This window comes from Dipodomys spectabilis, unplaced genomic scaffold (assembly GCF_019054845.1).
Source record: "Dipodomys spectabilis isolate Male_0828 unplaced genomic scaffold, ASM1905484v1 ptg000165l, whole genome shotgun sequence".
NCBI classification, from domain to species: Eukaryota; Metazoa; Chordata; class Mammalia; order Rodentia; family Heteromyidae; genus Dipodomys; species Dipodomys spectabilis.
Genome location: NW_024870842.1, coordinates 611,423 through 683,511, shown reverse-complemented (window position 1 = coordinate 683,511; position 72,089 = coordinate 611,423). Strand labels below are relative to the sequence as shown.

Genomic DNA, 72,089 nt, shown 5'->3' with positions numbered 1-72,089 from the left:
AGCAAATATAACTTGAGCTGCTATATATATGTATTTGTATATGGGTCTCAGGTGTAAATATAAACTTTGTTTTTCTAATGAAGACACCCAAGAGCTGGATTTCTGCACCATGTGTTAAGATTTTTTAAAACTGCTGAACTGTTTTGGGCAATTGTTGTATTATTACATATTCTCATCAACAATACAGGAGAGTTCCGGTTGTTCTGCATGTGCATCACACTTGAGCATTTTTTGTTTTTTGTTGTTTTGGGGGTGGGGGTGGTGTTGGGTTTTTTGGTCAGTCGTGGGGCTTGCTGTCCCTCAGCTCTTTAGCTCAAGGTGAGCGCTCTACCACTTGAACCACAGAGCCAATTCCGGTTTTCTGAGTGGTTTATTGGAGATAAGAGTCTCACGGACTTTCATGCCTGGACTGGCTTTGAACCCCAATCCTCCAATCTCAGCCTTCTGGGTAGCTAGGATTACAGGTGTGAGCCACCAGCACCCGGCTTGAGCATCTTTTTATGTCATCTGCTCAAACAGGCTGCAGTTGCTGGCACAAGGAATCTTTTTTTAAAATAAGTTTTTTATTGTGAAAATACCGCACAGGGAGTTTACAATTACATGAGCAAGGTAATAAGTACATTTCTTATCAAGCATTGTTGCCTCCTCCTTTGTTTTTCCCCTACCATCCATGCCCTCCCATCTCCACGACTACATTCCCCTCCCCTACTCCACCAAGGTTGTAAAGTTCACTTTCGACATAGCATCTTGAACATCTCATTGTTGCCATGGGTCCACCTGTATCCCTATTTAAACAATTTGTTTTTCCCTTCCCCTCCCCAAATTACACCAACATCAAATACAGTGAAAACAGGGGTTATACCATGGTGGAGGGATATACAAAGCAACAAAAAAATCACCTTATAAATACGTTAGAAACAATAGCAAGAAAGAAAAAAACCACTGGTGTCCTTATCTTGGGGTTGATTTCGTCTAACATCATTTTATCTGATCTTTTCTGCTTGTCTCAGACATATACTAGTTATTGTAAATCAGGGAAACATGAAGGTCGGGAAGCCAGCGAGGAAGTAATATAACCAGGAGCTTTGGTGGCCAGGACAGGGTGATGGCAATGAGACAAATGGCAGAGAAGAATCAGTAAGACGTGGAGTTGTGGAAAGAACTCAAAGATGAATTTCAAGTCTCTGGCTCATCCAGATTCTAGAGTCCCACGTGGAGAGGAAGTGGGAATTCCACTGTGAGGAGCTAGGATGAATGAGCAGGGCATAGAGCAGGGCCCACTCCTGCCAACATGCAGAGGGCTACTCCAAACAGCTTGGCTCCCTTCACCAAGGAAATTTATGTACTGCTCTGTAGGAGGGAGACATGTCTATCTGCCAGGCTGTGTTCACAGAGTTATAAACCTGCCAACAGCCCACATTGCAGGAGTGACCTATGTGGGTTGTAAACATAAATGCAAATTTCCTGCAGTGAACCAGACAAAGGGACATGTGGAGCCACCAATGAAGGGGACAGAAAACCCCACCAGCTCCCAAATGAATATGGCCTCCATCCTGGAAGGAAAGCATTTCTGTCTAAATCACTGCTGAGACTGGGGGAATGTTTCTGATTGGTTTCAATTGTCTTTAGAACCGTAGGTGAGATCATGAGTTTTGAAGCCACAAAGTAAACTGTAAATACTAGGAAATGAGATACTAAATAGAGACTGCCACTTGGATGTGATTATTGAGACTTCCATTTTGTAAAGGTCTGAGTTGTGTGGGTGGGAGCTAGGTTCTGGGTATCAGAGGAAAAGGGAATGTTGGAGAAAGTAGTCCAAGGCTTCATCTTGACAGAGGGATCTCAAAGCTGGGCCCAAGATAAAGGAGTAATGCAGGCCTAGCCTGTACCAGAGTTCTTCAGTATATTCCCTTCTTTTCTCTATATTACCCATCCTTTTCTGAGACTCCCAAATATTATAAATTAACTTCAGGATTATCAAAACCTCTTCTTACCTTTGCTTTTTTATTAGATCCTCTCAATAACACAAGTATTACCATTTCAGCTTTCCACTGAAAAAAAACTGAGGCTTATCTCAGTTATCTAAGGCTATGTGTCAGATCAATGGCAGAATGGAATATGAAACACCTTATCTGAAGATAAGATTGGGTTCTTCTAGATTAGAACCATCCAGGAGGCTTCATCACTACTTTTTCTATGGAAAGTTACTTCCATCCCCCAAACAAACTGGATGTCATGATCATCTGTTGCTCTGCATAATGGACTGATGTTAGAGCAGATACTCCCTGCCACTTTCTCCTGTCTTCCCTTGGGTTAGAATATATGTTGCTCAGCCTGTATCTGATTGGATCACAGTAGATTTAAAGTAAACCAATCAGAATCCCTATCCTTGGGATAGATGATTGTACTGGGCAAGAACAAGTTCTCTCTAAAAGGCTGCATGCAACATGTAACCTTAGACCAAATCTTCCACTACATACACTGGAAAAGAGAATCCACCAAAAAAGAAGACTGAAGTTAAAATGCAGAGCAGATCTGAAGCTTCTCTAGAAAAGATTCATGGAAGCTGGCTTCAAGGGACCCAGACACTGTCTGGTGGTTTGTTTTTCTTTTGTTTTTGAAGATGATTGTTTTGTTTCTGAAACAAGGTCTCGCTATGTAGCCCAGACTGGTCTTAAGGCCTTCCTGTCTCAGCCTCCTGAGAGCAAGGTATTACAAGCATATGTCCCTGAACCCAGACCCAATTCTTCACTTACTGAGATTGTGGTATTTGATATTTGTCAGACTTTGTCAGAATCTCTAATCCTACCATTAAACATCTGCCCTTGAACTCTTTGTCCTTAAGGATCTTCTATCCTAGAGAGGAAGAAAAGGCATAATGAACAAAATTCCTCTTGTTCTGCTCTACAGAACTTATGCTCATGCACAATGGTCTAATTTATTTGTGTGCTTCATGATCTATGTCCTTCACCACAGCATCTGCTGCCCGGGAGCAGGGACTTGGTCTCTCCAGGCCCAGTGCTTCACTTTGCACCTGGCATATCAACCAGCATCATTGCTGAGCAAATCAATAAATGAATGCACTGGATACAGACTCCTTTAAAAATCATCTCCTGGACTGGGAAGGTGGCTCAGTGGTAGAGCACTTGCCTTGCATGCCTGAGGCCCTGGATTCAATTCCTCAGCACCACATAGCAGGAAAATAAAAAGCCAGAAGTGGTGCTGTGGCTCAAGTGGTAGAGCACTAGCCTTGAGCTGAAGAGCTGAAGGACAGCGCCCAGGCCCAGAGTTCAGGCCCCACGACTGGACCCAAAAAAAATAATCATGTCCCCCACTGCCTCATGCTATACTGTGAGAAACTGAGGCCAGAGAAGGAAGGTCCCACTTCGGCCCCACTGTGAACATACACCTCCTGGGACCAGAACGTAAGGTAGAAGCCTCTTAGCTTTCTGCGGACCAACATAGTAGCAGTGAGAGAATCACTGGGTGTCATCTAGCCCCTGAGCACATACTGAGCTTTGCTCATGCAGGAAGTTAGGCTTGTTTCACTGGATGGGTGGCACTATGACTCTCATTTTGTAGCTGAGAAGAGGGAAGTCTTGGAGAACTTTCACAGCTCTCCCATGCCCCCCATTCATTCATGGTAGTCCATTCTTGCCACATACCTTTGTCTACCTTTGGGCTCAATTTTGTTCATGTGCTTGTATCCGTGCATTTCCCCTAGCAACTTGGGACCCCACTCCATCCATCAGCACTTTGGTTTCTTGGGCCACCATCTCAGATTATGCCACCACCTATCTTATCTATCTAACATTTTTTTATTTTAAATATACGTTTTTACAGAGGGGTTACACTTACATGAGCAAGGTAATGAGTCTATTTCCTATTGAGCATTGTTACCGCCTCCTTTTTTTGTCTCCTATTATCTCTTCTCTCCTCACCTCCCCAACTCCTCCCTCCCACCCCCTGCAAAGATGTAAAGTTTGTTTTCAACATAGTGTCTTGTACATTGTTACTGTCATTGTACATCGTTATTATCCTTATTTCAGCATCTTGTTATTTCTTTTCCCCTCCCGAAATTAGAAAAATGTATATACAAGATGCAGGGCATCAGAATCAAATACAGTGAAAACAGGGGTTATACCATAGGGGCAAGAACATACAAAAGAAACAAAAAAAATCACTTAGTACATTATAAGTACATTAAAAAAGAATAACAGAAAAGATAAAATCTCTTGTGTCCCTATCTTGGGGTTCATTTTGCTTAGCATCAGGTTATATGGTCATATGTACATAGTTTCTGACTTCTTCTGCTTGTCCTAAACGTATTCTAGTTATTGCAGATAAAGGAAACCATAGGACCTCTGTTTCTTTGGGCTTGGCTTACTTCATTTAATATAATTTTTTCCAAGTCTCCATTTCCTAACAAATGGGGCGATGTCATTCTTTCTGTGGAGGCATAGAATTTCATTGTCTGTGTGTGTGTGTGTGTGTGTGTGTGTGTGTGTGTGTATGTGTACCACATTTTCTCAATCCATTCATCTACTGAGGGGCATCTGGGTTGGTTCTATCTTTGCTATGGTGAATAATACTGTGATAAACCTAGTTGTGCTGGTAGCTTTAGTATTGCCTTGTTTCTAGTTATTTGAGTAAATGTCCAGAAGTGGGATTGCTGGGTCATAGCCCTTTGAGGAACCTCCATACTACTTTCCAAAGTGGTTGAACAAGTTTACACTCCCACCAACAATGCAGTAGGGCTCCCTTCTGGCCACATCCCCTCCAGCACCTGTTGTTATTAGAGTTCTTATTATAGCCATTCTAACTGGGATGAGGTAGAATTTCAATGTTGTTTTGATTTGCATTTCTTTTATGGCTAGAGAGGTTGAGCATTTCTTCATGTGTCTATTGGCCATTCTTGTTTCCTCCTCATGGAAGTTTCTCTTTAAGTCTTTAGCCCACTTATTTATTAGGCAGTTGTTTCTTTGAGGATTTGTTGTTGGGGGATTTAATTTTTTGAGTTCCAAGTATATTTTAGATATGAGACCCTTGTCTGTTGTATGGCTAGTGAAGATCTTCTCCCAATCTGTGGACTTTCTACTGATCTTGCTAGCTATGTCCTTTGCCATGCAGAAGCTCTGCTACTTCATGAAGTCCCATTTGTCCAACCTTTCTTTGATTTGTTGTGGTTCTGGGTCTTTATTAAAAAAATTTTGGCCTGTGCCAAGGAGACCTAGAGTTTCTCCTATTCCATCCTGTAATGTTTTCAAAGTGTCTTCTTTGACTTGGAGGTCTTTGATCCATTTGGAGCTGATTCTAGTGAGGGTGATATATAAGGATCTAGCTTTAGTTTTCTACAGATGTTTAACCAATTTTGCCAGCACCATTTACTGAAGAGGATCTGTCAAAACTTAACTGCCCCCCTCTCCCGTCCATGTGCTTGGATCTTTGTAGTCTGTGACTATAAGAACTTAAAATGGATCTATAGCAGCAATGTCTAGTGATTCCTTTAAGAAGTCATTGCAGGGCTGGGAAGGTGGCTCAGTGGTAGAGTGCTTTCCTTGCAGGCATGAGGCCCTGGGTTTGATTCCTCAGCACCACATAAGCAAAAAGAAAAAAGCCAGAAGTGGCGCTGTGGCTCAAGTGGTAGAGCGCTAGCCTTGAGCTGAAGAGCTGAGGGACAGCACCCAGGCCCAGAGTTCAGGCCCCACGACCGGACCCCTCCCCCCCAAAAAAGGAAGTCATTGCAGCAATGAGAAGTACAAGTTGTCATGTCGAAAACGAACTTTACAACTTTGGTGGGGGGCGGGGAGAGGATTGGGTGTGGGGGCGGAGGGAAGCTGGGAAGGGATGTGAAGGGTAAACAAAGGAGGAGGCTACAATGCTTGATAAGAAATGTACTCATTATCTTGCCCATGTAATTGTAACCCCTCTGTACAGTATGTTCACAAAAAAAAGTCATTGCATTTCAGCACAGGATATACAAAGATTCAACCTCCCTCCTTAGCTCACAAGAATCACGCTTAAAGTTGGGATCCAGCACTTGGCAACCCAATAAAAATGATGCCTTAAAGCTGAGACTGTAGGACCCATAGCCAGTTGATCTAGTATACATTGAGCTTGTTTCCTGGGACCCAGAAAATTGCTTAAAAGGAAACCCAATAAGCAAGTGCATTAGAAAAAGCATTAAATTTGGGGTCCAAAGACACGTACTCAAGGTCTAACTCCACCCTGGCTTGCTTTGTGACTGTAGTTACTATATTTTTGTGAGTGTCATAAGACATTTTTAAATGAGAGTAATAATAATGTCTTACAGGAGTGTCATCCAACAAAATTCTGGTTATAAAAAATAAGTGGAAAGTAACTGCAGAAAGCCTCCAGATAATTATTCCTGGATGTTTATTGTGAACCCCTACTATAACCCAGGCCTGTGCTAAGTATAAAAAAAATCAGCCACCATTCTTGTCTTTTCTGATCTCACATTTGAAAAGCAGAGAGCAAACTTCTTATGAAGATCTCTGGACTCTAGGAACTAATGACCATTCCAGCAAAGGTTCATTGATCAAATTTATAATGCACCAGAAGAGGAATTTCCACTTGGCAATTAAGTTTGAAAATATTGTACAACCTTATAGAGAGTATTTCTCCAAATTGATGTGTTCTTTTTCATGTAATAATCAATTAAGTGGGTGTTTTGGTGTCTAATTAGCTCTGCATGTAAATTAATCTCTGCATATTGAAAATAGCAAATCTAGCCTTGCCGTAGCATTGGTTTGTTTCTGAGGTAAATCAGATTATTGTAGCCCAGCAAAGATTCTTGGTTCTGAAAGCCACCAAAGCAAGTAGGTTCCTTTAGCTGCCTGAGTTAGGGAGCTCAGGGAGGGTTTGGCGTATAATAGCCAGGCTAATTATATTTACCCATAGAGAGAATTCCATGTCAGTTCTCATTTCTGTTCATAAGCAAAGCTGCCTGTTGAATGATTAAATTCTCTAAGTCATTGAGATCTCATGCCTAGGTCTCAATATTACTGAGAGATAAAAGATGTTTTCCATCCCCCAGGCAAGAAGAAGAGTTGGCAGGTGGATGCATTCAAGGGTTCATTGGGCATTGTTGGTCGTGACAAGAAGGGTAAGTTTGTGACCTATCCTAACCCTCCAACCCAAGGGAAACTGCAGCTCTCCCACAAGCTCCCACATGATGACTAACACAGTGACCTTTCCCTGTCACCAAAATGTCCCAACCTAGGAAAGCCATGACCTGTCTCTCACCTGTGGCACTCCAGGCTGTAAGTCCACAGCAAAAACACGTTTGTTGAACAGACCTGGGTTCAAGTCTTAGCTTGACTCTATGCTGCTGTGTTGACTCTATTCTATTCATGTGTATAATGAAGTACAACCCTTCTGCCTCTCTGAAATGCAAGTGAGAACAGCATTTTAAACATCTTGGTGAATGAGTCATGCATAGTACTGGTTGTTTTTGTTTTGTGTCATTTTCTAGGACCTCAAAAGCATACCTAGTTTGTTGGTTGAAATGAAGTCTTGCTTTTTACCCCAGCTGGCTTCACTGGCTTCAAACTACAATCCTCCTGCCTCTGCCTCCTAAGTAGCTGGGATTCATGTCTTTAAATAGGTAAAATAATGCATCTCCCATCCCCCACATCTGCTGGAGGAGTCAATATCTAAAACTTCAAGGAAATGTGGGTGGTAAACACTCTCTCGTTCCCCTTAGATGGTAAGCTACCATTGGTTCTGAGCAGAACGGGAGCACAGGACACCTGATGTGTGGCCAAGTCATGCGGCAATAAGAAGCAGACTGATTACACAGCATCTAGGCTCAGGAACACCTTGGCTGGAACTCAAACCTTGCCCCTCTTTTCAGTGATGTGAGCCCAGGCTAATGACTGAAATCTCTCTGCCTCAGTGTTCCCAGTAAAAAGACAATATAGTAATTCCCACTGTCCAAAATTGAGTTGAAGACAGTAAAAGTAGAAAGCTCCCACTCTCCTGCCACAACTCTTAAAATAACCTAAGTTCTAAAGGAAGGGTAACAATGTACTCATTACCTTACTGATGTAACTGTAACCTCTCTGTATAGAATCTTTACAAGAAAATAAAATTTTTTAAAAAACCTAAGTTCTTTCCTGCCTAAGAGTCATTATATGCACTGTTCCCTTTGCCTGAAATGCTGTTCCTCTAGTTTTATGGATGGTGGGAGAGCTTTCAGTGAAACCTTTTCTGGCTACTCTACTTAAGTCACATTTCTGTCAATCTTCAGAAAACTCCAGCTGATATCTGTACTAGTCATATATTCTTGTATAAAGGCATTCCTCATATTAAGTTAGCATGCCGACAAACATCTTTCAGCTTTTGTTGACTCAGCGTAGCTCACTGAGTCTTCTGCTAGAGTTCGACTAGCTGGAGTCAATCACTGTCTGAGGAGAGGTCATGTCAAAGGTCACCTGGGAAAGGATCCACTTCAAGCTCCCTCACCCAGCTGATGACAGGCTGGGGCTTCCCTGGCCGTTGACCACAGACATCAGCTGCTCATCGCCCAAGTGCCATACACCTGCAGCAATGGGCTTCCATCATGCGAAATCAGAGAGAGACACAAGGGATGACAAGCAAGACAAAAGTCACCCTTTCTCTTCTCTAGGAAGAAGCATTTTCACCACACTCTGTTTTTCAGAACTGTGTCCCCAGCCTCAGTTTACTTTCAAAAGGGCAGCGTTCCAGAAGGGCCTGACTGCAGGGGGCTATGTGTTACTGCTGCTGGTGGTAGGTTTGAACTCAGGGCCTTGCACTTGCTTGGTGGGTACTCTGCCCCTTGAGGCACACCTGTAGCATGTTTTTTTTCTTGCTGTTTATTTTGGAGATGGAGTCTTGCAAATTTTTCTACCTTGGATGACTTCAAACCACAATCCTCCAGGTTGTAGCTTCCGTGAGTAGCTAGACTTAAAGCATGAGCCACCAGTGTCTGGCTCAAAATAACTTTAGAAACATTTTCCAGATTCATGTTTCCCACTTGTTTCTCTTACTTTCTTTGTGCCATTATTGGACCTTGAACTCAGGGTCTGGGCCCTGCCTTTGGTTGGAGATAAGAATCTAACAAACTTTGCAGCCTGATATGGCTTTCAACTATGATCCTCAAATCTCAGCCTCCTGAGTAGCTAGGATTACAGGCATTAGCCACCAAAACCCAGCTTTCCTTCACTTCTTAATAGTAAGATGTAGGATCTAATAGTAAAGATAGGAGCTTAAAAGCAAATCTACAGAAAACACAGTCGTACAGAAGTACCCAGTATGTGCTAGCCACCAGGCCTTGGGCTGGTGAAGAACAAAACCCAGGCCTTCCTCATTAGTGCTTGCCACAGAGAAGTAAATGGACCAGCCCAGCAGGTGACACTTTTTCTGTTCTGTTTTGTTAAACCTCATGAGGGACCACAACTCTTACCTTGTAGAATGACTGAGAAATTTCCCAATTTCTGCAGACGATTTGTTTTGCCTTCTAGGTCCTGTCTTAATTTTTTGATATTGTGCCAACTTGTCGCTCTGTGTTTGGGGCCGGGGGACGGCAAGGGAGGCACAGACAGACAGAGAAAGGAGAAAAGTTCTACAGGGCACAATAATCTTTGGAAAGGTTTTGACGAGTCAAGCGGCCAGGGGCCTGAGAGCTGACTGTCTGCTGCCCGCTGCCCTGTTTGACGAATCGTTTGCCAAAGAGCCTGGCCAGCGGGAGCTTTGACCTTGGAGGGAGAGTGATCTGTCTTCATGGAGACACGCTGTCATAAGCACATGTCTCAATTTCGCTTGGGAAGGTGCTGAGGCTGCGCAAGACCAGAGCCTTGGACACAGCTAAGGAGGAAAAATGTGTGGCCCATCCCAGGGCACAGAAGTGGCTAAAATTAATCCAGAGTGACCCTGGAGGGCAGGCTAGAAAACAGTATGCTTCTCTCCAGTGGCAAAGAGGCCTCAACAAGGCCAGTACCATGGTCACTTCTTCCTTGGGGAGCCAACGTGCCCCTCACCTCCCATGCTCAAAGACCAACCTCTTCATTTGTCACTTAGGACAAAGGGGAGAGGGAGAATCTTTGGAGTCAGTGCCTTAAGCATCTAGGTCCCTCAGAGGAAAACAAACAAACAAATAAACTACATGCTGACCTCTCCTCCATCCTGAAGGTCAAGGTGATGCCCTGGAGGACAGAATGGTGATAAATGCCGCATCTGTAGTTGCCTCTTCCTGACAACCTGGCTGAGCCCTACCCCTCTGTCTGTGCTGACAGCTCCAGGGGAGATTTATCTATGAGAATCTGGGGCTACTATAGAGGCAGCAAACTCATGAATCTGGAGGAGAGTCATTGACTGAAGCCTGAGGTGTGCTTATTAAAGAAGAGAAAGCGACAGGAAAGAGAGCTTCAAGCTCCTGCAGGCCCTGTTTTCAGTGGCATAGGATCCAGATATTATGCCATGGCTGGGTCTGGCTATTTTGGGATGAATTCGACAAATAGATAATGTTCATGGGGAGAAAATAAAAGGCAGAGGTGCTCTGATTGAGGAAACTGATAAAGAGCCCTTCTCCTGGGAGGGAAGAGGGAAATGAGGGGCTTCTGAAGGACTAGCCTGGAGACTCACAGCCAAAGGCAAACCAAAGAGCTGTACTATGGCCTGATGCCTCTCCTGCCAGGAGCAGCAAGAGTGGAGGCATGGATTCCATACTTCTAAGATGAGTCAGAGCCAAGCTGCCTGGAGGGCTGGCCAAGATGACTCCCAGTGCAACTCCCCTCCCAATTTATTAGTGATTGTTGTCTTTGGGGGGGGGGGGATTGGTTGGTTTTTGTTTTGTTTTCTGTATAGGTTTGTTTACTTTGTCAGAGTTACTTCTACAGTCTCAAGTATCAGGAAACCAATGATCCAGTATCAAGTTTTTATCCGCTAGGGTGGCCAGGACAGTCCTAGATTCCTGGGCTCAAGTAATTCTCCTTGTCAGCTTCCTGAGTCACTAGGACTATAAGCAAGAGCTACCATACTCAGCTTCAGTTCTGATATTTTTACAAGGGTGATGTGCTATGATTTTTATCTTTCACATTCAATGGGGTGGGGCAGACATGACAACCTATAAGCCTGGTCTTAATGCAAACCAACTGCTCAGCTCTGGCCCCATCCCAAGACATGATGGGTCCAAATCAACTCCACAAAGGTTTTCCCACTCCTGTGGGCCCAAACAAGCCTGGGTAAATGAGAGGCCTAGTCCCATAACATAAGTCTTCAGGATTTGTTGGGGGATACAAAGGAGAGTAGAAAAATCCCCAAATTCAACATGAATGGCATAATCACCAATTGCCAAGCATTAGCTGTGTGTGCCAATGCACTACTGGAGTGGCCCAGTGCTTGTCTGAGTGTACATGTGAGATCTACCATGTCTCTTTTCTGTGGGAGTCCTCAATCCAGTGTTGTGTTGATATATTCACTCTCTGAAGCCTGGAAAATACTTTTTTTATTCTCTGGAAAGGGGGTGTCCTTATCTCCTAGAAAGGGTTAAGATTCAAGCCATTGAAGATGTTACCTAGCTGTTAATATTTCAAAAGGACATTTTCTTTTGAAGACAAATGCCTTAAGACCAATGTCATATGAATTCCATTTACATTTATGGGAAAAATCCACTAAGACCTTCTGCTTTCTCCTTGGCATTAGGAAATGGTATGTGCTAGCTAACTTTTTTCTGGCTTTTTATAAGGCTGCAGAAAGTACCACTATTCAAAGAACTAGTGAGGAAAATAACATGATGCTTAAGTTTCATTCCCAGATTATTAGTTTGTGAGTTTGGGATAGTCAAATCTTCTAATATGATAAAAATCATCCTCTGAATTTTTATATGATCTTCCCAATTTTAATATGCAAGTGGCTTAAGTGGATATTTTCAATCACCCTAGATGTGATTTGGTCATATGAAAAAAAAAAACACTAAATGTGTCTGAAGACCAAATTAGCCCATTCACCAAATCTGCTATGTTTGATTTGAGGTCCTGCAGATTCGGGGTTGTCAATTGTGAATTTTAGCTTACTAGTTGCTTGAATTTTGAATTTTTTTTAACATTAAACAGTCAGCAGAAACATGGCAACGAGGAAGATGTTAAAAAGAAAGTAGCAAAGCATTTAGATAAGCTCTTAGATTCACTCAGGGTGGGAAAGTTCAGTGAAAGCAGACTGAGAGGAACAGGAGGAAACTGAACATTTACCCAGCTGGACTAAGTCTGTAAGGCCTCCTAGCATCTATCAGACATGCTCTTAGAAATGATACTGGTTCTGCAGTGGGACCTCTTCCCCCAACTGGCCATGTACATGTCATTGACCTGCTGGGGGAAAAAGGTCTCCAGGTCACTCTAATCTATGTACTACACACTAATCAATAACTCAGGGAGTCACATACCCACCCACAAACATGTAACTCAATCAGTGCTGAAGGTAGGGGAAAATTTTGCCCCCTGTAAACCTGCTGTGAGCAGCAGAAAACGTGGATGATTTCATTATCTGAGATTGCTTTGTCATATTTCTGCTGAACCGAAGGATAACTGAAATGAACATGAATAATTCAGCACCATGGTCAGGGCTGCAGAACCTCTGGGGGCCCTGTGGCTCCCAGATTCCATCTCTGCCGGAGCGACTCAGGGTGTGGAAATGCCAGACCCAGTAACCATGAGCAGCCCCAGAGGCCAGCTGTGCTGTCCCCAGAGTCACTTGAAACTGCCAAAGGAGGAAGAATCTGTGGGGGCAGAGGTGAGTCAATCTCCAGATCCAAGCCAAGGTCAGACCTCCAGGGCAGGGCCTAGACTCTTAAAGAGAGTATTCCTGAGACTCCAGGAACAAGTGAGACTGGATCCTTGGGACAGTCTTTTTCCTGTTATTATCCTCCACTTAACTTCCTCTTTTTCCTTCCCCCCCCCACTTGTCTCTCTCTGTTCCTTGTCTTCTATTTTACTCCATCAGTCATCCCTCTTCTTTTGATAGAATTGTAGCATGTCACAGCCAATGAGCCTGAAGAGGCTTCTGATATCAAGTTTAACAAAGCCAAATGTCCTGGAGGGTCCAGCAGGTCCTGTGAACATGTAGAGTGGACAGGACCTCCCTGGCTACAGGTGCTCCTGTGGGCTACTGAATACTGTGTGTGGCCTACTTGCAAACATTCAAATTGTACATTTTTTTATTTTGATGTTGGCCAAACAAAACACATTTATAACCTAATGTTTGAGGTCCAGTCTAAGTTGGCCCATAGCAAGGTACTGGTGACTCATGCCTATAATCCTAACTGTTTAGGAGGCTAAAATGTGAGGATCAGTGTTTAAAGCCAGCCCAGACAGACAGAACCTAGAGACTCTTGTCTCCAATTAACCAGCAAAAGGCTGAAGTAAAGGTATTACTCAACTGGTAGAGTACCAGTCTTGAGTGAAAAGGCTAAGCGGAAAACAAGAATGCTTAAAAAATGATGGTGGCTTTTCTTTGAAAAGGAGAAGAAAAAGACAAGAAAGAAAGAAAAAAAATGAGGGAATGGGTGGGGTTGGGAGAGATGGTGGGAATGAAGAGAGAGGTGACATTGATCAAGATGCATTGCATAACTACATAAAGATAATAAAAGATAAGTGAATGAAAGGAAGAGGAAAACAAGCTCAAGGCCAAGTTCAAGCACTAGTAGCAGGAATACATACATACATACATACATACATACATACATACATACATACATAAACTAGCTCACAGAGAATGAACTTGAGGACAGAGAAGAAGAAGTGACTAGCCCAGGATAATACTGAGTTTCCAAAATCCCAGGCTTTGGTAATTTCCAGATCATTCTGTCCCTCATCTCCTTCTGTGAATTTGTTCACCACTTTTTTATTTAATTTCTCACTCCCCCTGGCCTACTTCCAGCCTTGGACTCTGAGGATCAAGGTGAATTCACCAAGACCTTTATCCTCCCAGAAAGCTGGGCCTGTCTGAGGGAGGTCACACGGCACTGCACATACTCTGACAATTGCTAGGTCAGGTCACAGGCTGTCTGCCTGAGAGCTTCTACTTCCTACTGCCTATTAATGAAGAGACTGACTTGATTTCCTCACCATGTGGGCCTCCCCATCAAAAATACCTGCTTATAGGAATCCTTATCATCTATTTGCACAAGTGGCATCCTCTCTACATATTCTATTGCTTAGAAGCAAGTTATTCAAGGGACAATAGTATACAGGGTCATAAATACCAAAGGGCAAGGAAGCCATTAGTATAAAACAGTGGAAGCTTAAAAAAAGATTAATTAGATTTTTCCAGAGAACCATGCAGACATCCAGGTACAGAGAACAAAGAAAGGTTTATTGCCAGGAAAGAGGGCCAGCAAGACTCCTTCTCACAAGGGAGAAGGAGTCTATTGTCTTGGGTGACTCATATAACCTAGGAAGTTTAGGAGGGGCTAGAAGGGGCTAGGAGGTGGAGACTCCAGTGTGGGCCAGGGGCTTCATCATGGTTGACTAGGATTTATGGCTTCTATCCAAATAGTAGATAAGGGGTCCTGCAGCTGCCCAGACCTGAAGGTTACTCTAAGGGGCTCTTATTGCTTTATATGGTGGTAGCTGCCCCAGAGAAATGCCATCCCAAGGTAAAAGGGGCTGGAGGCTGATTATTTACTGCCTTTACCACATGGGCCTAGTGTTGCCTAGGAAGAGAGCATGCTAAGCTCTGGAGAAGGGAAGGAGTAGACGAAGCTATGGGAAGGGAGCTCATTCCACTAACAGTCTATCTGCATTTTATAGAAAAATGGCAAGCAGCAAGGGAGATTTTTGATAAAAAGAAGGAGAGAGCATTTTAGAATCTGACCTTGCCCGTGGCAGGAGAAACTAGAGCAAGCTTTGGGCTGGCAGTAAACCAAATGTAACTTTTCTGAGTTTCCCATCCTTATTTTCAGACAGTAGCTGTACAGAGAACTGATCCAGTCTGTATGGTTATTCTCCATCTATGTCTATGCTATAGCTTTGGTATTAAATTCATAATTGGCACTCCATGGTGGTGGGACTGGCATTATTACACACTGTCCCAGCTATCAAAGCATCCTCTCCCTCTATGGCATAAAATACATCCAGCTCTAGCTGTCTGGGTATATTGCCTCCAAATCCTTCACCACAAATATCAAGGGGTTCCCTGGGTCTGTTTTTGCAGACCAGACCTTGCACTCTGGGGATGAGCTTAGTCACTTGTGCTTTGGGCATGGCCATTCCCTGGACTTCCAAAGCCACAGCATTTTCCCTGGAGAGGTTATTCAAGAGAACACTTACTTTATTAAAAGACCTCTGACAGAGCCACATCATTAGCCAAGGCTGGCTTAACAAAGGTTTAATATAGACGATGATGAGATGATATTAACTCATTGGCTCATGTTTGAGAACTTGACACATCGTAGATACAGGGCTTTGTTTCAGCAGTGATGGCTCAGAACTGTTTGCATTGGAAATTGAATAATGTTCTCATGCCCTAGAAATCTTGTGCTGAAGCCAAGGAGACATTGAACCTGCCTAAGTGTATCAACCACCTCCCCACCCACAAAGCTCATTACCACCCAAGCCAAACCCTCCAGAGCCCGAGAGAGACATGCTGCCCCAGGAGCCAGGAGTCCACTTGATTCCCCTTACAGAGCAACTTGCCATTCTCATCCATTTATTTTAAGCAAATTATTCAGCCAAGTTGACAAGCATGAAAAAAACATAACCTACCCTGGGATTTTCAAAAGAGATTTTCTCCCAAATATGATTCATTGTGCTCTGATCTCTTACTGTATTTTTATCAAATGCCCCCATGCCAGCTCTTAAAAGAGCTTGGCCAGCTCTGCTGGTTACTGCTGATTTCTTTGACTCTGTTGTTAGATAAATCCTTTACTAACCTATAATCAAAAATTTCACCTTCCGGAAGCTCTAGGAGATATTCAAGGACCTGTGGAAATCTAGGAGACAGTCTATAAAAACACTCAATGACACACATGTATTGAGCAACTGTAATATGCCAGCTCCCTTCTAGGCACAATATATTACAGTATGGAAGGAACATACATGGCTTTCTGACTTTGTGGTGGTCATTTTTCAAAAGGAAGGACAGACTAGAAACAAAAGAAAGAATTAGCTGAATAAAATAACTTTGGACATTGGTACAAGCTATGAGGAATATAGGACAAAGTAAATGCATGAGAAAGTCTGCCCAAGGAAGCACTGCTGGGGTAGAGTCCTGAGTGAAGAAGTGTGACCCCCAACAAGGCTCTGAGAGAAAGAGAATTAATCCCATTGGTGAGATAGTGATAATCATTATTATTAACTACCACTCACCAAGCACATACTATGCCCAATGCATTCATTGAGCACTGAGGTGAACATACCTCGTGTGTGTGTGTGTGTGTGTGTGTGTGTGTGTGTGTGTGTGTATGTGCCAGTCCTGGTGCTGGAACTCAGGGCCTGGGTGTGATCGTTTAGCTTTTGTGCTGAAGGCTAGCCCTCCACCACTTGAGCCATAGCTCTACTTCCAGCTTTTTTGTTGATTAGCTAGAGATGGAAGTCTCAGGAACTTTCCTGCCTGGGCTGGCTTCAAACTACCATCCTCAGTTCTCAGCCTCCTAACTAGCTAGGATTTCAGGTGTGAGTCACCAGTGCCCAGCTTATACCATTTTTTAATCTGCCAAAAACCCTCCCAAGGGAGCTAATATTTTCCTTTCACATACAGAGATACAAAATTACACTGATATATCACACTAACCTATCTCTCTTCTAAATGGATGTGGGGAATGATGGAGGACAAAAGCTGGGACATTTGGGGATAATACTTTCATGTTGTGTAGACTATGACTTCTCCCTAGTGCAGTAGCCCTGGGAGAAATCACTTCTGATGGCTCATAGTCCTAGGTTGGTGACTAGGGGACTAACCCAGTTTTCTAGCTCTTCATCTATTTGTTAATTCACTGAGTACTTATTCTGTGCCAGGCACTGTATAGGAGACATCTCCATAAACTGAACAGATTCAAGATTCTAAAGCCACTACCCTCCTCCTGTCTAAGAAGTAAGCCTCACTCATGGAATACAAACATAAACAGAGAGACTGGCAAAATAATTATTCATGTCTATTTTCTGCTTCTGCTCTGCATCCAATGGCCCAAACATGGATAAAATATGACATCCCTTCAAGCAGCCAAACTCAGCAGGAAGATAGACAGATAAGAAATGGCAGTGCAGAGCACTGAGCACAAATACAAGAACAAAAGCAAAGTCTTCTGGTGGCCTCAGCTGGCATCCTCCACAAAAGATTAGATGCAGCTCCAGTAAGATGTCATTGTACTGCATAGCGGGGTCTCAAGACCATTCAGATTCAAGGTAACACCTGTCCTTACATAAACACCAACCTGAAACTTCCTCCATTCCCTCTCAGCCCAACTCACCTCCCAGGCCACCACTCACCTTCCTTCTCCTAAGTGTGTTACCATTACATTTCTCTCCTTACTAGCTCCCAGATTGTACTGGCAAGAAGAGAAAGCTTCATCCTCTGTAAAGGCCGGTAGGGAGTCTGGACATCAATATTTTTTGTGTGTGCATCTAGGCCTGGGGCATGAACTATGGGCCTGGGTACTGTCCCTGTGCTTTTTTGCTCACAGCTAGCACTCTACTACTTAAACCACAGCTCCACTTCCAGCTTTTTGATGATTAATTGGAGATTTAGAGTCTCACAAACTTTTTTTTTTTTTTGGGTCCGGTCGTGGGGCCTGAACTCTGGGCCTGGGTGCTGTCCCTCAGCTCTTCAGCTCAAGGCTAGCGCTCTACCACTTGAGCCACAGAGCCACTTCCGGCTTTTTTCTTTTTGCTTATGTGGTGCTAAGGAATCAAACCCAGGGCCTCGAGCATGCAAGGCAAGTGCTCTACCACTAAGCCACCTTCCCAGCCCTCTCAAAAACTTTTTTTGCCTGGCCTGGCTTCAAACCCCGAATCCTCCTATCTCAGCCTCCTGAGTAGCTAGGATTACAGGTATGAGCCACCAGTGCCCAGTGGCATCAGTATTTTTTAAGCCTCACAAGTAATTCTAGTTTGCAATTCGAAAAACGGCCACCTCACCAGGGGAAAGGTGACTATTACAGCTGTTACTTTTGTTGATCAGATGCCAACCCAAAGGTCTGTGGAGCCTCTTAGAAAAGTGACTTCCTGGATCTGAAACTGGTGGAGCATTTGTGATTCTCAGCCAAGCCCCTCTCATCATCCTTCACAGAAAACTAAATGAACCTTACAAGTCCATAGCCCAGGGCACAGTGCCTTAGGTAAAAGGCACTAATCAAAATTTTCAGGGGGTAATTGGCAAATTGCCTCTTTGTAAGTATTCTGAATTAAGCACTGTGAGTATGTGGAAAGAAGCTGCCTGTGGCTTTGGGCTCTGGGCTCATGCCTCATCTGCATAAATGAATCAGTCCCAGGACACAGGCTCCCTCCATATGACCCTACCAATGAGAGAACACTGCTCCTCCAGCCTGAGCTCAGCAGGTGAAGGCTGAAGGCATGCAGTGAGGGGCCACTCGCTGAACATGAGAATTGCAAAGCCATGGCTATGTGGCTAGAGGAGTGAGGCTGAGAACCCTGGCACTCACACACACCCATGCATGCCAAGACTGGGGTTTGCCCTGGGCAGCCAGATGGACTTGAATTCCATTTGTAGCCTGATTAGAACAAGCTGCCCATTTGGTAACATCGCTGCCTTGTGGTGGGATTTATAGCATTATTGTCTCCAAAGGCAATTAAAAGGAAGAGGGGGGGAGGGAAGGAGGGAGGATAAGAGAAAGGGATGGAGGGAGGAAAGGAAGGAGGGAGGGAGGGAGGGAGGGAGGGAGGGAAGGAGGGAGGGAGGGAAGAAAAAATAAAAATAAAAAAGGAACGCTCTCCTTCCTGTGTGTCCCTTTACCTTTGAATTGGAGTCAGGACTCTTATTATTTCATTAGCCAGTCTCATTCCCTCGATAGCAACTGGGTTCATGAGCATTTGATTTAGGCTGCAATTAAAAGCCCCAATCATAGAAATACATTTTCAGAAGATAATTGGGTGCATCACGCCAGCTTGTTGGCCTGTTAGCTGGCTCTAATTGTTGGCCAGTAAATTAAAAGCCAGTGTAAGTAAATGGTTCATCCAAAGACACATGAGAGGATCAAGGACTCTGCCCTTCACCCTAATCAGGGATTTTTCCTTTGCCAGGGACCACAAATCCATTTCCTCTGTGTAAAGGACACATGGGGTGGCAGACATTTTAATGACTTCACATACTTTAACATGAAGAGCTCTTGAAAGATTCATTTTATACTTTGCTTTTTTCCTTGCCCACTCTCCATATTTTTCTTTTCCTTTGGGCAAAGCCTCCCAAATGAGCCATACAACTTTTTTCATCTTTCCTCTCTCAGAGTAGTAGCTCCCACAGTAACAGCTTGAGCTAAAGAGAGCTTTTTCTGTTTCTTTCTGGAAAGGTGGCAAAGTGGTCACAATATAAACTGGGCTCTCTCTTGCAGGTTAGATGCTCCCTGCATTGTACAAGAGAAGGCAGAAAAACTTGGGCATTGGATGGGACTTTAAGTGTGAATATGGGAATCAAAATATCTCAAAGGAGGCCGACTGGTCTTTGCCAGGACATTGTCCCTAACTCACTTACCTTTTGGAAAAGCTCTCCTCTCCCCGTGTAGCTCACCAACACTGAGAGTTGTGGTCGTCTTATCTAGATTTGTAAGTGCTCATTCAACCTTGTCCCAGTGTGATACTCTCTAGTCTCTACTATGTTGTTTTAGCCATGTGACTGACTTTGGCTGCTAGAATTCAAGAGGCTTTAGATAGATTGTATCATCTTCATCTCCTCTCCTTCTCATCTTCCCTCAGGATGATTTTTTTAAATCACATATGAGGACTGGGTGAGAAGACATGTGGTAGGTAGGGAACCCAGAAGAGCCAAATTAAACAGCTGCAATTGGTACCCAGCTAGCAACATTGAACAAGACTGGGAAAAGTATAATGGATTCTGCAAGAAGGGACACATCCTCAAGGCTTTGGGGAGAGAAAAAGGCAACCTTCCTTGTAGGATGTGAAGCTGAAACAGGGGAATGTGGAACAGTTTTCATATTTCTTGCCATGCAGTTTGAATAGAAGGCTCAAATATCAAAGAAAATCAGCCTGAGGCTTAGAGAATCCAGGCCTGTGGCATCTCTTGACTTTCAGCCAAACCATGTAGAAAACAGATTCTCCCCCTGGCCATGTAAGTATGAGAGCTAGCTGCATCTTTTGCTTGGATTTGGTTGCTTAGATTTTCTGGCATTTGGAGCTGAAAGAATTCTCACTGCAGCAAGTTCCAAATCTGAGGCTGTCATTCTCTCTGACCCACCCCCCATCAGTCCTTCAAGAGATATAGAAGCCCAAGGCCTCAGCAATCATAGTACCATAACTGAGGCAAAGGACTCCCAAACCTACAAAGCCTTAGAACTAGCTGGGCCTCAGAGTTATCTACAGGTGCAATATTTGAAGAATGATTCCAGCAGATTGAAGAGAAGCTCCCACAAGACTGAGCTGGAGAAAAGACTTTTATAAAAGCCCAAGGGGAGAGGGGGTATAAAAAACTCAATATTTCACCTGTAGCCTTGGAGCTGTACACGAAAGCCTCCGTCCAAAACATCAATCATCATAGCAACCAACATTGACCAGGAAGAAATTGGACTAAGCCTACTAGAGAATTTTATTCCTAAAAGCATCAATGACAATTTGATTTAGATGATTAATTTCTTCACCAATAGCTATTTCTTCCTGATTTAAGCTAGAAACTAAATAATACAAACTGACTAGAATATCATTGCAGAATCAATAAAACATCCTCAACAGATAATTATAGTATTAATGTACTTATTCTCTGGTTGGTGCATCAATCATAGTTAATGAGGATAAACGGAAATGATTTTCATTAAGAGCATTTGAGTTCTGCAGCCCTGAGTCACAGAAGGCTGAAGCACAAGGGCCCAAAGCATTGAGGGACCAAGGGTTTTCAGATTGGATTTGTTGGAGTCTTGGGAGTCTTATAAAAGGCTCTTGGATCACCATTAGGTCCCGATAGGGAAACAGTTGAATGGTAGAAGCCCCAGGATTTTCAAACATGTTTGAACATCTCCAAACACTGATTTATATAAAGAATTGTTGGGGCTCTAATATTGTTAAGAAAAGAGAAAGTAACAGATAAGAAAAGAACAGAGAAAATAAAGAGTAAGTTTTACAACCAGTGACTTCTCTGATCCCTTCGTTTTTCCAATGGGGAACCTGAGGCTCAGAAAGTGGAAGAGAGTTGTTCAGTGTCATATAGACGCTCAGCAAAAGAGCTAGGGTCAAAATACAGATATTCTGGCTCCCAAGCTATTTCCCATTGTATATACTTCCCATTGTAATAGGCCTTACACATTTTCAACTGTAGAAGTAATTGAACAGCAGCAAGGAGAATTGGGTAGTTGGCCCCAAAAAAATTATCAGTAAAGTAATAGCTATTTCTCAACAGCTATCCATGGCATGCCTTGTTCCTGGCCCAAGAGTCCACCTGAAGTACTCATTCAAGATCTTTCCCATATGATCCAGAGACCACACCCAACAATTCTTGGAGGAGGAAGGGATAACTCCAACCTGAATTGGTGACTGACTTTGCTATTAGCCACATGTTTCTTCATCGACTTATCACTTACTTACTTGCTCATCTTGCTCAGATCAGCAAGAACTGCCTACCAACCCCATACACTCAAGAAAAAATATACATGGTCATGGTTTTATGATGCTTTGGGAAACTTTTGCTAGAGAGGAGTAGAAATAGGTTGAACATCACTAATCTGAAAATTTCAAACCCAAAGTATTCCAAAATGTTAAACTTTTTTTTTTGGTGGGTCACAGGGCTTGAGCTCCGGGCCTGGGTGCTGTCCCTCAGCTCTTCAGCTCAAGGCTAGCGCTCTACCTCTTGAGCCACAAAGTCACTTCAGGTTTTCTGAGTAGTTTATTGTAGGTAAAAGTCTCATGGACTTTTTCTGCCTGGGCTGCCTTTGAACCAAGATCCTCAGATCTCAGCTTCCTGAGTAGCTAAGATTACAGGCATGAACCACTGGCTCCTGGCTCAAAATCTGAAACTTTTTCAACACTAATATGCCACTAAAAACAGAAAATTTCACCCTGCTCCCACAACCTAAAAATATTATACAGAATTACCTTCAGGCCATGTGTGTAAGATGACACATAAATGAATCTTATGTTCACATGTGGGTCTTTTCCCTAAGTTATCTCATTACATATACGCGAAAATTCCAAAATCTGGAATCTCAAGCACTTCAGATAAAAGGTATTCAACTTATATACCTTCTATCTCCGTCCATTCCTGCTGCTACAACAAAATACCACAGGCTGAATAGTTTATAAATAATACAAACTTATTTCTCATAGTTTTGGAGACGGAGAAGTATACTTTACAGCATAGTCATTTGTGTCTTTTAAGGGCTGCTTTTTACTTCTTGTTGCGTCCTTACATGGCAGAATGACAAAATAAACAGTGTCCTTTAATGGCAGAAGAAATGGAAAGGCAAGAAAGAGCTTTCTATAAAGGTGCTAATCTCATCCATCGGTAAAGTTCTTGTGACATATTTACCTTTTAAAAGCCCACCTCTTCCTGCTTTGGTTAGATTCCAACATGTGAATGATAGAATTATAGTACTTCTTACCTTTTCCTTTCACTATACCATTTGTCTTATACTGTGAAAACTTACTTAAGTGGGACTGGAGATGTAGCTCAGTAGTAGAACATTTTTGTAGCATAATCAAGCCCTAGGGTTCAATTCCAATACCACAAAATTTTAATATGCAAACAACTCCAGACTCAAAGATATGTACCAAGACAGATTTTGAAAAGGCTCAAGAAACTAGAATATAATATTAAAAATGAGTTCATCTCATTCTAATTCTGAACCCATCTCCTTTCCTCTCTGGGACTTGAGATCTTAAAAATGAGTGGTTTGCTCCTGAGCAGAGGCAACGGTTTCCTTACCTGTGTCCGTTCTAGCTTACTAAGGATAAGGAAGATTTAAAGAATTCTGAGGCTCACCAGGAAAGAATGCTATTATTTATTAGTAATGTCTGCCATGATCAAGGGAAGGGAGAGCCAAGCATGCTAGTAAATTTCTATCCTCTCAACATCAAGAGGCAGGAGGATTTTAATTCAAGGCTAATCTAAATGAGCTAGGAAGTTTGAGGCTAGACTAGGCTGTGTTGCAAGACTCTTCAAACAAATAAAAGGACAGGGAAGAAAGGGTACAGTGAAATGGTAGAACAATATCCATGGTCCAAGGTTGTCCAACTCATACAGATCTTTACTAAGAATCCTTCTAGCACTGCAGATTTCCAGGGTTTCCTATTTATAGTGCTTAACCATGCCAAGCCAAGCAAGCTATGCTGTTCTACCATGACCGCCCTTTATTTCCTACCTTCTATCCTCCAGACCAAACCTAGAAGATCCTGAAGTTGTAGAACACAGAGATGAAGCCTGGGGCAAGCATTCCTTTCCTAGATGGTGAGCAATGGCAGGCACTGGACAGGTTTTCACTCACACTGACCTTTCCCACACAGATTAAGTCACCATTAGAATTGGAAGGAATACTGGTAGCACTGAAACAATTTTGATTACTCTGCATATGAACCAGGATGTGTGTGCGCATGTGCACACATGAGTATATGCATGCACACACCCACACACAGGAGCAGTACATTCATACCAGCAAAGCTTGAGGCAGAGCCTCAGAGTGAGGGTCTCTACAGTACCAACAACCTCCTGCCAGCCTAGACCACCTCCTTTGCTGCCCCTGACATACCCACTTGCTCACTTAATGGTCTTATACAGTCTCCACTTGAACAGGATTTGAAGCCTCTAGAGAAGGTTAAAAATGGCGTCTTGAATACGGAAATCACTTCACAGCTTACAAACTGTTTTCACAACCTTAATTTCATTTGATCCTCAAAACAGCCCTGTGATGAGAAAACTGAGGTGCAGGCAGTTAGGTGATAAGTCTGGGGACAGGTGGGAGACAGGAGGAAGGGCTGGGATTGGAACACAGGTCTTCCCCATCAAGATCCTGTGCTCTCGTCACACTACCAAATTTGCTTTTCTTATCTACCACCAGTCCTTGTTTTGTCACTAACACAGGAGATATTTGTCCGTTCCCCAAAGCTTTGGTTCCCCAATCTCCCACATTCTTTTAGCCTCCTGGTTGTCTACCAGCAAAACAGTTGGCCTTGTTTTTCCTCGGGGGAAGCAGAGTAGAATACTCATGTGATCTTCAATTTTTGAAGCAGGCAGTCTTGAGTGTAAACCCCGTCTGCCACTTCCTAAGAGGATGAAGTGGACAAGCTACTTGATTTCCCTGGCACTTTGTGTTTTTTCCTGTAGAATGGGAGTGATGATAATTCCCACAGCACATTGCTTCTTAAAGGAATGCACAAACAATACATCCATGAATATCATAATAAACCTGAAGTGTATAACAGTGCCTGGTACATAGTGGCTTAAACAGAGGCTCCAGGTCGCATTTTAAAGTAACAAATAACAATAATAACAACGACAATGATGCCTAGAAGCCAAGCCAAACAAACGAGGGTAAAGCTGATACCTACAAATCTTTTGTTTAGTGTGTGCTGGCTAATTTCTAAAAGTCTTTCCAGCTGTGAGAGGATTCAGAGCACACACCCAGCAAACATCCCTTTGCCCCATTCATCAGCTCTAACAAGAACTCTACATCAACACTGGATTTATTGGGTGTAGGATGCAGAAAATACATTGCGGGAGGAGTGGGTTGTATAATCAGGTGTGTGATTAGTCATGCTAATGACATTTATACTAAGGAGTAGAACTAATTTACAATAATTTAATTATCAATGAACAACTGTGCAGGAAGAGGAAGCAGGGTTGTCAGATTTTTCAAATAAGAGCTCTTGACCAACAGTTCCAGCATAACTGTGAATTTTCGTAATTCTGAACACTGGATCTGAGTCTCTGAATGCCTAAAGAGCAGTGGCTAACATTTGCATGAAAACTCCTGGCTTTATAAAGCACTTACCTGTGCAGAATCTCATTTGACTCACAATAGTGCACTTTAAAATTCTGATTTAAAATGACAAGCTGAGAGGTAGAAAATAGGCTGGACTGGAACCATTCTGAGCCTTGGTCTCTTTGCGACACAGAGGTGTTCACTTGGAAGTATGTAACAGGGACACCTATGCAGCCTTGTAAAACTATGTAGCTCAGTGATAAAATGCTTATCTAGCACGTGCAAGGCCCTGGGTTTTACCCCTACTATAGCAAATAAAGGTCCAACCAATAAATATCTGGACTCTTGTATGTTTTTATTATGAGTCAATATTAATTCTGGGGTGAGAAGTGAGAATTTTGACTCATAAACATGCTGCAAGTTAAAAACCACCCAGGACAGCTGGTAGGCCTGGGTTGGAGTCTTCTATACAAGTGTTTGAAACCTGACTCCACACTTTCTTACCTTTGGCAGGACCCAGATCACATCACTAAACCTTTCTCAGCCTCAGTTTCCTTATCAGATAATAATATCAACATCATGTGCTAAATGAGAGGATGTAACTGAAACTCTAAAGAGTAAATAAATTTTCGTTCCCCTGCATTCCCTTAGATAGAAGATATTGCCAATAAAAGCTCAAGCATAGATAGCATTTGTTCTCCTGAACCAAAACCTGTTGTAAATTTAAATGTGAATCTTAAAAGGCAAAAAATAAAAAGTAACTTAAAATTGCCACCTGTGCCCTATGAATAGATCTCTGAGCCTCTCAGCTTGTCCTCCTAAAGGATCAGCTAAAGGGTGGCCTTCTTAACATCCAGTTACCAAGGTCAGTTCCCCCAGTGGCTCCCCCAGAACGACTCCCACAGAACTCCTGTGCCAGGGAAAGCGCCAATACTATTTTCAGTTTTGCTGTTTGAGAAAACAACAGAGGTCAAATAAAAGGCATTCTTCTGTTGGGAAGTTCCTTCAGAAAAGAGGTTCAGTGGGTCCCTGCAGCTGAGGTAAATGAATGAAAGACACTCCACACCTCCTGTCCCCTGGAGCTCAAGGAAGAATCTGGCCTATTCTCCTCACTGAGTGAGCTTCCTCCAGGCCCTGTTCCAGGATTCCCCCACCCCACCCCCCATGCTGAGGGTGACAAGCTTCTGTTGGTAACAGCAGCCAGAAACAATGTTGTAGTAAAGATTCACAGTGAGAAGACCTGGACAGAGCTCACTGCTCCTACCACCAGTCCTCAGAGCTATTCCCCTTGTGTGTGTGTGTGTGTGTGTGTGCTTGTGTGTGTGTGTGCTTGTGTGTGTGTGTGTGATTGTGTGTGTGTGTGTGTGTGGTTGTGTGTGTGTGTGTGTGTGTGAGATTGTGTGTGTGTGTGTGTGTGTGTGTGTGTATGCGCATGTATGCACCATTATTGGAGCTTGAACTCAGGGCCTATACTGCTGCTTGGCTTTTTTTTTAACTGTATTTTTTTGTCTTTTCTTTTTTGGTACTGGGGATCGAACCCAGGACGTTGCACTTGCTAGACAAGTGCTTTGCCACTGAGCTACATCCCAGCCCTGCTTGGCTTTTTCACTCCAGGTTGATGCTCTACCACTTGAGCCATGCCTCCAGTTCTGGTTATTTGCTGGTTAATTGGAGATAAGAGTCTCATAGATTTTCTACATGAGCTGGTTTCAAACTTCTATCCTCAGATCTCAGCCTCCTGAGTGGCTAGGATTACAAGTGTGAGCCACTAGCATTGGGTGGTTTTTCCCTACGAAGCAAAGTAGTTGTGACCTCCTACCTCCACTGGCTGTTGCCATGCAGCTCCTCTGGCCAGAGCAGTCCACTGGATGGAGGAAACAGCTCTGAGAGTCAGTCTCAATGCCCCAGGACATGACTCAGCCTTTTGCTGTCCTCTCATCTCAGGTCACAGGGAATCTCATTACCAAATCTTAGGTGCTGTCTGATGGCTCTGGAGGAAAAACACTGGCTCTGGCCAGCTCAGGAATGCTTCAGCTGTCAAAGTAGTGAGTTTAATGAGCTAGTGATGGAGAGAAAAATGCCCATTCTTTTTAAGCTTAGGTTTAATCCTAGCTGCCTAATTGTGCCCAGCTGTTCCTTGACTCTCTCCCAACCTGTCCAATGAGAAGAGCTGATCTCTCTGGCTCTACAGGCTAGGCACAAGGAAGGCCAATTACTGGTCAAACTGGAACCAAAACTCAACACAAAGAAATCCACATCATCTGGTTATGTGTCCATAGGTGCTGGCCCCAAACCCAAAAGTCCCAACCTCAATGAACTCAGGTGATTTCTGGCCCAGAACTATGCATTACATTTATTACATTTAAAAATAAATTCCAGGTCTGGGAATGTGGCTTAGTGTTAGAGTGCTTGCCTAGTATGTATGAAGCTCTGGGTTCAACTCTTCAATACCACATAAACAGAAAAAGCCTGAAGTAGCACTGTGGTTCAAGTGGTAGAGTGCTGGCCTTGAGCAAAAGGAACTCAGGGACAGTGCCCAGGCCCTGAGTTCAAGCCCCAGGCCTGGCAAAATATAGATAGATAGATAGATAGATAGATAGAGATAGATAGATAGATAGATAGATAGATAGATTATCTATATCTATATCTATCTATCTATCTATCTATCTATCTATCTATCTATATATATATATATATATATAAAGGCATATTGGCTCACACCTGTAATACTAGCTACTCAGGAGACTAAAATATGAGGATCATAGTTCAAAGCCATCCCAGACAGGAAATCTGTAAGACTCTTATCTTCAATTAATCACCAGAAAACCAGAAGTGGTACTATGGCTCAAAGTGGTGGAGTGCTAGCTCAAGCCCCACATTGACAGAAAGAAAGGAAAAAAGGAAGAAAGAAAGGAAGGAAGGAAGGAAGGAAGGAAGAGAAAGAGAGAAAGAGAGAGGGAGGAAGGAAGGAAGGAAGGAAGAAAGAAAGAAGGAAGGAAGGAAGGATAGTGGTTGAAGGACAGCTCTGATAAAAAAAAAAAGTTAGTATCACCTCATCTTAACAAATAAGCTGGATATGGGGGCTACATGCCTGTAATACCAGCTACATAGAAGGCATAAGTAATGGATTGTGGTGTTAGGCCAGCTCCAAACAAAAACATGAGAGACTATCTGAAAAATAACCTAAAAGTAAAGAGCGCTAGAGACTTGACACAAGTGGTAAGGCGTCTAACAAGTACAAGGCTCTGAGTTCAAATCCAGTAGCACCAAAGAAAAAACTTAAATTCATAGTTTTGCCTAATTGTGAAATCCTGGGTCATTAAAAACATTTACCTCAAAAGGCTTTACCTCAAAACCTAGTCTTTTGTTTTCCCTTACAAAAATTATAAAATCTAACCACACATGCCTATGTTCTGCCAACCATTGTCTCGGCAAGAACCAGCCCCTGCCAACAGAGGGCCTGAGTATCAGCTCAACACTGCCCCTATCCCTGGACACCGGAGCCGCTGACTCCTGGTGTGGGCTTTAGTCACTTTCCTAAGAAGCCCTACATGACCTCACAAGGCCTTCTGAAGCAGAGGGCACGACCTCTTGAGCAGAGAACCAGTGCTGTCACCAGTCCACCACTCTGGCAATGCTTGATAGAGGCCCAAGGGTAGAAAGCCATCTTAGAGCCCCTCCATGGTGCCCATGTCTCCTCTCCAACCAGCAGAGACAACCATCACCACCTGCAGCTCCGCTGCACTCACCTGGTCAGTTTACACACGGCAGCACTTACAGGGATAGCAGCTTTCCTGGTTCTACATTCTCTATCATCAATGCCACTCCGACCCTTTCTTGTGGCCAATTTAATGAAGGAGGATCGGAATGAATGGTGTCATGGCTTGAAAGACAAAGCAGTTTGGGCTGGTCCAGTGGGGGTGCTTGCCCCGAGCTTGTTAGGGCAAGAATGCCCAGTCAAGACAAGGTGAGCTTCTGTCCGTCGTTAATTGCACCCCATTTTGCCCATCTCTGCTCAGCTAACCCGCAGAGCATTCCGACGTTTAAAGATTACCAAGGCGAGTTTGTAACGAAGCCTCTCCCTCTTTGTCTGTCCTTGCGCCAACAGCGGCAGAAGGGATACTAATTAGAGGGTGAATTATTAGCTTCCCATGGTGCACTGCAGGGACATTAAAAATGAGGGGGCTTTGCTGCTTGCCTTTTAGATGGTTAGTCTTGGTTTAATATATTCGTGTTTCTAGGTGAGCAGCAGGGGACAGTTTTTATGATTATAATTGTTGCATAATTACTGGCCTAAGGTTGCCTATTGTTAAATAAAAATGCTGAGATACTAATGTTTTATTGAACAGTACAAGAAGATAAAATTGTAATATCTTTTCCTGAGCAATCGAAGCTGCTCATTTGCAGCCTGGTGACAACCCTTAGCCATCTTATGGAAGAGGTAGATGGGTTCTGCCTGGCCTAGAAGTCAAATGTAAAATACTTGCTTAGGAAAGGCAACAGGGGCAGAGAAAGGGAGCTGAGGAACTCTAGAGCAGCCATTGCAACTCTGCACGTAGACAGGGCAAGGCCCATCTAGACTTGGTCAAGATGCATGTATTCCACACAGAGGACAACTCTCAGCCAATTGGCTCTGTAGGAAGATAGACAAATGGATGTCTCTTGCAGGCATCATTTCTGCAAGAGAAATTGAAGAGACAATGAGTCAGAGATACCAAGGTTGCTGAATCGGGGATGCAGCCACCGTGAGATATCCACTGGGGACCAGAGCCCTCCTTTGGGCTATCTTAAATCTCCCATTCTTTGAGCCACTGAAAAGATTCTGGAAGCAGCCAAGCAATGCATCTTTATCATATTTCTTAAATCCAGCTACTGCTCCTTACCCCATCAACCTACCCTAGCCCAAATCGCCATGACTTAAAACTCTAAAAGTCTCTCTGCCTTCTATCTATAACCTGTCTTTCACAGAGGGGATGCCTGCTCACAGCCAACCAATTTTTTAATGCACTTGATTCAGAACTGCTGCCTCACCAGAAAAGCATAAATGCATGGAAATACCATTTGATTTGAGCAAGAAGTACCATTTGATTCGATCATTCTAGTCTGATTTCCTCACATGTCCCTACCTGCACAGAATGCTAGGATATAGATCACATTGACCTGTGCAGGTGGGAAAGCACAGGCAAGAGCAGACAGAGCGAGCCTAAGTTTCAAGTCAAAGAGCAAACTAGTAGCTTCTTCCCCCAAAGACCTTTTGGGACTTCCTTAAGCCCAACCAACTCCTAGATTCTACTCAACACTTTCACAGCAAGCAAAAGCTAAAAACTAATTTTTGCTCTCTCCAGGTTCCCATACGGTTCTTCCCAATGAAACCTTCGTCATGTGGGAAGAGACCTGGGCTGGGAAAGAGGAAGCCTAAGTTTAGCAAGTCTTAGACATGTCACCTTCATTCCCATCTTTGCAAGAGATGCCATGTCATCACTCTGCTCCGGCACACAACTCTTGGGAGGCCTGAATGGATTTCAGAGACCAAGGACTGTCAGAGTCAGAGAGAGCTCATCTGATCCAATTTCTTTTCAAATGCAAGAAATCTTTGCAGAGCCATTCTTGGCAGATGTTCATCCTCCTGCATATACAAACCACTCTGGAAAGCTCCAAGAAACTCCCCCTTGTACCTGACAGTTCTGACTTTCCTTAATCTTATCAACTTACATCTGCACAGCCCTGGTCCCAGGTCTTCTCCAAGCTATACTTTGCCTACCCATTGGCTCTGAACTCGGTGATTTGCTCATTGTTGCTAATCTCTTTTCCGGGACAATTACCCTAGGTTCCTTGACCATTCTTCATTTTCAAAATCCTTTATCACCTTCACATTCTAGATTCTCCTCTAAGCCAGCCTCCCCATCCTATAACAAAGAAGAATACAACTCCATATGTCATATGGCCAGCCCAGAACAAATGGCCTCCCTCACTCTGGTTACCACACTCCCACTAATGCAAGCCGTGACTACTGTGTAAGCTTTTAAGTAGGCACAGAACACCATTGGCTCATCTTGAGTCAACTAAATCCTCCAGACCTTTTTCACACAAATGGCTCTAACTTGGAAGATGAAAATGCTCATCATTCTTATATGGAGTATTTTGATAAGACAAAACAGAATCTGTGGGTTTAGATCTCTCTTTATCCAATCATGATAAATCTTTACAAACCCCAATTCTGTCACCTTGTCTTGAGTTGGAAAGGTCTGCCTTACTTACAGCTTTGAATCATCTGTGGATTTTCTAAGCAAACCTTCGGTGTCTTTAATAACAAGTATTAAGTTACCAGTGTTAATCAATGGAGAAACTACTGTGCTAGAATAAAAGAGGATATCTAAACCAATAGAAATAAAACTAGTGAAGTTAGGAAATCAAGAAAAAAGTGCATAGGTCACTAAAACCTTATAGGAGAATCAGATATAAAAAGTGAGGGAAATCCCTGAGGTTTGTACTTGGCCACTCACAACAAGAAGACTCAAAACACCAAGAATTTAACCAACAAGGTTAAGTTCGTGTAGATCTAAGCCACTCCTACCTCACTCCAGTTCCCAGAAGACAGGGTCCCAGTTCATGATAATGATATAACGAGTCAGAAATATGTGCTGATAAGGGAAGAATTTTGACTATGCAGTACATACTCTAGTTCAGTTTGGGTTGGTGAACACAACTCCTAGATATAAGAGGAGTATTTAAGCATAGAAAAGTTAAAATGAGTATGTGTCCTGCAGAGCCCACAGGTTTATTGCTTTATCCTGTAGGCTGAGCCATAGCCCATACTATTAATCAAAGTGTTGCACATCTGTATCTTTTGCCTAGAATGACCTTGGACCAGAACATTGTAGAGATCTCTCTTTTAGGTAATGTCTTTGAAAATGCTACTTATGCTACTCTCTGTGTTATCAATAATGTTCAGAAGACTTGAGACTGCCTCAGAGAGAAATGCACAGGTGAAACCCAGTATCTTACTCCCCAAGGCTTTTAGACAAAATTATGACAAATTCAGTGCCCCAAAGCAGAGGAAGTTCACTCTCTCGTAGAGCTGAAGTCCAGAAGTTAAAATAAGCTTCACTAATCAAGATCAAAACAATGGTAGGCATTCTCCCTCACTTAACATTCTTGCGAATCTGTATCTGGCCTCGTGCAGCTTCTAGTAGCTGCCAGCATTCGTTGACTTATGGGAATCATGCTCAAATCTCTGCCTTCACATTCATATTGTCTTCTCTTCTGTATGTGCCACACTGTTCCCTACTTCTCATAAACATGCTCATAATTGCAAAGTAGGATCCAAAACCAACATACAAAAATCTATAACTGGGGCTGGGAAGGTGGCTCAGTGGTAGAGCGCTTGCCTTGCATGCATGAGGTCCTGGGTTCGATTCCCCAGCACCACATAAGCTAAAAGAAAAAAAGCCAGAAGTGGCGCTGTGGCTTACGTGGTAGAGCACTAGCCTTGAGCTAGCCTTGCTGAGGGACAGCGTTCAGGCCCCATGACCAGACCCAAAAAAAAAAAATCTATAACTCTGCTATACAACCACAATGAACAAGCAGAGACAGAAGCCAGAAAAATAATCCAATTCATTAAGGGTCTCAAAATATCTAGGAATTAATTCAGGTGAAAGACACCTGCAAAAAAAAACTATAAATCACTGAAGAAAGAAGAAAGACGTTGGAGAAGATGCCAGAAAATAGTGAAATATCCATTTTTTGCCCGTGGATTGACAAAATTAATACTACAAAAATGGCTATAGTGCCAAAAGCAATCTACAGATTCAATGAAATGCTCACTAAAATGACAATGTCATTTGAAATTGAAATAGATATTTCAATCCTAAAATTCCAAAGCAATCCTGAGCAAGAAAAACAATGTTGAAGGTGTCACAACTCCTAACTTCAAACTATACTGCAGAACCATATTAACACAAACAGCATGGTACTGACACAAAAATAGACATATGAACCAATGAAATTAAATAAAATATGCAAAAATAAACCTACACAGCTACAGTGTGATAGCCAGGTACCAGTGGCTCACACCTGTAATCCTAAACCTACACAGCTACAGTGTGATAGCCAGGTACCAGTGGCTCACACCTGTAATCCTAGCTAGTCAGGAGGCTCAGATGTGAGGATCACAATTCAAAACCAGACCAAGCAGGAAAGTCTGTGAGACTCTTATCTCCAGTTAGCCACCAGAAAACTTGAAGTAGTGTTGTGGCTCAAGTGGTAGAGTGCTAGCCTTGAGCTGAAGAGCTGAGGGATAGTGCCTAGACCCAGAGTTCAAGCCCCACGACCAACAACAACAACAAATACAATGTGAATAAAAGACAAGCTTTTCTATAAGTGGTGCTACTCACATGAAGAAATCTAAACTAGAACCTTATCTCCCTCTGCCTAAAAATCCATTCAAAGAGAACCCTAGACCTCTGGCCCGAGATGGCAGCGCCCAGAACCTCACTCTTATAGTTGGCTCTAGTTGGCTCTGAGGTGAAGTGAGACCGAAAGCCAGGTGTCAAGCTCAGCTGGGTCACGCGGGCCATCAAGAAGATGGAGACTGGTGGAGTGATCTGGGCCATCGTGCCAGCTGGCCAGGCTATGCCTGGGCCCTCTAGGGCCCATCTTGGGTCAGCCAGGTGTTTCTATCAGCCACTTTTGCAAGGAGTTTAACAAGAAGATGAAGGACATCAAAGTTGGCATTCCTCTGCCCATGAAGAATTTGTGAAGCCTGATAGGACATTTGGAATCAAGATTGGACTGCCTACAGTTTCCTACTTCTTGAAGGCAGCCGCTGGGATTCAGAAAGGGGCCCAGGAAATGGGAAAAGAGGTGGCCATCTTGGGGACACTAAATCACATGGAAGAGATCGCCCAAGTCAAAGCATAGGAGGAAGCCTTTGTCCTGCAGGATGTCCCTCTGTCTTCTGTGGTCTGATCCATCATTGGCTCTGCCCATTCCCTGGGCATCCCAGTGGTGAAGGACCTCAGTGCAGAAGAGCTGGCAAGTTTCCAGAAAGAGCAAGTCTCATTCCTGGAGTCTCAGAGAAAGGCAGATTTGACAGCCCAGGCAGAAGCTACCAAGAAGTAACCCCTGCCCTCCATACTCTGGGATTTTGCAGGGGGCCAGTTGAGAAAGCTGTGCTCCAGGGAAGGAAGACCATACTAATGTATGATTGACAATATCAAGGGATCAAGCCTAAATAAAGATCCTTTATTACCCACTCTCAATTTCTGTCTGGACACCTGTGAGAAGGGGACTAGCACTGGTTGTAACCAACCTAGACAGATGTTAGGTGCCTAGAAGGTAGGTAGGGATCACAGCTGTGTATGGCTGTAATAAAGTGCTTGAGGCTGTATAGTTTATAAATAAAAGATGTTTACTTGGCTCATGAAAATAATCCATTCAAAATGGTTTCAAACTTTGGAATTAGGGATAATACTTAAAGGTAAAATTATGGGCAACAGGTTCCAATAGGACTCTGATTACTCAGGAAGTATGAATAAGAATTGACAGCCGGGCCGGGCGCTAGTGGCTCACGCCTGTAATCCTAGCTATTCAGGAGGCTGAGATCTGAAGATCGCAGTTCCAAGCCAGCCCAGGCAAGAAAATTAGTGAGACTCTTACCTCTAATTAACCACCAGAAAACCAGAAGTGGCGCTGTGGCTCAAGTGGTAGAGCGCTCGCCTTGAGCTGAAGAGCTGAGGGACAGAGCCCAGGCCCAGAGTTCAAGCCCCATGACCGACCAAAAAAAAAAGTTAACAAATGGGACTGCATCAAATCAACAGTCAATTCTGCACTTCAAAAGAAAAAAACCACTAGACTGAAGAAACAACCCAAAGACTGGGAGAAAATCTTTGCTGGCTATTCATCTCATAGAGGATTAGTGCCTAGAAAAAAAATTATATATATATATATATATATATATATAAAGTTCAAAATTTAAACATTAAAGGAACAAACAATCCAGTTAAGAAATTGAGGAGACTACAATGCTTGATAAGAAATGTACTCATTATCTTGCCCATGTAATTGTAACCCCTCTGTACAGTATTTTCACAATAAAAAAAAAGAAAAAAAAAGAAATTGAACAGCTGGCACTGGTGGCTCACGCCTACAATCCTAGCTACTCAGGAGGCTTGGCTCTGAGAATCACAGTTCAAAGCCAGCCCAGTCAGAAGAGGTTTAGCCCTATGGTTCAAGTGGTAGAACACTGGCCTTGAGCACAAAGAAGCTCAGGGACAGTGCCCAGGCCCTGAGTTCAAGCCCCATGACTGTCAAAAATAAGAAGAAATTGAACCAATATTCTCAAAAGAAACACAAAGAGCCAAAAAGAAATGCTCAACATAGTCATCCATAAAGGAAATGCAAATCAAAGTGGCCCTGGGATTCCATCTTACCTAGGTCAGAATTTCAGTCATCAAAACAACAAACAGCAAATTCTTGAGAGGTTACAAAGGAAAAAGGACACTTCTACACTGTTGGTGGGAATGTGAATTAGTGTAGCTTCTATGGAAATAGTATGAGGGTCCTTTAAAAATGATCCTATGATCTTACTATACCACTCCTGGTAATATATCCTTGGGAATATAAGTCAACATATTTTAGAGACAATCGTGAGCTCCTTTTTATTACAACATTAATTACCATAGTTAGGCTATGGTATCAACCAACCAATAAATGGATGAAGAATATGTGGTACATATGTGCATAGAGAATTATTCAGTCATAAAGAAAAATGAAATCTACAAGAAAGTGGAGATCATCATGGTGAGCAAGTTAAGCCAAGATCAGAAAGACAAATACCACAAATTTTCACTCACATGCAAGTTCCAGACCTAAATAATAATAATCAGTGGAAATGATGCTGCTGCTGCTGCTGCTGCTGATGATGATGATGATAATGATATGACTGAAGAAGCTGGTGAAACTACTGGGGGGGGGGGGACTAAAAAGATGAGGGAAGCGTGAAGGGAAAGTCATGGGAAGTTAATATGATTGGAGTGTATTATAGCTAGACACTAAAAGAGCACAATGACTCTCACCAAAAACTGCTAAGAGGGCAGTAGTAAGGGGAGGGGTTAAGAAGAGTAACAGAAAGTATAAATTAGATCAAAGAATAGTATTTGCATGGATAGGAATATCACAAAATCCTTTGTACAATGGATTTTATGCTAACAAAAGTTGCTCATAATTGTATTTAAGGTTCACCTAAGGAATCCTGAATAATCTCTCTATTTAAAACCCTTAATTACCCTTAAAGACCTCTTTTCCTTAAGATAATATTTATAGGTTCTAGGGAGTTGAGTCCTGATATTTTTGATTGATGGTTTTCCAGCCTTCTACACTCTGAGTCAAGTTAAAATGTTGATCAGGATAAAATTAGCATGAAAAGCCCACACAGGCTACAATCTACCATCCTGAGATAATCACCCCTTAGTCAGCATCCTGAGAGAACTTACAAATTCAGTTTTCAACAGCTGATTGGGAAATCACTCTAGGAATGAACAAAAGGCATAAAATCAGTCCAGGATGTATAAAATGTTATATATTTGTATTAAATATTATTATAGGTTCCAAAGAAATAGTGACTCAGGATTTACACATAGAAAAAAGAAAAGACTTAAATCTCCAAAAGGAGCTATTTACAGGAATAATGAGAAATGAGAACACACAGGTGCTGCAGATAGGATTTCCCTGGAGACAGAACTTGATGTGGAGTTTGGCATGCAAGGTGTTTCGAAGAGCCCTTGGGATTGCCATCAGTGGCAGGAAGGATAAGAAAGCAGAAGTGGGTAGAGGAAGGTTTCTAGTAATGTCAACAATAGCAGCCTTGACCAACCCCACAGAGAGCTCTGGAGCTGAAATCATTCTTTAGAGTTTTCCTCTAGAGTTGGGCCAAGTTGATCATGCCTTTTTATTCTCACAACAAATTAGTCACTGGAGATGGTCTGCTCAGGGAGAGCTGTAACCATAGGCAAGGCAGCTCTCTGCAGCTCAAATAATCCTTGAAGAGGCTGAGGACTGTCTATTGATTACCCTGTTAGAGTCGGACAAGCCCTTCTTTGGAGAAGAATCTCAGCTGTGCATCAGTTCTTCAGTGATTTAGGATAATACATTCTCCATCATCACTGAATACTAAGACTCTCAGAATTGCTACATAACAGAATGTGAATAGCTACAAAGTCTTACATTTAGTTTTGTTATTATTAAGTGGGTTTTGTTTTATTTTCTTTTAAAATATTTTTAAGAAACTGGCCACCAAAAATTCAATTTTCTCCTAAAAACATTTTATTGCTAGGAATAAAACAAATATTTCTACACTTGCCATTTGTACTCATCTTGATGTTAAAGGTTATGGCCAGAGAAATTATGCAAAAGTGGAATAAAGGCATCTACATTGGAAAGTAAGAAGTAAAACTATTTTTATTTCTAGATGATATAATTTTACATATAGAAAATATTAAACTACTGAAATTGTACGAGAATGAATAACACATTTACCAAGGTTGCAGAATACAAGATCAATATACAAAGTCAATGACATTTCTGTATAGTTGAAATAAGCAATCTGAAAATGAAACTAAGAAAATTATTTCATTGATAATGCCATTTAAAACTAAAATTTTGACATGATTTTAATAAAAGAAATCTCAAACAAATACTCCCCAAACTATGAAACATTGTGATAGCTCAGGCCAATATCCCAGAGCTCAGGAGTCTGAGGCAGGATCTTGAAATAAAGGTCACCCAGTGTGACCATGCCAAAGAGCATGGACATGGAAGAGAAGAAGGAGGGGAAACAGATACAGGGAGGGAGACAGAGAGCACCAGAGTTGGAGGACAGCACCATACGAGGCTCTTGGTCACTGTTTTATCTACAAAATCTAGCATTGAATATCAGAGAGAAAATGGTGAATAACTATTTGCTAAGTGAATAAATGAGCAAATAATTGAAGCAGGTATATGATATATGACAGATATGTCAGTCACACAAAATACTAACAGATGACAGACAAGAAAACTATCTCTTCAGATGGAAAAGCAATTCCATCCAATGGTCAGTATCTTTTAAGAGAGAAAAGATCAGAATCTTGAAGGTGGGTAGAATCTTCCAAATTATCTCAGCTAGTCCCAAGTGATCTCTCTCCTGTGTGGAAGCTAAGTTATGAAAACCACCCAGATGTCCTACAATATGGATCCAGAAAATGTGATATATATGTATATGGGGTATGTATGGCAAATAGATGTGTATATGTATGTACATAAGTATATATGAATTATATACACACATAGATATACATGTTATATATTAATTTAACTCATCTACCAAGAAGAATAATACCGTGTCATTTGCAGGGAAATGGATAGACCTGGAAAAAAATTAAGTGAAGTCAAGCTCAGACAAAAAAAAAAAATGGGTGCACCATTGTAACAATGATCTGTACAAGACACTATGTTGAAAATGAATTTTACAACTTGGCGGGGAGGAGTTGGAGAGGTGGGAGGGAAGGGATGGTAGGAGAAAAACAAAGGGGGAGGAGGTAACAATCTTGATAGGAAATGTACTCATTTCCCTACTCATGTAACAGTAAACCCTCTGTACAGTATTTTTACAATAAAATATATACATGGAAAAATTACATAAATGTTTAAATAAATGAAAAAAGGATGCATATTTTCCCACATATGTGGAAGTTAGATCTAAGTTATAAACCTACAGAGGGTTAAATGTATGCACACAAACCAATAGACTAAAGTATGGTATACTCAGAGGAGGATTGCAATGGTATAATTCCTCTGAACAACTAATTTATTGTTTATCAAAATGAATACTAGGAAGCTGGAACAACCCAAAGGCCCTACAATATGGATCAAGAAAATGTGACATGTATATGAATATACATACATAATCCATAATATATTCATTTTTAATCTTTGAATTGTGGTTCCATACAATCCAGGTTTGTAAGAATTCACTTTAAAAACAAATACTCAGACTGAAATCAAATGGAAATTCTCCAAAGGAATGTCAACCTAATTTATTTTACTAGAATGTGTTACAAGGGATCTAAGTCATAATAACCCCAAATCGATCTTGATTGGAATGTTCTTGCTCCATTTCAAATGTCTGCTATAACTACTACTGAAGAATCTAGCCCAAGCAAAACCCTTTGTTCCAGAGCAACAGGCAGTTTCTTGCTTTCTTTAATACTCTCACTTTAAGCCTATTATTCTATAGATCAACCTACCACCTTTGATTATCTTTCTTTTACTGTGTGTGTGTGTGTGCACGCACGCACACACACGCGCGTGCACGTGCGCACTCCCATGCATGAGCCAGTATTAGAGATGAGCTCAGGGCCTCAAACTCTCATTAGGTTTTTTAATTCACAGCTGGCATTCCACCACTTGAGCCATGCCTCCATTCCTGCTTTTTTCTGGTTAATCGGAGATGGAATCTTAAAGATTTTTCTGCCTAGGTCTGGCTTCAAACTGAGATCCTCTGGGTCTCAGCCCCGAGTAGCTAGGGTTACAGGCGTGAGTCACCAGCAAGCAGCTTCCTTCGTTCTTCAGACTTTTTCTGCTGGAGAGATGGTCAGGCTCCAAATATTATATGTGCATTGCTGTGCATATGTGTATGCTGTCTCCCTTTACCATGCTTTTAAAATACTTATTTAAATTGTTGTCAACTAAGAGATTTGCATGCTTAAAAATCCAGGTTTCTAGCTTCTCTTGAAAACTCAGAAAATGTGGCAATTCTGGGTACTCTTTCCTCTGTGAAAGGTGATCAGTGCCATGAAATGAATGACCCATTTTGAATGAGACTTATTTCCCAGTTCCCATACTCCTATACTAACTCACCTTACTCACTGGTTTCCTTCCTGGACTTTGTATGCATTTGAGTTCATGCCTCTTTCTGTACTCACAGCTCCTATTCTGCTTCATAGATCTGAAACCCAGGTCCTTCTTTAGTTTTGGGTATGAGCAATCAGGAACATGGTAAATCAAGCCTTCATCGTGTAATCTGAGAGCAGATTCAGGTTCTTACAAAGCAAAAGGCAGATTAACTTACTATGCACACACAGTATGCTTGGCTAGGCAGATAACTGTGGTCCCAGGACAGACAAAGTGATGAAATTTCCTCTCATGTTATTGAAAAATGTGCATTTTCATTTCATCCAGGCCTGTTCCCTTCTGCCCTGCAGACTCACTGACTCCCCAGCCCAAGCTTCTCCAAGCCTGGGCTGGGAGGTGGGTCAGAGAGCAGCTGAAGAAAATTAACAGGAGGTAGGATGAGGGTAGAAGACACTCCCAGGTTCAACTTCCAGCCCAAGCCCTGTGGTAAGGACGCTGGCCAAGCACCACGTCCTCCCCCCATCAATGTGGCTCAGCAGCCAGATGGCAGTGGCTCTTCCATCCCCTCAGCCCAGGCAGGCTGTGAACAGGAAGCGTCAAGTGTGGTCCTCACTGGCCCACCCTAGGGCCCGAAGCTGCCTAGTTCCAGCAAATGATGACTTTTTAATTTCCAGCCTTTGGTCCCTAATGAGAGAAGTGGAAAGGGGTTGAGGTTGGCATCTGGATCCTGCAAAATCAGAGAGCCCTTGGCAAGGAGTGACCTTGGGAGGTCATCTACACTCTGCCTGCCAGCTTCTCTCTTTATCCAGGGCCCATGCTCGCCCATTGCCTTCAAGAAGCCTTCCTGGATTCCCACCCTCCTTTCCCTCTCTCCTCTCTTTTCTCCCTCTCTTTCTCTCTCCTTGCTTTTCTTTCTCTCTCCTTCCTCCCACCACTCTCTCCCTCTCCCTCTTCCCCCCTCTGAGAAATACCCAAGTGAAATGTTCATTCTTAGAAGCAAGTGCTGGTTGAACTTGGACTCAGACAAAATACATTCAAGTCCTGGTTTTCGCTGTGAATGTGTCACCTTGCAAATTCCTCCGGGCATTGCTGAATTACAATGATTTAAAATGAGAAGAGAACACCTCACCCCCACCTCCCATCCCCCACACCCCTGCTTCCCTAACAACTCACACAGTTGTCTAGAAAGGTTTAATGAGGTTAAGCAGGAAAGGGAGGCAGGGGCTTTGAAAAGATTATATTCACAAGTAGGAAAAAGAAACAAGACAGTATTTCACCTTCCTGCCTCTCAACCTTTTCCTGTGTTAGAGTTAGTTCCTGAGGGCAGGCCTCTCACTCCAGTTTCCCAGGAGCCCAAGCCACTAGAAACTCCTAAGAGGCAGAGTCCTGTCTCCTAGCAACACACCAACATCTCTCTTCCCAGAAGTGGCTCAGGCAGAGTTACCTGGGTGATTGATGGGCCTGGGGCCATGACTCCAGCTTAACCCCAGGTTCTATAGAAGCCTTACAGATGGATCTGTTTCAGATGAGAGGACCCTAACATCATAAGGGATTTTAGGTGAGCGGCTATTTCAGTGTGCTTTCTTGTGCTCCATTTTTGGCGAGAAAGTGTTTGAAGTAAGTGTTCTGTGAGCAAAGAAATGAGAGAGACTGAGTGGAGACAGCTGGGGGAAGGGCTGGAGGGTGTTTATGCTTAGGACCCAGCTTGGAGATACCAGACACTGTTCAGTAGATGATACCAGGACATTAGAACTGAGTAGAAGGGCTTTGCTAGTGGATGAAGAGTCCTGGCTTGTTGAGAGCCTTGTCTGCGTATTTCCGGAGATCTCAGGGCACCACATAGGAGCAAAGGCCAAAGCAATTTTTTAATCATCTTGGTATCTTGCCAGGCCAGCCTTGGAATCAGCATTCCCCAAGCCCTGCCTCTCACTCTACTGTACAACTTGAGAAGACACCTGCTCTGACTGGAGGCAAGTTACAGCCAGGCACTGATGAAGGAGCTGGGCCTCAGGAGCCCACCTGCCCTCTGGCCCAAGAGAAAACCTAAGTGATCAGGAGACATTTGAACAGTGCTTGTCCACTGCAAGACCTTCACACCCCCTCTTCCACTCCTCTGAAAAGAAGGGCAACAGGATTGAAGGCTGACTTTGCTACAGAAATGCAAGTTCTGCTTTTGGAAATAGATTAGGATCTTAAAAGCAAAACCAACCAAGTTTTCTGCAGAGATTAAGGAATCCAGATTCTAGATGAATACACTTCTAAGCACCCACAACCTCCTCCTCCACCCTTCACTTGGACGTCCAGGTCAAATACGAGGCTTTGCACTACCCGGTCAAGACCACAATGGCCAGCACGGCTTCCCCTGGCCTATCAGGAAAATCACCAAGTGATTCACTAATTGTCCTAACACTGCCTCAAAACTTTATTGCCCTTTCCCCACATACTACCAATTTCTGCCCTCACAAGCAGCAAGGGAGGCAGGGTGCACAACACTCTACCCATTGCACAGATAGGGAAGCTGAGGCCTTCATTATCCACTGCAGCCCATGCCCAAAGACAGGACTAAGCCAGCTTTGATGAGAACCACTAGCAAGAAACTTGATATAAGTAACAGATACTAAAAGTCAATTTGTTTCAGGTTCAAATCCCAGCCCCGTCATTTACTAGACTATAAATCCTGATGCAAATGATTGGCCACTTCTGGTCCTTATCTAAAAGTGCTTACCTCCCAGCTCTATTTGTGCATTGGGGATGTAGCTCATTGCTGGAATCCCTGTGTAAGACAGCTACACACACACACACACACACACACACACACACACACACACAATCATAGGAGGGGCTGTGAGCATGAAATGAGAAGACTAAGGACGAAAGTTTCTAGCACATTTCTCAGCACCATGAATACTCAGTGTTTGTTCTATTTGGCAGTGACATGCTCATTCCCAAGGTGAAAATGAGGTACCTCTGAAATCCAGCACAAACCTGAGCTGTGGCTGTCAAGGATGGAAGCTGGTAAATTGATTGCAGTAATGTTTCTGCTCATCAGGTTGGTTGGTTAGTTTGTTGGTTGGTTGGTTTGGGTGCCAGTACTAAGCCTTGAACTCAGGGCCTCATGCTCTCCCATAGCTTTTTTTTAAAATAAGTTTTTTTATTGTGAAAATACTGTACAGAGGGGTTACAATTACATGAGCAAGGTAATGAGTACATTTCTTATCAAGCATTGCTGCCTCCTTTGTTTTTCCCCTTCCTTCCCATTCTCCCATAGCTTTTGTGCCTAATGTTGGCACTGTACCACTTAAGCCACAACTCCACTTTTGGCTTTTGCCTCATTAATTGGAGAGAAGAGTCTCACAAATTTTTCTGCCCAGGTTGGCTTTGAACTTGGATCCTCACTCAGATCTAAGCCTCCAAAGTAGGACTATAGGCTAGGACTATAGGCATGAGCCATAGGCACCCAGGATCATCAGTTTCTAAATAATTTTTTTGTGTGAGTTGTGGGACTCAAACTCAGGGCCTGGGTGCTGTCCCTGCTTTTTCATTCAAGGCTGACACTCTACCACTCTGAGCCACAGCACCACTCCTTGTCTTCTGGTGGTTAATTGGAGATAAGAGTCTTAGCTGGCTTTGAACTTCGATCCTCAGATCTCAGCCTCCTGAGTAGCTAGGGCTAGAGGTATGAGCCATTTGGCTTTCTAAATATATAGATATAGATTTTTTTTTTTGCCGGTCATGGGGCCTGAACTCTGGGCCTGGGCGCTGTCCCTCAGCTCTTCAGCTCAAGGCTACCACTCTACCACTGGAGCCACAATACCACTTCTGGCTTTTTCTGCTTATATGGTGCTGAGGATTTGAACCCAGGGCCTCATGCATGCGAGGCAAGTGCTCTACCACTGAGCCAACCCTAAATATATTTTTAAACAGGAAAAAAAACTCATAAAATAGAAGGCAGAATACAAAAGCAAGAGAAAGGGATAGAAAGAAACATGACCTGACATCACAAGACCGGAGACATCTTTGAAGGTGGACCTGACCTTGGAGTCAACCCTGATATCAGGCTATATTCTCCCTGACCAGTAGCAGACAGCAGGCAACCTGTCTGCAAAATCTCCCAGTTCACCAAGTGCAAGGAAGCACTCTTGCAAGGACCCTTACATAAGCCAGGTCGCACAGAGAGCTGTGATTCTTCAAGAAACAGAACTGTTGTTCCGGAGCAAGTCTTATTACAGAGGTCACACAGCCGACTGTCCTCAGAGCATACTGACTGAGAGAGCACAGGCTAGGGGTCCCGGTCACTTTTCAGGCTTCTTACACCTGGACACCACCCCCGCTCCAGACCACACCCTTCATCGGAATCTGGCTCTCCGATAACTGTGGCATTTCAGAGCTCCAGGAGGATCTGAGAGCACCCCACCTCCTGCCCACCCTCTTCTCCCTTCTCTCCCTTCTTGAGCATCTCCTGCTTCAGTAATGATGACATTTCCAGCAAGTGGCAATGACAAGAGAAATTAGTTCATCGCCTTTGGCAACTGAACATTGAGCACTCAGATTAAACTTTTGAAGGGAAAAGATAATCTACGCATGCAGGGAAATCATTTGGTATTTGGGGAAGACTTCAGGGTAGAAGAGTCAACACACACAGCCCAGATCCTCCTGGGGGAGGTGGGGGGAGCAGGAGGATGCCCTCTGTGAGCAGAGAGAACCATGCAGACCTGCACACTCAGGCTGGTGCTGGCCACCTATGCAAGGCAGAGAGGCCACGTCTCCTCTTAACTACAACCAAACACTGTCAGGGAGCTCCGAGGCTTAATGAGCCCATCAAGCTGGGGGTAGGCTGACTGTAACATTTCAGCTAATTGGCCACAGCTTTTCTCTTCCTTCAGCTCCCCCCTGGCTTCCCCACACACCATCCCCCTCTTCCCAATCACTGAAAATTATTAAGAAAGCTTGATGCTAAGCAGGGCGTGACAGAGCTCTTCTCCAGTGCTCCTGGCTCTGCTCTCAGTGTTTTTTGAGCCAGGGAACTTGACCTTATGAAGGGCTGTCCCTGCAAGTGAACTGGAAAGGCAAGGACCAGTCACTGTCTAGCTTTTCTGTCCATTCCTACACATGGGGCCAGCATCAGGAGTCCACAATGCCTTCCACATCAGTGTCTGTGGATCCTCCTGAGCTGAGTGCCAGGCAACCTGAACACGGTTGTCAACAGCTTGGAAGCTCCCACAACTGAGTCTCATTTTTGTTTCCTTCTGGTTTGATTTTGGCAGTGCTGGAGATGGGACTCAGGCCCCGGCACATGCTAGGTAAGCACTCTACCATTGAGCAGCACCCTCGGCCTCTGAGTCTGGTTTCTGATATCACTGCATCCACAATGCCTAGCACAATGTCTAGCACAGCACATTCTTGACCTTCAACATTTACTGATCGCACATCTGTGCAAACACAGGAGCTGCTGGGGAAAATGTTTGATGAGTTTAACTTAATTAATGCCTGGATTTCAGCTGTTCTACCATAGCAAGCTTTTTCTGTGTTCTTTTTTTTCTTCTTCTTCAACTGTGTCTATCAGGCTGGCCTTCCTTCGGACAAAGAGCTCTGGACTCCCCGATTAGCTCTGACTCTAAGTTCCATCTGTATAAAATGACCTCTAAACTTTGACCTCTAGAACTCCCTCCAGCAGTCATTCAGGCTGGGAGGACAATTTCCTCAGCTTGAAATCCAGCTTAACCCTCAGCAAAGGAGGAACAACTGATACCTCCTCTTCTCCATCTTCTTGTTCTTCCATATATTCCCATCCTTAACCTATCTTTCAGAGCCCAACTCCTGTGACAACCCCCAGCAGAAAATGTCTTAACTTCACAGAAGTTTCAAATAAAGTGCCAAATACACTCTATGAAAATTGAAGCACATGCTTATCCTAAGGGTAATCTGATATTCTGGCTAGCCAGTAAGAATGAGGCTCACTCTCATCCCAACTTCCTGGGCCTAGAGTTGAGAAGAAATGTTTCTCCAAGCCTACAATCAGGAGGCTGAGACAGGATTATGACTTCCAGGCCAACCTGGGCAACATAACAAGATCATATCTCAAAAAAAAGGAAGGAAGGAAGGAAGGAAGGAAGGAAGGAAGGAAGGAAGGAAGGAGGGAGGGAGGGAGGGAGGGAGGGAGGGAGGAAGGGAAAAGAAAAGAAAAGAAAGAATGAGAGGAGAGAAGGGAGAGAGGAAAGGAGGTAGACTGATTTTTAAAAAATTGGATGAGAATGACTACTGGGCTTCTTAAAACTAAAGGTTCTTCTGAGGAACCCTGAGAGGTCAGATGAAGCTAAGTTATGTTCATTTTGTGAGAGTTCAGATATATATATATATACATATATATATATGCCCAAAAGACAATCATAAAAATATGAGATATTCTGAGTCCATATTCTCAATAAACTAATGATGTCACATAAACTAATAATGCAATGGTACTCATCACAAAAGGAATCCAGAATTGATATGAAACATTAACTCATAGAGTACTACCAGACAGGTGTTGCCTGAGTGGGATGTGGTTACCCAGTTACCCCTGAGGGCAGAACGCCAGTCCTCAGCGCTGATGTGGTTCTCTGTGACTGTAAGTGAGGCCTCCAGGGCACATGTCTGCTTTTCATGGCAGTTTTCTGGCAGTTGGAAGCAAAGTGTCTTATTGAGGAAGGGCCTTTCTATAATCACACTAAGTTGCTCTATGAATTTACAGCTAGACTGGTATGTGTAGTAGATGATATAAAATGTATAATTTTGAAGTCAGGACTGGTGGTGCATACCTGTAATCCCAGTAACTCAGGAGAGACGAAAGGTACAAGGATAGCTGGGGCTATATATTGAGACCCTGTCTCTCTCTCTCTCTCTCTCTCTCTCTCTCTCTCTCTCTCTCTCTCTCTCTCTCACACACACACACACACACACACACACACACACACACACACACACACACACACAGAGGCAGAAGCCAAGTGGCCTTACTAGTTCTATCAAGAACAAGTGATGGGGCTGGGAAGGTGGCTCAGTGGTAGAGCGCTTGCCTTGCATGCATGAGGCCCTGGGATCGATTCCTCAGCACCACATAAGCAGAAAAAGCCAGAAGTGGTGCTGTGGCTCCAGTGGTAGAGCACTAGCCTTGAGCTGAAGAACTGAGGGACAGAGCCCAGGCCCACAGTTCAGGCCCCACGACCGGACCCCCTCCCCAAAAAAAGAACAAGTGTTAATGCCTTATAGAAACAAAATCTGAAGAGTTGTGTGAGGTTGGAAGAGATGAGGAAAAATGATGAAAAAGGTGACATCGATTGAGATGCACTATACTCGTAAATGTTGAATGAAAACCCCTTTGTGCAACTACTTAAATTAAAAAGGGTGTGGGGTAGGAAGTAGTATACCCTTTAAGTTCTTGCTTTTCTTAGTGTTCTTTTGTTTTTTGTGGGGTTTTTTGCCCATCCTGGGGCTCACATTCTGGGCCTGGGTGCTGTCCCTGAGCCTCTTTGTGCTCAAGGCTAGCAACTATTTGGGCCACAGCTCCACTTCCAGCTTTTTCTGAATAGTTTATTGTAAGAGTCTCACTGATGTTCCTGCCAGGCTTCAAACTGCAATCCTCAGATCTCAGCCTCCTGAGTAAGATTACAGGTGTGAGCCACTAGCACAGGCCTCTTAAGAGTTTTTAGCCACTAATTTTGTGGCTTTTGTTTTACACTAATTTCCAGCCAAGTCAGAGCTAATCTGGGGAAGGATAAGTAAACAGCAAAGCTCATTTGGGACTTGCAGGCTAACCGGAGGTAGCCTTCCCAGCTAGCAGAAGCCAGAGATTTCCACATGATGAAATGGGTTGATCTAGCACAGAGACAGAGTCTAAAGCAACTCTTTAAGGCTAAGAAAAGACAGCTTTAAGTTTTTAAATGGGGATGTGATATTAGATGAGGATCTGAACATCTTGACTTAATGACTGGAAGAAACCCTCCATTGTAAAAACGTCATTTCTCTGATGACAGCAGATGTGCTGAACTAGTATGGCTTTTCAGGTAGGTGTCTATGAGTCCCTTATTCTTGTACCCACCTGGTACTTCTGAAGAAGTACCATTTTATAAGTTTATGGAAAAGGAGAATAAAGCTGGGAGGAACAGACAGCCAGGAGAGTGATTTGTCAAAGATGTTTGCAATCTAAACAAAAAAGCTCTCTCCTCACCTTTGGATTTCTGGCTGCCTGCAGACATAGTGTTGCTGATTTCCTCAACAAAGACTCATTCAACACGCACTCAAATGAAAACATTAATAGTGAACAGAGGGGTAATTAGAGAGCCTGAGTTTAATGCTGCTGACATTAGCCTGGTACTCTTGAAGGGCTGAGAAATTCTTTCCCTCTCCAGTAAGCAATTACCCAAGGCCAGGACGGGTACCAGCCCCGCTGCCTTGGAGCCTGCTGCAGTTTCAGAATCAGGAAGCATTGGAAGGAGATGAGGGCAGGGAGGTTGAAGATGGGGGGGGGGGGGTGAAAATGAAGGGGGGAGGGAAACAAACTTCAGAAAAGATTACTACCTAGAGCCTGAGAGTGAGAGAGGCGGGATGAAAGGGAGAGGCGCAAGAGGAGGGGACAAGATGCACCGGAATAAAGTTGAGATGAGCTAGCGTGGGCTGAGGCATTGGCTTCTGGGGAGGGCGGAGGCCGAGCAAGGGAGTCTAGAGGTCTCCATCCGGAGCCTTCCGGCCCCACACCGCCCCTCCCTCTCCCCTGCCAGGGCTCTGCGCGGTCTCTGGGTCTCTCCTCACCCCCCGCCGCTGCCACTCGGGGGAAGGAGGGGTCCCCAGAGCTGCCCAGCCAGCGAAGGCCTCGGCCGGCGGACGAGTGGCACCGGGAGGGGCGGCGACCCCCGCGGCCCAGCGCGGCCCAGCGCCGCAGAACGCGGAGGCGCATCGACCGTCTCCGGCACGAAACGTCCGCGGGCCGGGGACCTGGCGGGAGGCGGGAGCGCGGCGGCGATTGATCCCGAGGCGGGGCCCTCGGTGCGGGAGGCGGCGATCGATCGGCCGCCGGACTGCCGCTGATTGATGGCGAAGACGTTTCCTGGCGGCCCGAGCCGGCCCCGCGCTCCCCACTGGGCCGCCGAGGCTCGGATAAGTGGAAGCAATTGGGCCGGGCGGCGCCGCGGCACACCCGCCCCGCGCGGGTGCCCGGGCCCAGCTCGCCGCAATTAGGGCGGCGGGTCTAAATCGGCCGAGCCCGCCTTCGAGCATGTCCCGCGCTCCTAGTGCCGCCGAGGCGTGCTCCGAGGCCCCGCGGCCCGCCGGGCGCCCGCGCCCCACGCCCTCCCGGCGCCCGCGCCCCCTCGCTGGGCGATCCGCTCCGCCGGGCGCTGAGCCCTCCGAGAAGGCCAGGGTCGAGCAGACTCCCAACACAGGGCCTGTGTTCCACCAACTGTTAGAATAAGGGGCTGACCCCTGTTTCCACTGTGTTTGATGTCGGTGCCCTGCATCTTGTACACACATTTTTCTACTTTGGGGAGGGGAAGGGAAATAACAAAATGCTGAAATAAGGACACAGGCTGACCCATTGTGACAATGAGATGTACAAGACACTATGTTGAAAACGAACTTTACAACTTGGGGGCCGGGGGGAGGGGGCAGGGAAGGAGTTGTGGAAGTGGGGAAGTAGAAGTTGGCTCAGGTAGTAGAGCTCCAGCCCTGGGTAGACAAAGCCAAGCAAGAGTCTGAGGCCTTGAGTTCAATCCCCACTACTGGCACACACATGAAAAATTGAATGCATTGGATTCTCAATACATTCCAAATATACAACCTTCATTTATGGATGCATCCTATGTGTTAGCACATAAGCAATCTCACAGGTCATTCATGAGATAGGTCGTGTCAGGCTTACATTGAGGAAACTAGGAGAATTTCCATTTCTCTGCTTACATTATCCATCTGTTCTTGCATAGTGTCCAATGGCCCAGAGTCTTTAGCATACTAGTCTTAACTATTGTAAATTCCCAGTCTGAAAATCCCAATTCCTACTAAATCTGAGTCTGGGTCCATACTTGTTCTTGTTCTGTCTTTAGAGAATGTATTTGTTGTTTCTTTTTCCTTCCTTTTTTTCTCTTTCTTCCTTCCTTCCTTCCTTTCTTTCTTTCTTTCCTTTCTTCCTTTCTTCCTTCCTTTCTTTCTTTCTCTTTCTTTCTTTCTTCCTTCCTTTCTTTCTTTCTTTCTTTCTTTCTTTCTTTCTTTCTTTCTTTCTTTCTTTCTTTCTTTCTTTCTTTCTTTCTTTCTTTCTTTCTTTCTATTTGGTCGGTTGTGAGGCTTGAGCTCAGGGCCTGGACACTGCCCCTGAGCTTTTGTGCTCTACCACTTTGAGCCATAGCTCCACTTCTGGTCTTCTGGTGGCTAATTGGAGGTAAGAATCTTACAGATTTTCCTGCTCCTGCTGGCTTCAAACCACAGTCCTCAGATCTTAGCCTCCTGAGTAGTTAGGATTACATGTATGAGCCACCAGTGCCCAGCAGTTGTTGTTTCTTTTTAATCTGTCTTGTGATTTTTTCATGATGCAGTTAGTAAAAGGAACTGTGGCAAGCCGTTAGTGATGTATTGGAAAGGTGGGATGAGAAGCTCTCCATAGTATGTGATTAGGTCTCAGGCTTTTAGTAAGCTTATGCTTCCAGACTGTTTCTGGAGCTGAGAGTGTAGCTCAGAGTTAGAATACTTCCCTAGCATGCTCAAGTCCCTGGCTCAATCCCTGGCATGAAAGGAAGAGAAGGGGAAGGAAGAGAAGGGAGGAGAGGAGAAGCATTTCAGACTTTAAACTCTTCTTTAAAGTATCACACTGTTTCCATAAAACCCAAAGCAAACAGTACATTCCTAAGGAGAGAAGCTGGTTTCATTCTACTTGCTAGCTAGAAGCTAGGGCTGGAACCTTATCAGCCATGGACCCTGGACAAGCCATTCACGGACCCCGGACAAACCCCTTATACTCAAGGACCATGGATGAACTACTCATCTTTGTGCATCATTTTCAGGATCAAAACCTGCACTAATAAAATCCTAAGACCTCAGAGTGGCTAGCAATGAGTCGACTGACATCATCATGTATCAAGATGCTTGATTCATCTGAAATTCTCAGTAAGCAGAGCTATTATTTTGACATAACTATTTATTAAATCTGTACCTAAGACTTCTGATTCCAGACATGTACTCTCTCAATGCAACCGTGACAGCTCACATGTTCTAAGTGTTTACTGTGACCCAAGCACTACATGAATTGCCTGGTTTGTTAACTCCATTTAACAGTAAAGGGCTCCAACAGGCACTAGTCCAAGGTCACACCGGGTGAAAAACTACAATCCAAGTCCAGGGGGATCCAGTTGCTGACCCTACAACCTCTGCCTGAGACCATCTCAGGCTACCAACAGCCACATCACCAAGAGAGACAAGTGCAGATGAGTTGCAAAGGAGCAAATATCCAGGCCTCTTGGCTCATCACAAGAATTAACTCAAGGCTCTATTATTCTGTCCATCAGTGATGAGCCACAAAATCTCACCAGCCCCCCAGTGGGGCAGCTCGATTCTGACAAAGTTGGAGCAAGAGAAGCCAAGGTCAGCAACCCGAAATCACATTGATTCTGGAATCTGAAGACCACATGTCCTGGCATGTGGAAGATCCCATTCACTTAATGCCTTCCAAAGACATAAAATGCTCATGGAGCAAGGTGGCCGTGATGTTATCAATAGAGAAAACTACAAGTAGTCTTGGTTCATCTCTCCCGACAGTGTATGTCCTCTGACTACCTCCTGAGGGACATTCCTTATGTCCGTTGGGCTCAGGACATGGCTTTGAGGGCAATAAGGGAGAGAGAGAACATTTCATGTCTTCTAGGATCTTCCAGGGCAGTGGTGGAGCTAGGAGCCATAATCCAGATGATGCTGAGAACACTCAAGCAAAGCCAAGCTGTTTCTCCCTCGGTGGCTTCTGAGATTTTCCATAGATTCTGACTCATTTTCTTTCTGTCTCAGTTTGGCTGCCTTACTTTTTTCAGTCACAAGAGCTGTTTTGTTTCCATAGTTAAAAGCCATCATCTAGCATATCCCTTCTACTTGGTAGAAAAAAATTCTTATTCTTCCAGAAATATGTCCAGGGGGTGCAGAGTATAGTATGTCTTCATGTGTCTCCCTGCTACTCCCTGGCTTTGGTGCCCACAAACTGACTGACATACAATTAATGGCAAGTGTTCTTCCCCCATCACTTCTACCTCTCTGTTTGGGTGAATCTTTTGGATCCTCCTTCTTTAGTTTAGACAGTGCATCTCCCTCGAGCTGGTTAAGTAAACTTCACCCTTAACCTGGTTTCCAGCAGTTCTCCTGTGGGAGACTTAAGTAATAGCTCCTAATTTTCCCCATGTCCTGTGAATGATACTTCCCATCACAAGAGGGACTTTGCAGATGTGGCTTTGTTTAGGGTCCTGGATTGTCTAATGACTACTGTTGTCCTAAGAGCCTTTATACAAGGGAGCCAGGGGTGTTAGAATCAGGGAAAAGATGAGGATGAAAGCAGAGGTCAAAGGGAAGCTTTGAAGATAAAGGCATGGGACCATGACCCAAAGCATGCAGACAGCCTCTAAAATCTGAAAAAGACAATGAATGAAATCAGTTCTCCCCTGAAGTCTGTAGAAGGAATGCATCCCTGTGGGCTCATTTCCAACCCCTGACTTCCAGAAATGTAAGAAAATAAATGTGTGTGGTCATTAAATGGGTGGTATTTGTTATAGCTGCCACCTGTATGGGCTTAGGGCCCATGAATGGGCTATTAGGGTCCCTGTATGGTCTACTTCTGTGTGACCAAATCCATGACCAAAAGAAGAATCTCTTTGGCTCATGATCTAAGTGTCCTCAGTCCATGGTCACATAGCTCTGGGCTTCTAGACCTGCTGTGAGGCAGAGCACCATGGGAAGGTATGGAGGAAGAGGCTGTTTACCTTACGGCAGTCAGGAAGCAAGCAGAGAGGAAGGGACCAGAGGCAGGAATAACCTTACAGTGACCTATTCTTCCAGCTGGGCTTCATCTCCTAATGTTTCTGCCCACCCCCCAAATAGTGCTGCCAGCTACAGAACTAAGCACATGAGCCTGTAGGAGACATTTTAAATTGAAAATGTAATAGTCGCTATAGCACTCTAGGAAGCCCCCAAGGCAGAGTTCTTATTATAGGATGATGTCAAGTTGCTACCTTGCAAAAGGATACATTTGGCTCCCAGAAAACCCACCCCCAACCTGGTTCTGATAGCTCATGCCTGTGAATCCTAGCTACTCCGGAGGCTGAGATCTGAGCATCACAGTTCAAAGACAGCCCAGGCAGGAAAGTCTGTGAGACTCTTATCTCCAGTTAACCATCAGAAAACTTGAAGTGGTGTTGTGGCTCAAATGGTAGAGCACTAGCCTTGAGCAAAACAGCTCAGGGATAGTGCCCAAGCCCTGAGTTCAAGACCTACCACCAAAAAAAATTTTAAATGGTAGAGCACAAGCCTTGAGGCTGACCTCAACCTGCTGAAAGAGCCTCTTACCTTTAGACTGCACAGACACAAGTCTAAGATCTTATGTCTCTTTTTTTTTGAAGACACAAATGTCACTACCACACAGTGCTCTTAGAAGCTCCTCTTACCTGTCCTGAGACAGGGGAGCACTCTCTTCTCGGCTGATATACCTTCTCCAAACACTCCTCATCTTTCCCATGTCACAGCCTCTTCTCAAGTAGCTTTTAGTGATGTAGGGCTATGGAGACAAAATTACCTTCACAACCACTTATCCAGGCTTCCACGAGCTGGTTTGTTCCTCAATTCAAGTTATAGAAGACACCACACCTGTAATGCAATTCTCAGCCTACAGTGACACTACTGAGACTCAAGGAGGAAAGAATAATCACCTAGAAGCTACCTTTGGTGGCCTGTGAGGAAAGAAGGAAGCAGTAGAAAGGCTAACAGCAGAGAGTATTGGCACTCATACAGTTGCTTTCCTTTCAACAACAAAGCATTGCCATTTCCATTTCACAGATGGAAAAATTGAAGTTGAGAGATGAAGCATTTTATTGAGAATGGCATAGAAGATGTCAGGGTTTGGATTCAAACGAAGGAAGCTCACTCAGTAGTTAGTGCAGGCTAGGAACTAGCAAAGAGGAGTTTCTAGAAAGCTGGTTTGGATTTGTTTCCCACATGTTGTATGTAAAGCCTGTCCTCCCTCCCCACTGTGAGAACTTGAATAAAGTCCAGAAAGTCTCTGAGAGTGACTTCTGTGCTTATTTTAGATTGGGGCAAGTGAAATTAGAAGGCACAACCTCAAGCAAGGCAGCCAAGAGTGATGTACTGGGGGCCAGAGACTTCTGCTTCCCCTCAGACAGACTTCTCTTACCTGCATCAATACTTCAGACACAGAGACATGAGATTTTTAGGAATGTTCTATTCGCTCTTCTTAGTGTGCTTTTTAAATATTGCTCAATGGTAATAGTTTGTTGTAGAAAACATTTGTAAACCAAAAAAATAAGATAAAAAAAACCTGTCCTGATCTCACTAACATGTGACAATAGAGGCAGAGTCTGGGGTGACTGATCCACAAGCTAAAGCTTACAGTGCTGCCTGACAACCAGAAGGAAAGAAATAGGTATGGACCTAGAACCTTCAGAAGGAACCAAACCTGCCAACACTGCTTTGGAACTTGCAGCCTCCAGAACTCCTGAGAGAATAAATTTCTGTCATTTCATGCCACTTGGTTATGATTATTTGTCATGGTATCCACATGAACAATGCAGATGTTAATGATTCCTGTCAATGTTGACATGATAATAATTATTCTCCCATTTTATTTTTAAGGAAAAGGTCTGTAAACTCTGAAAGCTCCAGCCCAGAAGACCATGGGGACACCAAGTCACGTACAGCAAAGTTTATTGTCAGCAGGCTAACAAGGCTGTGTCTTTTAGGCTGGGTGCAACCCTTGTCTTTGTGCACTTGATAGGGCCAAGGGCTAGGGATGGAAAATTCCACTAGGATGGGGCGTACTGCAGTTGCAGCTGGGGCCAAAGATAGCCGGTGACCAGCGCCAGGTTTACTGACTGAAACAGTTACAGTTAGGTCTGGATGGAAGGCATTCGCTGCTGGAGGTTGTTAAGTCAAAACGGAGGATGCACTAACAAAGACAAGGCATTGAAAGCAAGTTCCTAGCTCTGAGGGTGTGCTAGGGACTGGAGAACAGCCCCACTCCCAGTGGATGAGGGAGTCTGAGGGAGTCTGTGGGAGCCGTGGTTTGCCTGGTGCGTATCCTTGCCCTTCCTGAAAAGATAATGCCAAAGGACCCAATCTATCCCATAACTTCCCCCAAACAAGCCAACTTGGAAGGATCCAGCTCAAACCAAGCCACACACCAAGAAATCAATAATGTTTCAAATATCTTAAACTCATCCACCCACAAACAGAGCATCTGAATTTCAGAGGACCGTGATTGCTCCAAGAGGACACATCCATAAAGGTCTGGATGAGTAACCAGTGCCTCTTGTGAAAGGCTCCCCAAGAAAATCACTTGGACACTTGGTCACATACAAATAGGTTTAATGTCAGTCAATTGACAGGCTTCTTTGCAGGCAGAAAGTAGCAGCTGGGCAGGATTACAAGTTCAGCTTTTTTAAGAGCAGATTCATGTAAGACGTGAGAGTGGGAAACTGTTGTGGAAGGAGTTAATATTTACAGTTGTAGCTGCACAAACAAGGGAGAGGGAAATTGCATGTCATTTGAAATTGCAGCTACCTATGTCACCTGTTTTCAGGTAAAAGCTTGTGTTACCTGTTTTCAGGTAAAGGCCTGTGTCACCTGTTTACAGGGAAAGTCCTGTGTCACCTGATTTCAGGGAAAGGCAGTTTCGTTTTTGTCAAAGATTTAGGGTGACAGACTGGGTAAGAAGATAGAAGCGGATAGGCCAACATTTTGCATGCCTCTGTCTCAAAGGAGAGGTATCCTTAAGTGTATAGGAAGGCTATCTTAGTTTGAGTGCCAGCTGTGTGATTTTGTAACTCTGACATTAGGTTTTTTAAAAAAGTTTTTATGCTCCATTTTCTTATCTTTACAATAAGGTTGCTACTGCAAACATACTGAAAGTTTGAATACATAGTACACATAATGCACTTACACAAGAATGTTGGCTATTGTATGTACCAACCATCTTCTAAAGCCTGTAAGTAGGCTCTGTCTTCTTTTGAATACTGTGTTGAGTGCTTACTTGTCTACAGGGGGAGCTGAGATATGCTACTTTTCTTTCCCATTACTTATCAGATACTAAGGAGGAAAAAGAATACACTATAAAAAAAAATGACACACCAAAATGTAAGAGGAAGAACCTGTAATCAAGAACAAATACAAAAGATTGGGGAAAATCTTAACACTGTCACTAAGAGCTCTTCTTGTGAACAAATTTTGTGAGTAAAGAGGAACTGGAAGTGTTAAAAAAAAAAAAAAACAAAAAACCTTGGAGTGAAGCAGATCTGTGAGAACACACCAACAACCAGAACTAATGATGAGGGCAACTGGGAAAAGAAGGAAAGCAACCAAACTCAGCTTTTGTTGTCCAGATCAGGTTGGTTTCAACATCATCCCACTTAGAACAGGCAGAGCAACTGTGATTTGGAGGGAGATGAACCTGAATAGCAATGAGAAGTATGAGTGGGTCCCAACCCCAGGGACACCGATTTCAATCCTAATGGCAGAGCCCATTACATGAATGTGGCAGGAAAGAAGAGCCAGGAGGGCATCCTCATCTTGGAAATGAATAGAAGTGTAAATGAATCTAAAGCCAGAGGAATGGATGACAAAGTCCACACAGGTTAGAGGTGCATACAGGAGAGAAAACTTAAATTCACCTGTGAAGAAGTCATGCTTTCAGCCCTAAACTCCCTATTTGGTCAAAACCACATTAACTCCCATGTCCCCTCTTCTGCACCACAAACTCTAACTCCATGATTTTTTCACCAGGGTGATAAGCAGAATAACAATCTCACAAAGACATGCACATCCTAATCTCCAGGACCTGAAAATATGTATGTCAGACAGTAAGTGGAAGGTAGCATTGAGGTTGCCAATAAATCTGGAGATGATCTTGCTTTGGGAAATGATTCCAGTTTATTTGGATGGGCCCATATCTAATCCCAAAGGTTCCAAGGGAGGCGGATATTACAGACAAAGGAGATATAATGAAGGAAGGAGAGGTTATAAGGATGCATTTTGCAGATGAAAAGGGGCAAAAACCAAGGAATGAAGTCTCTTTTTGAAGCTTGGAAGGCAAGAAGACAGATTCTCCCCTGGACCCTGACCCCCCCAAAAAAAGAGTTATTTTAACGTCTAAGGTCCCTCTCAGACTTTTGATCTTCAGAACCAGAAGATAATAAACATTTTCAGCCACTAAGTTGTCTCAGATTGTTAGAGAAGCAATGAGAGATTAATACATCTGGCTTCTGTATAATCTTATAATTACTCTGTGTGTGTGTGTGTGTGTGTGTGTGTGTGTGTGTGTGTGTGTGTGTGTGTGTACTGGGGCTTGAACTCAGTATTAGTGTGCTACCCCTTAGCTGCTTCAGTCTTGGCTGATGCTCTATTACTTGAGCCACAGTTCCACTTCCATTGTGTGATTGTATTGTGTGTGTGTGTGTGTGTGTGTGTGTGTGTGTGTGTGTATGTGGTTACATGGAGATAAGAATCTCACATGTTTTTCTGTTGAGCTGGCACTGAACCTTCATCTTCAGATCTCAGCCCTCTGAGTAGTTATGATTACAGATAGGAGACATAGGTGCTTATAAGTACTTTTTAATCAATTAACAGGAACTCTTTCTCTACATCCCCCACTTGGCTGTCTTACTTACTAACTTTCTCTAGACTCGAAAGCCCTGAGTCCTCCTATTCCCCTGGATTTGCTGCCAGAATGGAAAGCCTCTTCTCATATGTCTAGATGAAGATGTCCCATGAAAGTGCTCTGGTGCTGGGCGCTGGTGGCTCACGCCTGTAATCCTAGCTACTCAGAAGGCTGAGATCTGAGGATCTTGGCTCAAAGCCAGCCTAGGCTAGGAAAGTCTGTGAGACTCTTATCTCCAATCAACCACTCAAAAACTGGAAGTAGAGCTGTGGCTCAAGTGGTAGAGCACTTGCCTTGAGCTGAAGAGCTCAAGGAAAGTGCCCAAGCCCAAGTTCAAACCCCACAACTGATCAAAAAAAAAAAAAAAAAGGTGCTGTAGTCAGCAAGCTTAGCAAGGGCCTGGGAAGAGCAGTCCCACTGCAACTGCTTGCCTAAACATGGGAGGCAGCGAGGTAGAAGGGATGCTGACTGACATGGAAGTTCATTAGGATCTTTTTAGTAGTTCCCATTGTTTTTCTCATTCTCTTCCATCGAATCGCCCAGTGAGACTGTTTGTCCTTCAAATGGTGCCCCTCCCAGATGATCTGTCTTGTCAAAAGATGATCTCTTAGGCAAGTGGGCCTGTTAGGAAGCTGAGATCCAGAGGGTTTTGAAGCCAGCCACAGCAAGAGTATCTGCAGACCCCTTCTCAGTCTATATCTAGGCACAGTGGTGCTCAGCTGTCATCCTGAGGATAACATGGGAGGCTGAGATTGAGAGGCTCAAAATGCACTTCCAGGTTAGGCAGAAAGTCACAGGTACATGTTTTCTGCTTTAGAGAAGCTGGATGTGGTGGGCACACCTGTCATCTCAGTGACAATGGGAACCATAAAAATAGATCGATAAAGGCTCCAGCAAGTGCCCAGTCTGGAGCAAGGCCTTAAAATTAAAATAACCTAAAAAAACTAGGAAAAAAAACAAACAGGGTTGGAGGGGTGGCTCAGCAGTATCAAACCAGCAAGGGACTCTGGGTTTTAACCTCCATCATCAGCTCCCCCCATCCTCCACCCTCCACTACAAAAAGGCCTATTAATTTGTGTGAGCTCCTAATATATTCTGGATATGAATCCTTTGTTGGATGAAGAGTTAACAGGCATTTTCTCCCATTCTGAAGGCTGTCTCTCCACTCTGTTGATTGTTTCCTTTGCTGTACAGAAACGTCTTAGTTTTACATAACCTTGATTTTCTTGCCTGGGCTTTAAAGGTCTTATCCAAAATGTCAGTACCCATACCAATGTCATATGTAAAGTATTTCATCTTTGCTTTCTTCTAGTAGCTTTATACCTTCAGATGTTAAATTTAGGTTCTTGATCCATTCTATATCCATTTTATATGGTAAGGTTTAGAGTGAAGAATAGAGAGAGATGGGGTAGCAAAATACAATTTAGGAGAAGTTAGTTAGACACCAGCCTGTTGCTACTAGCTCTGCAGCTGTGAACAGCCCAGTCTGAAAAGGCTGACATACAGTGATTGTACTTACTTATGCTGTATAGTAGGGCTTTTGGATGCCTGGATAAAATATGTAATGATCAAATCAGGATAATGAACCTTTCCACCTCCTTAAACTTGTTAGCATTCCTCTGTGCTTGGAACCTTCAAACTCTTACATAGTTGTAGACTATAGAAGATTATTAGAACTAGTCCTGGTGTCTGTGTGGCAGCAGCCTTGAAACTGGAGATCACTCCTGAGGAGGAGGTCAACCTGGAGCAGAAGCTGGCCTCCCTACCAGGCACTTAGGGGCCAGAGAGAAATAACTGACCACCAAGACTCAGAGGGGTTTCCCACATTAACCTTAAGACATTAAGACAGTAAGGTCAGAAGAGTTAATAACAATGAAAGACACATTGGCCAAACCACACTTGTAGTTGAGACACCATAAGAGGAGGATGAGGAACATAGACAAAAAAAAGGAAAGGACAGTCCTGGGGAGGAGCCACAGCTATGAGTGGTGGACTCACAGGCACACATGTTCCATTTCCCCTTAAGAGGACAAGATATTACCGTTTCCACTGTGCTACTCGATAACTTGTCTCTGCCCCTTAGTATTTTTCTTTATTTCCCCTTCTCCCACTCCTCCCTCCTTTCCTCTTTTCCTACCTTCCCCTCCTCTCCATCCTCTTCTTCCTTTCCCTCTTCGTACTCCTCCTCTGCTCCTTCCACAAAATGTACTGAGACTCACTTTCATGTCTGTGCTGTAAGAGAAAGATTATGGTGTTGAGAGCTGAGATTTCTCCTTGAATAGAGGCCCAAGAGTGCCAGTTATTTAAAATTCAATACCTGTTCAGAGCTTTCCAGCACACCATATTTCAGTGTCTGTCTGTGTTTAGTCAAATACCGACAACATATGTCTCTTTGTAAATCTACTCCCAGGACTGCTAAGAGTGATTCCGAAAACACTCTTAAATGAGCCAGCGTCTATCCTTCCTCTCCAGTGGAGAGAATTCACCCAGAAAGCACGTCCTCATTCCCTCCCCCACCTTAACACACTGCTCACCAGCCTATGATCCTAAGAAAGGGGCTGTAGGTACTACTCAGTATTTCCTAGCAAACTGGACAGGTGTGGCCCAGGCTACAAGCTGCCAACACCCATCCATCTCCAGCATTTAACAACAGTGCTTCCAAGAATGAAGTAAAAAGTGCCATACGGCACTGCAGCAAAACAAAGACACTAAAATTTAAGAGGGAAGTAAAATTTGTTTATGGACCTCACTAAAGAAAACTTGCTGAGCGTTGAGTCTGGAGACTCATACTGCTGCTGCTCTTTGGGAGCTTTTGGTGGGGTTGGGAGGCTACAGAAGTTATTCTCTGAGTTGAACAGTCACTTATTAATCAGGAGGTTTGTTTTAATGAAGGTTTGTTTTCAAGGGACATCATAATCTAATCAGATTTTTAATCAAGAAACTCTAATGATATAAGACTGTTTAGTTCGACCAAGCATTCTTGAAGCTTTAGGCATGAATTTCATGGAATGCTCTAGCCAGAGTCTGATGGAACAATAATTATCATTGTTGAGTGGATGCTGTGTTCTAGGCAGTGTTTTATTTATGACTTACAGAAACCCGCAAGGTAGTTACCATTTTCCTCATTTTTAAGGCAAGCAAATTGAGCTTAAAGTTAATGAGTAACTTGTCCAAAGTCATGTTATGGTACTTAGCGGAGCCAGGACCCAGATGCAAGTCTGATTAACTTCAGAAACTATAGTCTTTCTAATTACCTTGCTGCCCTCCTATCTGGACTGTTCTGGGCTTTCTGGGCATGGGAGGGGCAGATACTCATGGGAGGGGCTGAAAATGGTTCCAGAAGATACTCTAGGCACTATCCTTAGTCTCTTCTGTGATCACAGTGGATCACAGAAAACAATGCAAAATTATACAACACAGATGTTCAGATGACAATTGCCATCACTGGCAATAACTTTTTAGATGTGACACATCTTAGACTTACTAGCCTAGACCTGAGAGAAAAAAAATTTCCACCTAGCTAAAGTATTTTGTTACGTGTACCCAAATAGACAAAGACACTCACAATACTGAATATATTCTTTTTTTTGGGGGGAGGGGTTCTGGTCGTGGGGCCTGGGCACTGTCCCTCAGCTCTTCAGCTCAAAGCTAGCGCTCTACCACTTGAGCCACAGCGCCCTTCCGGCTTTTTTCTTTTTGCTTATGTGGTGCTGAGGAATTGAACCCAGGGCCTCAGGCATGCAAGGCAAACACTCTACCACTGAGCCACCTTCCCAGCCCTGAATATGTTCTTATCATGTGATATTCACCTAGAAGAGTTGAAAACTTCCATCCTAAGATAAACCTGCACAAGAATGTTTGATTAGAAGCAGCCAAAATTGCAAAACCTCCTTTAATAAATATATGGGTCAATGAGCTGAAATCTCAACTCTCATGAAGTAGAAACTGGAAGATAAGAAGTTGAAGAATACACTGGGCCACAAAGGAAAACCAGTCCTAAAAGGGAAAAGAAAAGAAATGGACAATCAGACCATGCAAACCCCTAGGTAAACCTCAAATGTATATTGTTAGGTGAAAAAAGCTAAGCCACTGTAGCCAAAGTACAACTCTGCAAGGGAATGTGAGGAAAAATAGATGACTCCCTGTGCCTTCATCTCAATTTTGCTGTGAACTTAAAACTGCTCTAAATATAAATAATCCCTTGAAAACACACAAACCTAACAGCACAAGGTGCTAGCTAGGGTGAGAAACAACTGTAACTGTACATGGCTGTTTGGTGTGCAACCAGGGAGAATCATTTTGGAAAATAGTTTGACAATTTCATACCAAGTTAAACATACAAGATCCCTATTGCCCATCAGTCTCCACTCCTGTACACCTGTGCAAGAGGAATGGAGATGGGTTCACACAAACACCTAAGTAAGTATTGTAGCAAGTTTGTTAATAATAACCAGAACTCAAAGGCCTGGCAATTTGGCTTAAAAAAAAAACAGTGGTGCATCTATAGCAGAATACTACCCAGGAATCAAAAGTAACAAAATACTAGTATGTGCAAATATGTACTTATGTAGGCAGAGAAACAGACAGATTAGATATAATTTTTTTTTAAAAAAACAGCAAAAACTATTTTCTGGGAGAACAAAAGAGACATAGGTTGATGTATGAGAGGTCAGGGGTCAGGATAGGATACTAGACAGGGATTCAGGGAAAATCTGAAATGGACAATGGTGGCTATATAACTATATGCATTTGTCAAATTGTTTTATTATGATTTAGGGCTTGTTTTTGGTAGATTTTTCTGTTGTTGGTTTTTGAGTTTTGGTTTTGGATACACACTTTCACTGGCAGCCCAGACTGGCCATGAGCTATCTGCCTGCCTCAACCTCCCAACTACACTACCATTCAGTAAAATGATATACTTTCTAATTATTTCTTGACCCTAGGAATACAATCTATTCTTGTATATTTATCTCATAGTTATTAAATTCTCTGAACTGTGCGAGGGGGTGTGTGGGGGGGGATTGGGTGGGGCGGGGGGAGGCTGGGAAGGGATGTGAAGGGTAAACGAAGGAGGAGGCTGCAATGCTTGATAAGAAATGTACTCATTATCTTGCCCATGTAATTGCAAAAAATAAAAATAAAAAAAATAATAAATTCGCTGAACTTTCCTGTTGATAGTAATAATTCCACTCTAGATACTATTGGTTTTCTATGTAGAAAATTATGTACCTGGTGAACTATAAAAGGGTTGTTATTATCTCTTAATTACTTATACTATTATTTGTTCTTTTTACAGAAAGAGTTGTCCCTGAAGTAATAGTAATGCTTCTAGAATTTTTAAATTAATTATAGTTGCAGGAGTTTTTCAGAAGGTCCTATTATTTTAGGGTGCTTTCTTATACTCCTAGTTTTCTCCAAGCTTTTCTTCTGAATGGGTGTGTTGGGTAGACACAAACACCACTGCAACATGTACCAGGCAGCACTAACAACATGAACTTATTTTTCCAGCTAAAGCTGTCAGATGATTTGATTCCTGATGAGGGCTCTCCTCCTGGTCTGTATATCTATGGCTCCCTTCTTTCTGTTGTATTCATATAGAAGACAGGAGGAAAGAAGAAAGGAGAGAGAAAACGAGAGAGGGGAAAGGGAAAAGAATCGGAAAGGGGAGGAAGGAGGGAATGAGAGAGACAGAGACAGAGACAGAAAGACAGATTTGGCCGTTAGCCTGAGTACCCTCCTCTTCTGATCTAATCTAACTCTGATTGCCTCTCTAAAACTCAACCCACAAATGCAATCACATTTAAGCCTTCAACATATTCATTTTAAGGGCACACACTTCAGTCTGTAATGATAGATACTAAATTTTTATTAAATAATTCTCTCCATAAGTTGAGATTATTGTGAGATTTTTTTTCCTTTCACTCTGCTTATGTGGTAAATTAAGTTAAAGATTTTCTAGTGTAAAATCTTCCTTATATTCCTGAAATAAAATCTACTTAGTCATGATGCATTATTTTACTTATTTATTGCTTGATTCAAATTGCCTTGCTAATGATTCATTTGTAATTTCTAAATAAGCGTTGAAACATTTACACTGAACATAATTTATAATTGTGTTCATATTCGTTTTCTGCCTGTAATTATTTTTACCCTATTCAGGTATGTACCAAGCATAACAGAAGGAAGAGAGCTTTTCATCCTTAGTATTATGTAGAACAATTTACAGAAATTGGAATCAAGTGTTCCTTAAAACTTGCATACCTATAAATTCGATTAACCTGGGAAAATGTATAATTATCTTCAAATAATTATACAAGGGGTTACCAGGTCAATACATCATTTATGTGTACAAGGCATCTTGATCAGTCACCATTTCCATCATTCTCCCCTGCAGCGTGGATCCAGTCCCCACCACGTATCAATCCTCATCTCCAAGTTTCCAGGGTCACAGGTGAGTGCTATGACTGTATTCACCCACCACTCCTCGTTCCATTCCACTGCTCCCTTCCACTTAGTCCCCACACTTCTCAGACAAGATATGTTTCAGAATCCTGGTAGTCATTTTGTTCAACTTTCTATTAATTGTTTGAAGAGGTTACATCATCCCATCTCTGCTTATTACATCGTTTAGTCAGTTTGTGTATATATGTATATGTGTGAATGAATGTATGTATGTATATTTATATTTATATTTTGGGTCTAACTTCCACATATAAGAGAAAAATACCTTTAACTCTCTGAGCCTGACTTACTTCACTGAATATGATCTTTCTAAGTCCATAATTTTATTCTTCCTGGTGGATAAATAAAATTCCATTATATGTATGTGTGTGTACATCAAATTTCCCTGATCCATTTATCAGTTTTAAGGTATTCGGGCTGTCTCCATAACTTGGCTATGACAAATACTACAACTACAACACCTTTAAAATACTACAACTACAACACCTTTATTTCAGTCTTAAATGCCCAGGAGTCGCACCACTGAACCATAGGGAAGTTTTACGCTGAGTTTTCTGAGGACTCTCCATATTTTTTCCATAATGGTTGCACTAACATACATTCCCACCAACAATGTAATAGGGTTTCTATTCCCCTAGCAACTTCACCAGCATTTGTTATTGATCATAGTTTTGGTCAATAACAAATAGCTGGATGATCTTACTGGGATAAGATGGAATTTCAATGTTGTTTTGATGTGCATTACCTTTATGGGATATTGCTGATTTCTTCATGTATTTACTGACCAATTGTACTTCTTCTGAGAAGTGTCTATTTAATTCATTTGTCCATTTATGAATTGGGTTATTAATTCTTTGAAGAGTTAGTTTGTTAGTTCCTCTATATTCTGGTTATTAGACCATAGTTAGATATATAGCTGGCAAAGATCTCCTCCCATTCTGTAGGCTGACTTTTTAGCTTTGTAAGTATTTTGTTGTTGTTGTGCAGAAGCATTTTGGTTTAATGCAATCCCATTTGTCAATTCTCTTCTCCTCCCTTTTTTTCAGTGTGTGGCTTGAACTCTGGGCCTGAACACTGTCCCTCAGCTCTTCAGCTCAAGGCAAGCGTTCTACCACTTGAGCCACAACACCACTTCCAGTTTTCTGGTTGTTTATTGGAGTTAAGAGTCTCACGGACTTTCCTGCCTGTGCTAGCTTTGAACCATGATCCTCATATCTCAGCCTCTTGAGTAGCTAGGATTACAGGTGTGAGCCACCAGCACCTGGCTCTCTCTCCTTTTTGCTAAACCCCTGGAATCCTATTCAGGAATATCCTGATTTTACCAATGAGTGTTTGCCAATTAGCGTTTCCCTTATGCTTTTCTACAACAATTTCAAGCTTTCAGGTTTTATATTGAGGTTTTTTTTAAAAATCCACTTTGATAATGTTAGTACAAGGTGAGAAACAGAGATCCAGCCTCAATCTTCTACATACGGACTCCAGTTTTCCCCGCACCACTATTGAAGACGTTATCTTTTTTCCAACTTATATTTTTGCTCCTTTGTCAAAACTCAGATGGCAGTAAGTGTATAGGTTTATTTCTGAGTCTTCTAGTCTATCCTATTAGTATTCACATACTATTTGTAGTAGTACCAAAGCTGTTTCTGTTTCTATAGCTCAGTAGTAGGTTGGAGTTTGTAATTGTGATATCTGTAGCATTGGTTTCCTTTTGCTCAGGATTGCTTTGGCTATTTTTGGGAACTTTTGTGGTTCTGTGGATTTTTTTTATTTATTTCTCTATTTCTTTGAATAATCACACTAAATATGTGTGGTAAATGTTGCATTGAACTTGTATATCACCATCAGATGTGTGGCCATTTTTATAATGTTAATTCTGCCAATCCGTGAACTTGAGAAGCCTTTTCACCTCCTAGCATCTTCTTTAGTTTATTTCGTCAAAGTATTATCATTTTCATTGCAGAAGTCTTTCACCTCCTTAGTTATGTTTTTCCTAGGTATTCTTTTGTGAGAATATTGTGAATAGAATTATTCACTTAATTTCCATCTATTGTTGTATACAAAGACAGCTACTGATTTTTGTATGTTGATTTCATATGCTGCTACTTTCCCAAAGATGTTTATCATCTCTAGGAATTTTGGAGTAGAGTCTTTAGGATTCTTTAAATATAGAATCATATCATCTGCAAACAAGGATAATTTGAATTTTTCCTTACCTATTTGGATCAATTTTATTTCCTTCACTTGCCTTATTTCTCTGTGTAGGAGTATTATATTGATAAAGAATGGAAAGAGCTGGGCACTTGTGATTCATGTCTGTAATCCTAGCTACTCAAGAGGCTGATATCTGAGGATCATGGTTCAAAGCCAGCCCAAGCAGGAAAGTCTGGGAGACTCTTATCTTCAATAATCCACTCAGTAAAAAAAAAAATAAATAATAATCCACTCAGTAAACCAGAAATGGTGCTGTGGCTCAAGTGGTAGAGCACTAGCCTTGAGCTGAAAAGCTCAGGGACAGTGCCCAGGCCCTGAGTTCAAGCCCCATGCCCGACAAAAAAAAAAAAAAAAGAATGGAAAGAATGGACATCCTTGTCTCATTCCTGAGTTTAGAGGAAATGGTTTCACTACTTTATCAACTAGTATGATGTTGGCTGTAAGTTTGTCATAAATAGCCTTTCTATGTTGGGGAAATTCCTTCTATTTCTAGATTTTCAGGAGCTTTTATCAAAAAAAAAGTATGTTGGATTCTGTCAAAAGTTTGGTTGCTCTTTCCCAGGCCTTTCCCCACCATGTGTAGGACCAAGATGGCCTGGTGCCAGCCTGAACGATGAATAAACCTACCCCTTACCTGAAAAAAAAAAGTTTGGTTGCAATTATTGAGGTAACTATATGAGTCTTATCTTTGATTTTATCTATGTGCTGCCTTATGTTTATTTGTTTATGTATGTTGAACCAGCCTTGCATACAAGGGACGAAACTAATTTGGTCATGGAATATGATTTTTTTTATTAATAGCTAGGTTTTGTTAGCAAGTATTTTATTGACAAAGTTTGCATCTATGTTTATCAAACAGATTGGTCTATAATTCTTTTTTTGTTGTTATGTCCTTTCTAGTTTGAAGAGAAGTGTAATGTTGGCTTCATAGAATGAATTTGATAGTGATTTTTCCCTTCTATTTCATGGAAGAGTTTGAAATGTATTGGTATTGATGATTCTTTAAAGAGTTGTACAATTTAACTGTAAATCCATCAGATGCTGGACTTTTCTTTGTTTTCATTGCTGTTTTGATCTAATTGCTGGTTATAGATCTGTTTAAATAGTTTATATCTTCTTGGTTTAATTTTGGCAGGTTATCTAGAAATGCATCCATTTCTGCTACATATTTCAGTTGGAGTAAAAGCTTGAAAAGTATTCCCTCGATGTTCACAATGTTGCATGTGTTTGTTGTGATAGCCCCTTTACATAACATCCCTAATTTGATTGGGTGATTTTATCTTTTCCTTTGCTCAGATTGGCTAATAGATAATCAATTTTCATTATCTTTTCAAAGAATCAACTTTCATTTCATTGATTTTCTTTGTAGTTTTCTAGTCTGTACTTAACTGATTTCTTTCCTACTCTTTATTATTTCTTTCCATCTACTGGCTTGAGGTTTGGCTCATTCTTGTTTTTTCTAAGAGCTTGAGGTATATCATTGGGTTTTAAGTTTAAGATCTCCTTATTTTAGGATTTTATAGCTATATAAGTAAGAACTTTAGGGTTCTGAGACTTGCATTTGCTATGTCACAAAGGTTCTGGCAGGGTTGGGTTTTGTGGTTGTTTTTTTTTGTCATTGGATTCTACAACCTTTTGGATTTCCTTTCCTATCAATTTGATGACCTACTCATTATTTAGTTATATATTGTTCTGATTCAATAATTTTGAATTTTGATTGTGGTGGGGTTTTTTGCTATTAACCTATAATTTTATTCTAGTATACATGAAATTATTCCTGTTTTCTTGTATTTGCTGAATGTTGCTGACTATTTTGCACAATACTCCATGGACAAATTAGAAGAATGTGTATGTTGCAGCTACTAGTTATAGATATCTGTTAGATCCAATTGGTCTATGGTGCCATTTACATCTGGTTGAGTTTTTGCCTAAATGATCTATCTATTGGTGAAAATGGAATACTGATGTCACCAACTATTATTGTGTTGGGGTTTTTGTGTGTTTTTAAGTCCAATGATGGGGGACACATATAGGTCCCCCAACATTTGATGCAAAGATATTATGAATTGTTTTATCTTCTTGATGCAAATTTCCCTTTATTAATAGTGTCCTTCTTTACTTCTTTTGACTAATTTTGATTTGAATTCTGCTTTATTGAACATGAATATAGTTACTTCTACCTACATTTCAGGTCCATTTGCTTGACAGACATTTTTCTAACCTTTGTTTCTAAGCCAGTTTTTATCAGATTGATGTGTTTCTTGCATGTAACAGATAATTGGGTCTTGCCTTTTGATCCAGCTCACCATTTTATGTCTGTGATGGGAGAATTAAGTCCATTAATACTGTTAACGTTGAAAGGTTATTTTCTTTCAAATTTTAGATTTGTGTTCCTTCTTATCTGATGGGATGCTTTCTCTATTTTTTTCATGTTTATGTTGATCTTCTTTGTGATATCGTATATATATACATACATATATATGAATATTTTCTAGTTCTGGTCTAGTGGCAATAAGTTACTTAGTTTTTGTTCATAATTCAGTCTTTTTCTTTGTTCTTCATTTGTGAATGAAAGTTTCACAAAATATTCTGGGCTGACAGTTGTTGAAGTTCAGTGTTGGGAATACATCATTTCAAACTATTCTTGCTTTTAAGGTTTCTGTCAAGATATCTTCTATAAGTAACCTGTCTTTTCTCTCATATAACTTTTAATATTTTTCTTTTTGTTCTGAAGCTATTGTTTTAACTATAATACATCATGGAGAAGTTCTTCTCTAGCCTGGTCTTTTTATGTTCTAAAAGCCACCTGTATCTTAATGAACTGCTTCTCTTTTGCAAGTTTTCTGTTATTATTTTGTTGTATATATTTCCTAGGCCTTTAGCTAGCTTTGCCCTCATCAATACCCAAAAGATGTAAATTTGACTGGGAGAAAATGAGGGTACAGAAGATACTGTATGAAAACAAATGTACTCATTACCTTACTGATGTAATTATAATCCCTCTGTACATCACCTTTATAATAACAATAAAATAAATTAAATTTTTTTGTCAGTCATGGAGCCTGAACTCTGGGCCTGGGCACTGTCCCTCAGCTCTTCAGTTCAAAGCTAGCGCTCTACCACTTGAGCCACATTGCCACTTCCTGCTTTTTCTGCTATGTAGTGCTGAGGAATTGAACTCAGGGCCTCATGCATGCAAGGAAAGTACTTTAGCACTAAGCTAACTTTCCAGCCCAGTAAATAAATTTTTTAAAAGATTTAAATTTGGTCTTTTAATACAGTCCTGAAGTACTTAGAAATCCATTTCATAATGCTTTGATCTCCGTTCTGAATCTCCTTTTACATTCTCAATTATATCTATTCTGTCTGTTTTCCATATCATCTATTTTGCTAACGAGGCTTCCCACTTTACTTTTATATCTTGGAGATTTCCATTTGATTTTTTTTTCAGTCCTTTTATTGAGGTTATTTTTCATGTCTTCCTTTTCATTGACTTCTTTATTAATTTGTTTATCAGTGTCTTCTTTGACTTCTTTTAGCTTTTAGCTATGTTCTCTTTGCATTCATTAGGTGTTTATATGAATTTATTTAGAATTCATTCAGGTTTACCTATGTTCTTATTGAAATTTTTTATTTCTTCACATTTATTTGTGTTCATGTAGATACTTGTAAATGTCCTCTCTGTTTATTGAACATTCTTATCATCAACAGTTCTTTGAGCTCAATATATGAAGTTTCACTATGTTGCTATAATTTTAATCTTTTGTTGTATAGTTGTTGATTTCTGAAGGTGTGGTATTTCCCTATATTCTCATATGTTTTTGAATTTTTATGTTGGACTTTGCTCATTTAAAGATTTTTCATGGTTTGAGCATTTAGTTGACTGAAGTCTTAACATAGGATTATTCTCTACCTTCTCATTGGTCTGAGTTTTAGGTGGGTTAATGAGCCTTTTATCACCATTGGGGTAGGGGTGTATCTCAGCTACAATAACTTCTCCAATTCAAAACCTATTGAAATACTTACATACATTGGACAAGCACTAGGTACCAGGGGTTGGGATTTTTGTGTATTGCTATATAAATGAGGACAAAGTTTTCAAGTGTATGAGAGAGAGAAGACAGACAAGTAAGGAAGGTAGTGAGAAGGAGAAGAGGATGTGATGGGTGTAGATACCAAATATACTCAGTGTCATCATACAGCTCAACTGTGAGAAGAAGTCAGGAATTGCAAATTATTTTAAAAGATTAAAAACTCTAAGGTAAGGAAAGGGAGAGATATAGTAGGTTACTAATGAGAAAAATAAGAAAAAAAAAAGAAAGAAAGAAAAGGGGAAGGAAGGGAAGAACAACAATATAAATCAAGCAAAAAGAAAATCCTAAAAAGTTTTTATTGTTCTTAGTGTGAATAAAGATTGTTGCCATAGGAATTGTATCCTGTCTTTCGAGAAACCCACTCTTGTTACTCACTCTTGACCTTGGTCAGGTTGTGTTTATGTGTCTTGGCAGTGCCCCAGGATAAGGCAAAGTAAGATAAAAATATCTAGCTGTTGTTGGAAGGGAACTGTAACATCCTTCTGATGATATGTTTCCAAACTTTCCAGGCTGTGTGAAGACTGTCTAATTAGCCACTTCTTAAGTCTATGTCATCACTGAAATCTTAACACTTTCTGATCTTGCCCACTCAAGCCCACTGGGTCAGTGTGGGCAGACAACCCTGGTGATAAGGGAGATTATAGAAATTATCAACAGCTCTTGCTTATGCACGTTTCAAAAGAACAGAAGGATTCGCTCTGCCGCTTTGTGAATGTCTCCCCCATCTCAGAGTTAGGCACTAGCCACCTAGCTGTTTTCCTCTGGGGGAGCCACTGTTTCTTGTTCTTTTTGTGTTGAGTAAGTACTGCTCCCTGAGGTAACAGCTGCCACTAACCTAGAAAATTTTCAGACAAGATTATTTTATGTCACTATTTTTATTTCTCTGATGGTTTTAAGTATATTCAGATTCTTTTATTCTTCTAAAAGACATCCATTTGTAGAAGTTTTTAGATGCACAAAGCTGCCTGTGGTGTTCTCATGACTTCTCGTTTCTACTGGGTCAGTAGTTATTCCTTTTTTTTCAAGACTAATACTTTTTTATTTACTCTATTTTTCTCTTGATCAAATTTTCCAGAGGTCCTGCTGTTTCTCAAAAGCCTTGTATTTAGGTTTATTTCATTCTATCTCAAATGTTCTTGTCTCTACCAATTTTCTTCTACTTATTGAACTTGTGCTTTCTCCTATGGCTTCCCATCTGGATAAATATATTTCACTCCGTATTTTCTTTGTATGAGTGTAGTGATTATTAACTGATTGTGGTTAATTTTTAAAGTAGGATAATTTAGTGAGCACTATGTACATACAGTATAGCTAAAGAATTAAGATACTATGCTATTCTATTCCCTCCCTCTTCTTTCTGGCTCAAAAGGAAACACTACTCTGAATAAATAAACACTACTCTGAGTTCAGAGATTATCTGTTTTTTCTTTTTTTCCGAAAGTCCCTCTCACTGTCCACAGCCACAGGTGGAATTTTTTAATAAGATTTT

General features: G+C 42.4%; 1 pseudogene; it reads left to right on the top strand.

Annotated features, from left to right (window-relative positions):
* Positions 1–12,591: 12,591 nt before the first annotated feature.
* On the top strand, positions 12,592–34,186 carry LOC122119384 (annotated as a pseudogene).
* Positions 34,187–72,089: the final 37,903 nt, after the last annotated feature.